Here is a 67561-nt window from a genome sequence, read left to right as displayed (position 1 = left end):
TGTCGACGGAACCCGATCAATGAAAATCTCTTCAATTTATGCACGACATTTTTCTTCGCAGAGAGGACGTTATATTGGCCACATGCTGATTTTTCATGCTTACTAATTTGAGTTAGGCACTGAAACGTGTTTCTCCTTGAGCATTCGGTGCCTGATAAATGAATCGTAACATTCATCAGTTACCTGCCCCTTTTTCACCTGGACCCAGGTTATGAATGACATTGGTGAATAGGAAGAGGAATGTTATCGCCTAGTGGAAACACAGGGCAACAGTTTCAGGATATTATCTATGGGAATGGCGCATCATAAGCACTTCTTCAAAAATGATCAAGATTCAGGATCAGGATTCCGTCAGTCTCAGCAAAAGAATCTGATGTGATGTTTAACATCGTGGCGGTGTTCTGGTGGTGATCCTCAAAGGAAAAGGATCTAGGATAAGTGGCGAATGTTTTTTTGGGGAAGGCCGCCTTTGATGCATATTGAATACCAGATTATATACATATATTTTATATATAATTTAATATCTAATATGACATGATATATATATATATGTATATATATCTATGTATGTATGTATGTATGTATGCATGTATGCCTGCCTGCCTGCCTGCGTGCGTGCGTGCGTGCGTGCGTGCGTGCGTGCGTGCGTGCGTGCGTGCGTGCGTGCGTGCGTGCGTGCGTGTGCGTGCGTGCGTGCGTGGTGTGTGTGTGTGTGTGTGTGTGTGTGTGTGTGTCTGGAAGGATGATAATATGACGATGTATGCATCTTTCCAAGAGCTTGAGCGAAAAACACGGATGTCTCTACCCATTCTGTCTACATGTTATCATTTCAACCGTGAAGTTTCTGTTTTTTTTTTAATGCCCATTTTGATATCAGATATCGACATCCCAGGCTTTTTTTCAGATCCGCACACCCTACCAGAAACGGATTTTGGAACACTGTTTTCTACTTTTGGGTCCCTTTACATGCGAGCTTTTTTGTCTAAACGTTTCTATTTATCCCCACGTTTTGCCTCAGCACAGTGATTTGCACAACCTCCAGATGGCACCTGGGCTGCACGGCAAGGTCAGTGTTGTCTGTGTTTGCGAACTATAGCACGTATACTAAAGCTCGTACACAAATTATTAGTAAGTTACGAGTTTGTATGTCTCAAGCTCGTCAGAATAAGCTACGTAGGGTATCAGGTTCGCAATGCCAAAAGTTTCTTGCCCGACCCTCCCTTCCGTCGGCGGCGACTCACCCCGCGCCCCTCCACGGCCACAGGAGCGGAGGAAGTTGTCAAGCATTGGGAGATTAGACATTGGAGGCATTTCTCATCAGCACCGCCGCAAGCCTAGTGACAAATTATCTAAGATGTTGCGAGGTGAGCTTGAGCCCCCGAAGCATCCAATGACGCAATGACACCACCGTTAACGTTCGGTCATATCATCCCCGTCCCGGCGTTCTGGCTGTTGTACTGGCGGCTGGCGGCCGTGGGACGTTAGGTCCGTGCCTACGTGTGGTTCGGGAATGGTGGCTGAACTCCCCAGACGGATTGGTGCGTAAGCAGGACGGTCCAGTCCACGGGCCGCCAGACCCGACCCGCCCGGACCCAGGGCCAACAGGGCTGTAGGCCCGGTCCCCAACTCGCTTGGGAGAGCTCCTGGTAGTGTTCACTCCACACCCGGGCGACCGCCATCCCCAAAATCAAGCCAGCCAATCTGAGTAAAATCAGTCTTTGTGTCGGTTTGTTAGCCCTTTGATTCATATTGCGGATAGGCTACTACTGATAGAAATTCCTGGACCCTTTTGTATTTCTGGGCGCTTTCGTAACACTTAAATCAAAGAGATTTGGCGGACCCAAAGCCAACATTGGGAGGGAGGTGGGACAGGGTCCTCACAAAATTATACAAATCGACACCGGTGTATAATGATATGTTTAACCACCAAAATAATAAAGCGGTCGGCATACGTCTCCTTATTATACATGCGCGCACACGTGCCATGTTGGCGTCGATTTCTATCCGTTTCTGCATCCATGTTTGTGTCGATGAGTATCCGACCTTCCTACATCTAGCGTGTGGGAAGGTCGGTTACAGGATAAGGAGCGACCTCGCGGAAGTTCCAGTCTCATCGTGTATAAATTCGGGCCCGACAGCGATGAGCCAATCAAAACAGCTCTGTCATTGTAACATACATGCACAATGGTCACGTTTGTAACAGATTGGGCCATATCATAGCTAATCTACAGGGAGGTACGTTACTGGGTTTGATTCTAGGCCGGGGCTGCCGCCTGTCGCTCATACTGCTTGGAGAATGGAAAGGTCGCAGTTTCAGTCGCGAAAGCGAAAGTGGTCGGCTCATGCTATATCATTTTCACGGTGTCACTACATTAGGGCTACGGCAACAGCTCCCACCGCCAGGAGTGCTACACCACTTACACGCCGCATTCCTCCTACCGCAGAAACCTAAGCTAACCTTATCTAACATAACCTACCCTAACCTAACAAATTTTACTTATACGCGACATTACTTCTACTGCAGACTTGTACACGACATGAGAGCTACGCGACAAAATTCATTCTTCGAACAACGTTTTCACGTCATTGCATCTGCTGAAGAAACGCATAGTATTTAGACATTACTTCGACTGCAAAAACTCATACACGACATGAATGGTGCACCATAAAACTTAAACTCGCCGTTACTTATGCAAAAAGTACTTATGCAACCTTCACCTATACGAGACATTACTTATGCTGCAAAAACTCATGCACGCCATGAGCACGACACCCCAAATTCACACGACAAAAACTCGCATACGCCATTAGTGCTGCATGGCAGAGCGTCTACTGCAAAAACCTAGATCACTTATTGCTTTAGAGGCATGATATAACCGCAAGTCTTTGCTGAATCACTGATGTCGCGTGTAGGTCTGCGGTAGAAATAATCCCGTAGACTGGCATTGGCTGTACAAGTTTCTCCAGTAGAGGTAGTGATGGGTGTAAGTTTTTACATTAGGGGCAACGACGGACGTAAGTTTTTGATGTTTAAGTTTCGTCGTGCGCACTAGTGTCGCGCAGATTCGTATCGTTGGGTTCGTATCGCTCGTCTCTACTTGCGAAGCACTCCCAAATAAATTTGAACTGGGCTCAACATCTGTTGTCTGAACAACTTAACTTTTCAGCTGCATTCCTTTTACATGTTGTGAACCGGTTTCCCACAAATCACCGCAACACTCGACCAACGCGTGAAAATATCGGTCGGCAGCCTCAAGTCAGTGCCCGTCAAGTGTCGCAGCCTTTCTTTCACCCTTCCGTTGAAGGGAATGCTACACATCTCAGGACATTGAAGCAAGTATCACATGATGAAATCAGCTCACTTATAACCATTGGTGTACGTTTAGGGGAAAATACTGTCCTATACCACACAATTATTGTATTCAGTTAATATGGTCCTCGATACGTCATCGTCTCTCACAACATTGACTGAGAGCCAATCGATGACCGTTTTATCTAGGAATCGTGCTCGCCAACGCCAGATATGGACGACTCGACTACTTCCTTTTCTGGGCCCTGATCGCCGCATAGCCAATGAAATGGCAGGATTTGAATGACCTTATGGCGTCATGGATGCCTGAATGACCTTGAAATAGTCTGTAGATCTTCGCGGGTGTGTAGATCAGAAAATGGAGGAGGGGGGGGGGGGGGGGCGCTAGGCCTTGAGAAGGGTAGGACTGTAAACTGCACCGAATGGTCTTCAAGATGGTTACTCCAGTTCAAAACGCCCTACAAATGTGGAGCACTCACCTAAAAATACTGATTCCGACCTAGTCATTTCAATCACAATCGCTCCACCGTCCTTCCGCCGCCGGCCACCAGCAAACGCAGAAGCACCACGGTGTCAGTTGGCTGTATTGTCAAAACACCGGACTACAAATAGGCAATTGCAACAGCGATCGCGTGACACTCCACCCAACATCACAGAGACCGACTCTCACTCTCCTCCCGCGCGCCCTGTCACCAGGAGAACATAACCCACCCTCGCGTCACCAGCTGAACATAACCTTGCGTCACCAGCTGAACATAACCCGCCCTCACGCTAATCTCACGGTAACGGAATGACGCTACGCGGCGCCACTGTAGCACGCCGCTCTCAGGCTGTAAAAGTCGTCCAAAACGCGGCGGCGGCGACGGCGGCCGTGGCTGTGATATGGGCCCGGACGGAAGATCTTTCTCCCCTCTCAGATCTTGGCTCCGAAAGCACGCCAAGTCAGCACCGGCGGCAAACTCGGCGGTGCGCATCATGGAGGAGACAAGCGGAACAGATAGCTCACGGAGACGACTCGAGAACACGACTCACGGAGACGACTCACAGAGACGAATCACGGAGACGAATCACGGAGTCGCATCACGGAAACGACTAACAGACCTCTAACAGAGACGGCTCACGAGACGACGTACGGAGCCGGCCCACAGAGACGACTCAAAGTTCACATGGCCGAAAGGGACATCTCAGAGGCAGCACTCTCGGCGGTACACGTGATAACGACCCACAAACAGATCATTGTCAACGGGAGGACGATCACCAGACGGACTCACAGAGAAACTCTCACTGAGAAGATACCCGGGAAGCACAGTGGACCACGACGCTCCGGAGCCGCGCAAAAAGACCAACAGGGATCAGTTCATCGAAGGGGTACGCACCAAACATGAGGGTGGGTGCGGTGGGGTGGGGTGGGAGCAAACAAGGCACCGGTTCACAGAAAGCGCTCAGAGGGGGCAATAGGCTAACGAGCAGACGCATAAGGGGACGGGGGGGGGGGGCGGTTCGGAGGAAGCTCTTAAAAAGGGCAAGGCAGAGTACAGAGCAGGCACAGAGGGACACCAATTTTATAAAAACCTCTCAAAAGGGGACAAGACTTGTCACAGAAGACACACGAGGGGTAGCCAATCCACAGGAAGCTCTCAAAAAAGGCAAGACAGTCTATACCGAAGACTGAAAAGGGGAGCTACCGTTCACGAAAAGCTCGCGGCGCACTCACCAGTTCACAGAGAAGACTCACAGACACGCCGACCGCCGGCACCGGGGCTCGCGCCGATCCTTCCTCCCCGGCCCGCGATCATCGCAACGGCCCCTCCAGACGGACACCGCCTCAGCGCACATCGCCCTGCGCATCCCGCTGGCGCAGAACGGCGTCGGCGCCTCAGCGCGCGCGCGCCCGCCGCCCGACCCCGCGCGAGCGTCGCCCAACCGGAGCGTGGACCGCGGCGGCGAGGCTGGCTCGCCGCCGCGGCCGCCCCGGCACCATTTGTACGTTCGATCTGGCTTGTCACCGCGGTGGATGCGCGAGGCGCCTTTTGTCGGGGGAACACTGAACGTCACGCGCGCGACGTCGCGGCGAACGCGCCGCAGCGCCGCCTCTCGGTCCGGCTGCGGCTGACCAGCTCAGCTCATACGACTACGCTAACATTGCGCTGGTGCAAACAAACGTGAATATACAAAAATACTTGACAAAAATATCGAGTTCCACTGCTCTGTGCGGAGTGCGTGATACAACAGTCTTGTTCAGGGCGCCGACCGCGCCGAGGCGGCCCCCCGATGGCCGGCATCTTCCAATAAATACACCGGCGGCCGCGCGCCCGAACACGCCAGTGGCGGCGCCACGCGGCGAGCCGCGCAACTACCGTGGCCTGGGCAGCGGCGCCAGCGGCCGCCAAACCGTCACGGCGGCGGCCCCCGCCCACTCAGGGGGGAGGTTTCTACGGGCCTGAGGCGGGTCGGGTCCTCGCCGTCCCCGGGGTCAGGGCCCCTACAAATTCCAGCTGAGGCCCCCGGCTATCTGCGCCCGCAGCGACACCAGCTGACCGTCAGCCGCCGCACGTCCTGCACCGACCCCAGGGAGCGCGTCCGCGGCGACGCCTGCCGGCTCTACCGCGAACCTCGCCCGGCCCGCCGGAAGCTTCTCGCCGCTTCGCAGGTCTCCCGCCAGACTGCGCCTGCCCGCACGCCTCCGCGTCCTAGCTGACGCCCCAGGCCGGCGGGACGGCGCTGGCAGCGGCGGCGGCAGCGACAGCGGCGGGGGCGGCGGCGGTACTATCTTTGGCTTGGCACAACGCCAACACGGACGCTGGCTCAGACCGCCGACACCTGGTCCTCGTCGTCGTCTGCCGGCACCGCAGGTCGGGTCAGGTCAGGTCAGGTCAGGTCAGGTCAGGCCAGGTCAGGTCGGGTCAGGCTGGCGGCCGCCGGCCTCGACACGGCACGACCGACGCTGGACGTCAACTGGCGACCGCGAGACGCGGCATCGCTGCCAGAGGAGGGGGACTGACCGCGGCTGCCCGCCCGCCCCACGTGTGGACGAGCACGTGCGCTGGGCGGAGCACACACAGAGACCAACCAGCTATAGGAGGGACCATGGCAAGGGCTCATAGCCGGAAACAAGTACGCAACGAGAGGAGACGCCGGAGATAGAGAGAACCAAACGCAACGGCGAACACCTATTTTAGGTTGGCGTCTTTGAGTTAGGAGTGCATGCACGACAATTGTAAGTTTGCACTCCAGAATATGTTCTCCTCATACCCTCGACGAAAACTGGACACACGACACTGACGGAAATGCGGGCGGCCAAGTATGAGCCGTCCCATTCGCGCACTCTGAGGGAGCCACGCACCTGACGTCCACCTTACCTTCCAGGAAAGCTGATGGCTAGGTCCCGGTCTATATCCGTTGAGCAACGCTTGACGCAGAGCACAGCAGCACAGCGCCCACCCCGCCACCTTCTCAGCACCACTCACCGTCCTGGTCGGAGTCCTCCACCCTCGCGGCTGCCGCGGCGGCGGCGGCGGCGGCCAGCGCGCCGGTCGAGTGCGGTGCGCGCGGCGGGCGGCCCGGGCCGCGGCGGCGGGACTCGCGCGCCGGCGGCGGCGCGGCCGGTACCGCCGGCGGCCGCGGCCGCGCCACCGCCGCCGCCGCGGCGAACGGCGCGCCGCCCGGCGGCGGCGGCGGCGGTCGGAGGGGTCCGGCTGCGGCAGAGGGGGACGTCAGGCCGACGGCTTGGGTGCAGGAACAACATCGGCGGTATATCAGCCGACACACGCGGCGTTGAAGCGCATTGTGAACCCTCTGTTGGTGTTTAGGGCACTTTGAGACGTCGCGGTCCCAGGCTTTTTGCTGGACACGTGATAATGCAGTCTTACCCCTCCCGCACTCGCTTCCGAGTATCACGTTCAAGCAGCCAGCCAAACACAGCCCCAGCTCGGTCCGCACGTCCTACATAATACACACACACACACACACACACACACATATATATATAATATATATATATATATATATATATAATATATATACATATATATATATAACACTAGACTGTGACCGACCTGCGTTAGGCTTGGGCAGGTACATGTAGTGCCGCATCGGCGAGTTGGTGAACAGCTCCAAGCCGCTGGGGCCGGCCGCGTCGTACCGTGGCGCCTCGTAATGGTGGGCGCCGTAACTCGCGTTGCCCGGGCCGTCGCCAGATGCCACTGAACTCGCTGCAAGCCAGCGGCCGTTAGCGACGTCCGTGTACCCGACAGCGGCGGCGGGCTGATGCACCCCGACGACGGCAGAGGCACGGGCATCGAACCAATGGAAACGACAACGGATGTTCCTTCGCAAAATCGCGCCAAAGACGCCTGGGGGAAGGGGACAGGGGAAGGCACGATGAACCTCTAGGGTGAGTTGGGCCCACTGTGGCCCACTGATGCTCGGCAAACGTCCCCGCACTCCCGACCTCGGCAGAGAAACAACCAACGCCAGGTCCTCAACACCACGCACACCGCCTTCCCTCACACCGCCACGGCCGCCCTCCGAAACAGGCCGACACGGCACGCCGAGCCCGGGGGCGGCGGCCGCCATCGGCGCGCTTTCGGGCGCTTCGAGGCTGGCTGTGCGCGGCGCAGGCGGCGGCGGCGGAGCGCCGGCGCTGTACATACCGCTGGTGTGCGTCTTGCGGAGCGGCATGCTGGTGACGCTGCTGCTCTCCGAGCTGAGGTCCACCGGCAGCGTGTCCGACTGTGAGCGCTCGTGGCTGCGGCCTGCCGCGCCGCGCGCCGCTCGGTCAGACACGTGCCGACACGTGGCGTACGCGTGACGCGCACGCCCGCGCAGTGTGCAGGTTTGCGACGGTCGACGCGGCGACGCACGGGTCAACGGTCCACAGTTACACAGTGTTTGTTGTGTATGTTGTGTTATGTACGTGGCCTGAAGGCTGCACACAGGTGAAGGGAGGAGCGCTGCACACAGCTGGAACTCGCCTACTGCGAAATAGGCAGGCCCGGCCGCGGAGCGCCACAGGTGAAGCGCTGCACACAGCTGGAACTCGCCTACTGCGAAATAGGCAGGCCCGGCCGCGGGCCATCCCACACCGCCGAGCGCGGCGACCTCCCCGTGCCAACCAGCGACACCCACCCCCCCGTCACCACCACGCGCCAACGCAACCCCTCGCCAGCGGCCCACCGACCACCTCCCGCCACGCTCGCGGCGACACGACAACGAAGACAGCCATCAAACGACAGCGGTCTCCCCGCACACCAAGATGGCGGGACCGCTGGCGCGCGCACACACCTGCGGCGGCGCGCCGGCGCGCCTGCCCCGGCGACGGCGATGAGGCCGGCGATCCGGCCGCCATCAGCAGGTGGGGCGCGCGCGGCGCCGGCTGGTGCGGCCGCGTCTTCGTCTCGGCCAGCGACATCAGCTTGCGCACGGCGCTCGGGGACGCGGCGCCTGCCGACGGAAGAGGCGGGACGGAGGTGGTGAGGCGCGGCACGGCGCGGAGCCGCGGCGGGGCTGGGCGAGAGGGGAGGAGGCGAGGGGACGGGGACGGGGACGGGACGGAGACGGGGACGGGGACGGGGACGGGGGACAGGGGACAGGGGACAGGGGATAGGGGACGGGGGACAGGGGACGGGGGCCGGGGACAGGAGAAGGGACGCGAACGAAGGCAGCGAAACACGGCAAGAGCACATCACAGAATGCACACACGCGGCGGGTGAGGACGGCAACAAAACGAGACAATCAGAACAAATGGGTCAACGGCAGCAGTGAGCATACGATGACAATGACTGGAGTATCAGGAATTAACACAGGACGCAGTGACCGCCGAAAAGGTGCGACGTACCAGGGGCGGAGCGACAGCACGACCTGGACATCAACACCGCCCCAAGCACAAGGCCGCAGCGCAAAACGTGACCAGCCGCAGTGACAAAACACGCAGCACACCACAACGCTGCCCAACGGTCGCTGTGGACAACCTCGAACCGCCGCATCCGCCGTAGCCTGGCCGCCCCGAGCGCCGACGGCAGCGGCGCTGACCGCCCACGCCGCCACGCAGCGCAGCCGCCGCGGTCTCGCCATCGGCCGACAGACGACACGGCGACGCAGACACCGAAACATCGCGAGACGTTGATTTGAGCTGGCTTGCCCGAGAGCGCTCAGACTCGGGCTGAGCGCCGGGCGGTCCCGCTGGGGGCATCCGAGTACCGCGGACGATAATTTCGATCTGGTCTTCGTAGTCAGGCAGGGCTACCCCACCGGGTGTTTTGGGGTGTTGTTTCGCGCACCGCCCGGCCAGCCAGTGCCAGGCCAACCCTCTCAGGCCAACCACCAGCTGACCTGCTTCAGTAACGCCCGGGCGAAACAGGGTGCCTGCGCCGCAACTCGCACCCAGCCCGCGCTATGGCCCATCAACCCGCCCCGGTCCCGGTACGGTACGGTACGGTACGGTACGGTTCGGTTCGGTTCAGTTCAGTTCAGTTCAGTTCAGTTCAGTTCAGTTCAGTTCAGTTCAGTTCAGTTCATTCATTCCAGTCCGGGCCAGTCCGGTCCGGTCCGGTCCGGTCCCGTCCCGTCCCGGTCTCCGTCCCGTCCCGGTCCCGGTCCCGGTCCCGGGACCAATCCGGTTCCCACTCCCGGTCCCGGCTCCGGTCCTAGTCCAAGGCGCCGCTCGTGCGCCGGCGGCGGGGGCACTCACCGAACTTGGCCCGGTCTCGGCGGCCGTCGCTGGCGGCGCTGGCTGCTGGCGCTGCTGGTGGTCGACAACGTGGGCGACGGGTGCCGCCGCCTGCGCCGCACACACACACACACCGTCAGGGTCGGGGTCAGGGTCGGGGTCAGGGTCACAAGGTGAGGGTCACAGGGTAAGGGTCAGCAGTGTCCGGACCGTCGGACGGCACGCCCCGACCGGTGATCCGGGCATCGTCAGCCTGGCGACCGAGCTCCGCCGCACGGAACACAACACGGAACACAGCAACACGGTACACAAACAGCAGACGGCTACCGCAGCCCCCGAGCGACGCCGCCGCTGGGACAGCTCACCAGCCAAGAAAAACGAGGCGGACACATCGCACTTGGCATGTCGTATCACACGCACTTGGAGCCCGGCGACGGCTCAGTAAACGACCACGACAGTGAGGGCTATCATGCAACTTATGGACTGCATCGTGACAGCATGGTATATAACAAAACACCTATTCAATGGGCGTGTGTAGCATGCAGCCCTATTGCAGCCAAATTACACCCATTGCTAGGGTTCCACGTAGTAAACCTGACGTGGCGCGACGCGACCTATGGTTCCTCTGAATGGTCGCCGCTCGTGTCTCCGCGCCTCCCGTCGGCCCCCACACCGGCGAGCGCGCGAACACCGCACGCGCGCGCCGGCCTCCTCGCGCGGCGCCGCTCACCTCGTGGTGGTGGTGGAGGAGCCGGCCGGCGGCGGCTCGCACTCGAGCGACATCTGCAGCAGGCGCTCCTCGTCCTGCACCACCGCCAGGTGCGCCAGGTACGCCTTCACGCGCCGCACCATCTGGGCCTGCAGACACACACACACACACACCCAAGCGGTGACACCGGCGCGACACGGACTGAACCCGACACGGACAGGCGGCGGACGCCATCGTCGCGGGACAACGCGGAGCGATGTGGCGGGATGTACCGGGGTGGTTCACTGACCGGCCAAGGCGAGCCTGTGCCGCACACTCGTGACGGCAACGCCCCCCCTCCCCCTGAAAGAGAACACCCCTTAACGCCATAACACACCCCTACAACTTAACGACACGCCGACACCGCGCATTCACCCCCCCCCCCCCCATCACACGTCCTCTCGTCGCTACCCACAAAAACGAAGCACCGACACAACCCGCAGGCGGCCAGCCGCGTCCGCCGCGCTCACTACGTCCGTCTCGCGTCTGTCTCGCGCCCTCACCTCCTCGAACATCTTCTTGGGGTTCGACTGGGCCTGCGACTTGCGCCGCCTCTTAACGGTGGCGCTGCGCTGCGCCGTCAGCGTCAGCTGGCCGAGGCCCGACTGGCCCACCAGCTCCAGCATCGAGCCGGCGTCGTACTGCACCGAGCACATGTCCGACAGCGAGCGCACCTGGGGCGGCACGGATGCGGTGCGGTCACGGCATACAGCACGCGGGTGTCGTACGTACTGCACCGAGCACGTGGCCGGCAGCGACCGCACCCGGCGATCTTACAGAACGCCGAACAGGGAGCACTCTGACAACCAATGGTTCGACTACACCATGCTAAATGAAAATAAAAAATCCACCTGACTAAACTCCTACTGAACCAAATAATACATAACTTAGTTATAATAACGCACTGTTATAGCCAAGCTATATCATGTTATGTGTTATTATGGCCCGTTATGCTGTCACAACATAACTTGGCCATAATAACTTGTTACACATAACATGACATACCATGCTCCAGCCCATTTGACTAAATCAGGTGCAAAATGCACCTGACCTCATCACCCCGGGGCATTCCAGGAAGGGGGGGGGGGGCAGCTAGTGCCACTAACCCACCTCCTTTGCGATCATGCGAAGCTTCTCGAAGTTCACCAAGCCGTCCACCCAGGTGTCGTTGCCCAGGTGGATGAACGTGAGGTCCTTCTTGACAATGGGGTAGAACGGGATCTGCGCCCAGGGGCACGGACGGTCAGTCGGAGACGGCTGCGGCGGACATTCCTCCACACGAGCGGCCATCGGCGACACGAGAGGACCAGGCGATGAACACCGCGGGACGTGCTCACGACGGCCGACGTGCTTTCCCAACCGCCCACCAAATCCACGTCCAGAACACGCTGAGGTGCTCAATAGCTGTAGCGATGCAGCTCAATACTTAGAAACTATTACGCGACACTTAACTTACAATTCCTTAACTTATAACCCATACCTGTGCTTCATATCCAACTAATAATTCATGTTACAATTAAGTCTACAGCGTGTAATACCTTACGACTCCGTTATAAGTCAACATGGCAGGATGCAACGCCAAACGCTATCTGCCTGACGAGCGGGAGCCGACCGAGCCAGACGCCCTGACGGAGCCGACGGAGCCGGCCGCCCTGACGGAGCCGACGGAGCCGGCCGCCCTGGCGGAGCCGACGGAGCCGGCCGCCCTGACGGAGCCGACGGAGCCAGACGCCCTGACGGAGCCGACGGAGCCGGCCGCCCTGACGGAGCGACGGAGCCGGCCGCCCTGGCGGAGCCGACGGAGCCGGCCCGCCCTGACGGAGCCGACGGAGCCAGACGCCCTGACGGAGCCGACGGAGCCAGACGCCCTGACGGAGCCGACGGATCCAGATGTCCAGCACGTCACAGCGCTCGGCGCCGCCGCCCGTCGCCGTCACTCACCAACGGCGGCTGCACGTGCTCCGACGTGATGAGGTTGCGGTACTTGGACATATTGCGACTGGGGTCCATCAGCGCCTGGCGGGTGACGGCAAACGGTCAGGTCGGGTCAGGTCAGATCAGGACGGCCAAATCAGGTCGGGTCAGCAGCGCCCCCTCCCACACACGTCCCTACCTCCTCGCGGCTGCACGCGGCTCAGTGGGCCGCGTCCCGCCCTCCCCCCCCCCCCCCCCCCCCCACCTCCGCCAAGACTTCACCACCACTCAGAAACGTCAATTTTCCCCTGGACTGGGCCTCCCATCCCTCTTCCTCCCGCGGTACAGCCTCCCCATGCGCACCAGCATGTCGTTGTACATCTTCTGGTACTTGGTCGGCAGCTTTTCCCAAGTCTGCTTCAGCCGCCCCACGGCGCCGTGGCTCAGGCCCGACACGATGTTGAAGAGCGAGTTGAAGTTCTTGCACTCCTTGCAGTGGCCTGGGGACGGCGACAACGACACCCAGTCACCACCGTAACCGACCCCGCCGTGACCAGTCCCAGCATCACCACACAGCATGACCAGTCCCAGCATCACCACACAGCGTAACCAGTCCCAGCATCACCACACAGCGTAACCAGTCCCAGCATCACCACACAGCGTGACCAGTCCCAACATCACCACACAGCGTGACCAGTCCCAGCATCACCACACAGCGTAACCAGTCCCAGCATCACCACACAGCATAACCAGTCCCAGCATCACCACACAGCATAACCAGTCCCAGCATCACCATACAGCGTGACCAGTCCCAGCATCACCACACAGCGTAACCATTCCCAGCATCACCCCACAGCGCCACCAGTCCCAGCATCACCACACGGCGTGACCAGTCCCAGCATCACCACACAGCGTGACCAGTCCCAGCATCACCACACAGCGTAACCAGTCCCAGCATCACCACACAGCGCCACCAGCCGCTGCAGGCCAACTCTGACCTCAGTTTCACAACAAAAGCGACCACCAAACGAACCACGCATCAATGCGAGTGTTCAGCGCGTCGCCAAGAGGGCGGGCGCGGGCTCTCCAGCCGGCGCGCGGCGTCGATTACTCACGTGCCACCTTGATGAACTGTTTGACGATCTTCATGCGCTTGACTAGGTTGTGCTCGCCGCAGACGGCAGTTATCACCCAGAACATCTCACGGTTGACCAGCTGTTGACCACGGGCGGGGCGGGGGCAGAGGTCAAGGCCAGGCGGCGGCGCACACAGAGCACGTTGATGGACACTCGATGGCACGAATAAGGGCATTCGGCACTCGGTCTTTCATGCGTAACAAATAAAAAACGCAGGGCGACACCCCCAGGGTGTTCCAAGATCTCTTTTCCCGACTATCTGACGCCTCCCAGACAACACGCAGCCGGGGAAGGGGGGACTGAGGCCGGGGAAGGGGAGGGTCACACAGGGGGGGGGGGGGAGCCGCGCGCTCCTCTGCCCTCGGCGAAATGCTTCAGGCCGGGTGTGCCGTAGCGGCTCTTCAGCACGAACAGGTCGTCCACGTACTCGGTGGCCTCGATCTGACGGAACAAGCTGAAGTCGTCCAGCGTCAGCTGAAACAGGCCCGGGGGCGGGGCGTCAGGCCCCGGCTCGGGTCAATACACAGCCACGCGCACGTCGCAACACTGCTCTGGGGAGGCACGTCGAACAACGCGTTGGATGCACCATATCGTTAAATGTCTTCATGTCAGGAATCTCACAAAACATACCAGCATTTCGATTTTGATAGATGTCTGAATCTAGAGAATTTCATGTTAACGTGCATCATAGTATACGTGCATTTCGATTTTGTGTTTTTCACGAACGACTCGCAATGCCATTCCTGGTGTGCACTGTTCGGCCCGTCCTGTCTTCACAAACGTGTCCTTATTCTTCGCATCCAACGTAGCATACCAATACTTCGATTGCAAACTTCCACTGAACAGAGCACCACCTAACCTGCATTTACTTCGCGTCCTGCACCAACACGTTGACCGCACCCTCCACTGGTGACAACACACTCACATCGCACGTCGGACCACACCGTCGCTCCCCGTGCGCGCCCTCGGCACCGCGAACCGTCGTCCCACCGCCGGCCGGCCTCATCATCGGCCGGCGTCTGTCTGGCGGCCAGGCGCGCCCTCTGCGGAAGCAGCGCCCCTCACTGCCAGGCGCTCCCCCCGCGGAGCAGCGACCCCTCACTGCCAGGCGCTCCCTCCGCGGAGCAGCACCCCCTCTTGGTCAGGCGCGCCCTCTGAGGAGTAGCGCCTCCTTACGGCCAGGCGCGCCCTCTGAGGAGTAGCGCCTCCTCGCGGCCAGGCGCGCCCTCCGCGGAGCAGCGCCTCCTCGCGGCCAGGCGCGCCCTCCGCCTCACCTGCACGGCCACCTCCAGGGCGTTGAGCTGCAGGAAGTGGACGGAGCCCTCGCGCGGCAGTTCGGCCGCCAGCTCGTCCGGCACCAGCGGCTCCGTCACCTGGTTGTTCTTCAAGTAGTACCTGCCGGCCGAGGCGACGCGCGCGCTCTGGACTGCTGACGCCACACGAGCATGCACGCACATGGGCACGGGCGCTGGACGCCGCGCGGCCGCGGAGAACACGCGCACCAAACCAAGAATCATCCAGAATCATTGTTGAGGCTTTCGACTGCTTCAACTGCGGTATCACCTAGTGCCCACCGCACGAGTCGTCGATAAAACGGAGCGTGAAGAACCGGTCGACCTGTGGCACGTATGTTTCAATTAAGGGCGATATGTCACGCTGTCTCAAATGAGGGCGGTGTGTCACACATGTCCCAAGGGAGCGCGGTGTATTACGCGTCTCGACCGAGGGCAGCGTGTCGCACACACGCCGTAACTAAGGGGGTGTGTCAGGCCTGTCTTAACGGTGCGCGGTATGTCACGTACGTCTACACCCCCGTGGTTCAGCACCACCTCGCCGGCGATGTCGACGCCTTCAGCTGCCACCCAGGGCGACTCGCTCACCCCACCACCCAACACCACACCGCCGCCGGGCGCGCGGGACAACGCTTTCCCCCCTCCATACCCCCCCCCCTACACACACACTCCTAGGTAACGAGCCAGCTCGCGCCCATGCCATCGTCCTTAACCCTCCACCGTCAGGGCCGACGCCCTCATCCGTTCCGTCCCGACAGCACTACGCGCCGCCACCGGCCAGGGCCTCCCGCCGCCACCGGCCTGGGGCTTCCCGCCGCCACCGGCCCGGGGCTTCCCGCCGCCACCGGCCCGGGGCTTCCCGCCGCCACCGGCCCGGGGCTTCCCCGCCGCCGTCGCCGCGGATGCCCACCTGCTGCCGAGGGCGATACGTTCGGCCAGGTTCTGCATCTGGTCGGGCAGGCGGCGCTGCTTGACCACGCCGCCGGCGCCGGCCGTCAGCTCGCACAGGCTGTAGTTGCTGCTCGGGTCGGTGATGCCGAACTCGCGCAGCGACAGCATGCACACCTCGCGCGCCGTGGTCTCCTGTCGGGGGAGGGAGAGGGGGGGGGGAAGCCGGTGTCAGGCCGTCCCTCAGAGCACGCTGACAACGGCCGGACGGCAGCGGTGGCTCGCGCCGGACGCGGGCTGCGGCCGCGGCAGGCCAGAGAACTTCGCGGAACATTTGGGGATGCCGATGACATTTCTGCGTCACTTTTGGCGTGCGGCGCCTTAGATCCAACGCTAGAATATGAGATCTGGCACTGCAACGTCGTGTTAAAACGTGGAATTCTCAATAATCGATGGATGAACGCCATCTTCAATCAACCGCCAAATTCGTCATGGAGAGAGCACAGGTTTAATGATAGCACCATTACTGAATTCGAACAGCCGGACACCAGGGCGGACAGCAGTCGAGCATGCGCACGGCACTGCCGCTAACAACAACTTGCGGCAAAACAGCCCCATCATTTGTCTTTCAATCTAAAAATGCAAACGTCTTTACCTCAAATTAACTTCAACTTCCCCGACGTATAACATGTCTGTACTTCAGCGCGTGTTACCACTAATCAAGTAACAGTTACCAGATCCATTCATAAAACCACACAGCCAAATCACGTCACTTCACGGGCCCCAAAAGCAGCAGCGCACTCGCTCCCGCTCACGCCGCGCCACTAACCTTGTGCACGAGCAGGTACTTGCAGCTCTGGTCGGCCTTGTACACCTTGAGCACGTGCTCCGGGTAGTCAAACTTCCACTCGTCGTAGCTGAGCTGGCTGAGGTCCGGGTTGCTGTGCGAGTGGTACATGGCGCCCGAGCCCGGCTCGGCCGCGCCGCCCGGCACCAGCGCGTCATCGGAGTGGTGCGCTTGGCTGAAACGGCACCAGTGGTGAGCTGACGTGAGACGGTACCAGCGGTGCAGATGTGAAATGGCACCGGCGGCGCACTGAGGTGAAATGGCACCAGTGGCGCACTGAGGTGAAATGGCACCGGCGGCGCACTGAGGTGAAATGGCACCGGCGGCGCACTGAGGTGAAATGGCACCGGCGGCGCACTGAGGTGAAATGGCACCGGCGGCGCACTGAGGTGAAATGGCACCAGAAGTGCGGCAGTGAAATAGCACCAACAGTGCCATGTGAAACGTCACCAGTGGTGCGCTGAGGCGAAGCGACACTGGTGGCGAACTGAGGTGAAATGGCACCAGTGGTGCCGCTGGATGAAATAGCACTACCCAATAATGACTGTGGCACGCGCGACCGAGATGGCCACCGTTGCCATCGGTGAAGTGCTGAACAAAAACAGCACCAGTGGTGAGCCAATGTACAACGGCACAAGAAAGCAGTGGTCAACGTGGCAGCACTGGCACCACTCTGTGCATCAGTGGCGCGCCCGTGAAGTCCGTGACTAGCTCGGCCCGCGCTGGCGGCGGAGCGCGGTGCGTCGCGGTCCCGTCCCGCTGGCGACCACCGCGCCGCCCCCCCAGCCAGCGGCTGCACGGCAGCACAACAAACACCTCCACAGCAGACACACGCCAGTCGCGCCTCGCACCGCCACACCTCCAGTCGTCCCGGGACGACCGTGTCCACGCCTTCAGCGGCGATCCCGCGGGCCGGCCAGACCACCGAGGAGGCCACAGACCGGCGGTCAGGCCCCGGACCTGGGCCACAGACCTCCAACGGTGCAGGGTCTGTCGGCGCCCCCGGCCGCCGGCCTGCCCCTCACCGCCCCGCCCCCGCCCGCTTCTCCGGCCCACTCACAGAGGTGTCTTGTGCGTGATAGCCTTGATGAGCGCCTTCCGGAACTTGATGGTGCGCAGACCGAGCGTGGCGAACGTGCGGTGGATCACCTCCTTCTTGTCCTTCTGGGCCGTGTCTGCCGCGCAGCGGGGTCAGGTCAGACGGCCAGGCGACGGGTCGAGGGTCGAGGGTCGAGCGTCGAGGGTCGAGGGTCGAGCGTCGAGCGTCGAGGGTCGAGGGTCGAGCGTCGAGGGCGGATGAGGGCTACATGGTCAGGGACACTGGGGAGCGTCCACAGGCCTGGAGTGTTGGTGGTCTGATCAGGGTCTGATAGTTGGTCAGGATCCGGCCAGGGTCTGCTCGGTGCGGTCATGGTCTACTGGGTGTGATCAGGGTCTGATGGCCATGGTCAGGGTCTGCTGGGTCAGGTCAGAATCCAGCTAGGGTTTGGTGGGTGTGGTCACGGTCTGATGGGCCTGTTCAGAGCCTGGTGGCTATAGCCAGGGTCTGCCGGGTCAGGTCAGGATCTGGCCAGGATCTGGTGGGTGTGGTCGGGGTCTGCTGAGCACGTTGAAACCCTGGCAGCTATGACCAGGGTCTGCCAGGTCAAGTCAGGATCCAGCCAGGGTCTGCTGGATGTGGTCAGTGAGCACATGCTCCTACTCACTGCCAGATGTGGTGTGGTCGTGGTCAAGGTCTGCTACGTCTGGTCCAGACAGGGGGTGGATCACATGGCCAAGGTGTCCGACGGTCATCGACGGAGAACGCTGGGGACGCGACGCGCTTGGCACAGACAAAAGAGACCCATGTAATGTACAGCAGCATCCCAAGATTCAAAACAAGACAACACAATGTGGTAAAGGCAATGCCGGATGTATAGCTGCAGGACACAATTCTTCAGACACGTGTTACAATACGTCTGCTTGCCCTATCGAATACTGTTAAGCTTCTCCCATTCTAACAAGCCACGGTCAATAACTGCGTCTATCTGGGGCGCATGGGCACCATACAATTCAGACTGCAATGTTAATATATAATAGTCAAGATACTAGAATGTAATGTACTACCAGGCTTATGCAATTTATCAGAAATATTACATATCCTCCTACCAATCTTGTATAATCAGCCGCTAATCTAATAAAATCTACTGCTGCTCTCTTGTACAATCTACTGCTGATACATAAAATACTTGTTATCTAATCACGCACGCTAATCTAGTCTGATAACTGTCTATTAATCTTACCTGAGAACTGTCTACCAATCTAACCTGACCTAACCCCACGTAATTTACAATCTACAATCAGAAGGCCTTAGAGCCCAGCCGGCGACCAACAGGCGGCGCTGCCCACTGGCGCCGTACCGTGTTCGGCGGGCGGCGGCGGTGCGCCGGCCGCGTGCGGCCCGGCCAGCCGCGGCCCGCGGGTAGTGGTTGAGGCCGGCGATCTCGGAGCCCTTGCGCTGGCGCGGCCGCACGGCGTCCTCGGGCGTCTGCAGCATCTCCTTGAACGCTGCGGCAGCGGCGGCGCACCGGGGGCGGCGCTCGGTCAGCGCGGCGACGACACACGGCGGGCAGGCGCGGCAACACCGGCCTGGTCCGCGCGGTCAAGCTCGAGGGCTTGGCTTGAAAGCCGAAGCCCGCCGCGTGGTCCCTACACCGTCAGATAACTGGAACTCCGCGAAATCCCCTGAATCCCCCACTCAAAGGCGAACTCGTCTCTTCCCCGCACAAAAGCACTGGGAGATGAGATGAGGCCTACCTTCTATGTTTTAGCGCACGGGTGTGCAGCCAATGCCATGCAACAGCCACGGGCGCCTTGCACGCGTGTTAAACAATCCTCAAACCGGGGGTCGCCTTTTCAGCGCCCGTCCTAGCGCACCATCCGTTCGCGAGCGCGGTTCGGCGGCGCACCACCGCGGCCGGCCCCCGACCCGAGCCACGCCGGGCCGGCGACCGAAGCCGGTGCCGTCCGGCGGACGCCGCCGCCGTCGCCGCTGGCGTCACTCACCCAGTAGGTTGCTCTTGACGGTGATGCTGAGGTGGGTGGTGCCGCGCAGCACCTCCAGCGCGCGCGGGTGCGAGATGTGCTCGAAGCTCTGGCCGTTCACCTGGGGACGGCCGGGCGGCGGCGGCGCCATAAGCGGACGGCGAGGACGGCCGGGGCAGGCGCGCGCCGACGCGGCGCCGGCCGTCGGTCAGGCCGGCGGCGGGTGGTGCGGGGAGGAGCGGATGCGCTTGGAGAAGACGGGAGAGGCTGACGACGACTGGGCTGGGGAGAGCCACTCGGCTGGAGGATCGGAAGCTGCTGGTAGCACGGAGACGAAGGACGCTGGAGACACGGTCAACTCAAGAGGCTGAAGCCGTCGTCGTCATTGCGACTTAACGACGCATTCAGCTGCTGAGCCTATCTAGCGTCGCCTGCCTCTCACACTGCCAGGAAGGGCGGACACCGCGGGGAATCGAACCCCGTACCTCTGGTGTGCCAGACGAGTAGTGTAGAGTAGTTATGCAGACGCATCAAGCATCACACTATCTACACCCCTTATGAGGCTCAGATCGTAAGAGGAAACAGAACCACAGGTCGTCGCACAGCTAGCCAGAACCAACCACAGGTAAGACTCAAGTCGATTCGAAGCCAACCCAACACGTCCGGCACACACTAGCCGGTCCCATTGAAGAGAGCCGCTCCCGGCCATCAGCTAGGCCTTACGTAGCTCTGAGGACGGATACGTCCTCGCCCACAGCACCACCCCGCGTACCGTGGAAGACATCCCGCACCTCCGTCCATCTCCCCCCCCCCCCCTCCCCACACACACTCAGCGTTCCCCACGGCCTGCACCCCCGCCCCCGCGCCCGCGGTCCGACCGCACACCGCTTACCTCGAGGATCTGATCGCCCCGCTTCAGGCCGATGTCCTCGGCCTTGCTGCCCTTTTCCACCTTGGTGACAAAGATGCCGAAATTGCGCTCGTAGCCGCCCAGCAGGCAGAACGGCAGCGGCTCGTCGCGGTTGGGCCGCGCCAGCGTCACCACGCGCACGCGCGACTTGGCGGCGCACTCGAAGTTCAGCAGGCCCAGCTGCGCAGCGTGGGCGCGAGTTATGGTGGCGTGGGCCGGCTGGTGGCGGCTGCCCAGCTATGGGCAACTATTGGCAGCGACGGCGTGGGAAGACGAGCATGCGCCGCGCCTCAGAATGAGACGACAGATCATAGATAAGCCAATCTATGGTAGCGCCATGCCGACGACATCAGACGCCGATACAGATTGCTGATAGGGTTGCATGGCACCTACGTCGACGTGCAAAAGCGTCACTCCTCGAGACAATTTTGGGAAATCGGCGTGAGTCTGGGAATGTCACGAGCTTGCGTTGTGTGGTGCTTAGTAGTAAACACCCGTGACGGAAGCTGCCCATGCCAGCGGACGTGATGCGTACGGAACGATGTGGCACACGCTCACTGCAACGGACTTGCCGGCCCTGATAAAAGCTTGGCTATCCATATCACCAGTTCAGGGTGCGTCACCAAGCCAGAAGTCACAGCGTTTCCGACAACAAACCTTCACGCCCACTCAAGACGATACCATCACAGCAAAGGAATATCTTATCCCATCGTTACATCACGTTGTTATACAGCTGCCCACGAAAGCGTCTGGCAGTCCCACCCACCCTCGTTCCCAACCGGCGCCCTCCGCCCCCACCCTCCCCCCCCCCCCACACCCCGCCGGCGGTTGTGCTCCCCACCTGGCCATGCATCTTGTTCGACTCGAGGCAGAGCTCGAAGCGCTCCAGGAAGTCCATCATGGCCGGGTCCGTCTCGAAGTCGATGAAGTGGCTGTTGACCCACTGTAGCACGACACGGGTCACCCGGTCCCGGTACTCGGGGTCACGAAACCTGGGGGTCGGGGTCACACGGGGTCACTGAACCTGAAGCCTCCGGGCGTCAATGTCACATGGGGTTAAGGTCACACGGGGTCACTGACTCTGAAGCCGCCGGGCGCCACGGCCAGACGGGGTCAAGTGATCCCAGCACTACGGGTCAGTGAACCTGGCATCATCGGGAGTCAAGGTCACACGGAGTCAAGCAGTCCCGGCACTCGGAATCAATGAAGCTAGCATCGCCCGGGGGTCAAGGTCACGCGGGTCCAAGGCAGATTAACACTCCGAGTCACAAACCCTGGCTCCTTCAGGATTCAACGCCATGTGAGGTCACAGACTTGGGGGTTAATGTCGTTGGAGGGGGAGGGCGAGGTCATTCCCTAGACCACGCCCTCACGCCAGGCGACAGCTATTGCCGGAACATTCCACTCGTAGCGGGGCGGCGCCCCACACACCACAGACAGACACATCAAACACACGGTCAGCCCCGCCCCCGCCTTCACACACATCAACGCGCCGTCGCTGCGGTCAGCTCCGCCATCAACAGTCAGTCAGCTAACGTCCGCACACACCACTGCATCAGCTGGCCGGAGAGGGCGCTGGCCTGCGGCAGGAAGATCCGCCGGATCAGCAGGAAGTCCTCCACGTAGTACGGGTCGATCAGCGAGTTCTCCTCCATCAGCTGCGTCATCAGCCGCTCCGGCGTGCCCTGCCGCGTGGTACGGTGATGGTCATGATGATGGTGGTGATGATGATGCAAGTGATGGTGATGATGATGGCAGTGATGATGGTGGGGATGATAATATTGATGATGGTGACGAAGACAGTGCTCATGATGGCGACGACGGTGTACCGTAATACTGTAATCGTGATGGAGGCAATGAAGATGGCAATCACAGGTGATGCCGATGGCGAACACGTCAAAGGCCACGACACACATAACAACCACCCATTAAGCGACGGCGTCACCGCAGCACTTCGCTGGCGGCCAGGGCTCACACCACCTACACTAACATAGTGTTCCTCCCGCCCCTTCCATCACCGCGCCATGACAGCGCCACGTTCCATCCATGTCGATACACCCCGGTGACGTCACCTCCACGAATGACGTCATCACAGTTTGATAACGCCTGACAATGTAACCCCTGACGAGAGCGTGAGCGTTGCTGACGCGCAACAGAACCACGCGGGTGCAGTGAGGCCCCGTGCTCGGTGCCTCAGAGCGAGCTCACACCAGCAGCAGTGTGGCGGCCAGCGCCAGTCGGCGTAAGGCAACTATTGCTTCACTACTTTATAACTTTAGAGGCTTTCCATCATCTGCAAGGACTGCGAACATCTAACTCGAAGAAGGCGAGCCAGAATAGCCACAGAAAACACGGCACTAAGATGACGTGCTGCAAGATTCTTACCGACACTTATCGCCAAGTTGGCGCAGAAAGTCGCCAGTTTCACCGCCGCACCGTAGCGCCGTCGGCAGCGTCAGGAGAGGCCTCTGCCGCCGTCCGGACCGTACCTTGATGACGCAGTGCCCCTTGGCCGAGCCGGCGTCCAGTATGCGGTGACCGTACCTTGATGACGCAGTGCCCCTTGGCCGAGCCGGCGTCCAGTATGCGGTGACCGTACCTTGATGACGCAGTGCCCCTTGGCCGAGCCGGCGTCCAGTATGCGGTGCTCCGTCACGAGCACCACCTCGCCGTTCTCCTCGTGGCGTCGCGTGTTCTCCTCCCCCTGCCGGCGGCGGCGGCCGTGGTTAGCGCGGCGGCGCGCAGAAACGCGGCCGCGTACCAGGGTTGCCAGGTTTCAAACCATCAACATCGCCAATTTCCGACAGAAAATCGCCAGCATTGTCGCTGGTTGATTAGTGACCACAGATCTCCTGTCCTTCGCCCCAACTTCCCTCAAAATCATCAGCCGTGAGTAAACATACACTGCTGACGTTTCGAGCCTCCCGGCGGCCAGAAACTAGACACGGCACGAAACCCGGCTCGCAGCATATACCAACGGGGCCACCAGCAGCAACCACCCGACAGGCACGGATACATCAGTCGTCCTGCACCGATGCGCAGGAGCAGGAGCAGGAGCAGGCCAGAGACATCTGTCGGGGGTGCGCATAGATACGAGTCCCTCCGCCAGAGCTGAACATCGAGGCGATTAAAGGCCTGCATCTTCGGCCTGGCAAGCTCCCTCTGAACGAAACGCCCCGGGTTGTCGAAGCAGCGGGGCGTGACGGAAGCTTTGGAATTTCCGAAGGGGCAAGCGCCCTTACAAAACGTGTCTACATTTTGACACAAACCTTCGGGGCATTGCACGCGGAGGGGCCTAAAATGGCATGAAGCACAACTTTAAAGCCATAAGTAACTGTTCCGACTCAAGATCTCAAGACGAAACTGCTAGCACAAATAGAGGCACAGTATCGTAATTTATATGAAAAACACGCTGATTTACCGAGCCGGATAAATACACGAAACAACACCCATGTCACAGAACACATCATCGTCATTTGGTAAAACTGCTCCCCACAACACTACCACGTCGCCCAACAGCGGAGCGGCCAGCCGCGGCGCCGTGACGTCACCCGTCTGACCTGGTGTAGTATGCGGTAGTAGTCGGTCTGGGTGATGCAGACGAACTGACAGTCGTCGCACTTGGTACGCATCACGCCGCGATGGTACAGCTTCTCCATGGTGGGCGTGATGCCGAAGCTGCCGGGCAGAGCGGCGGGGTCACGCAAGCTGGGACAGGGACAGAGGGCCGGGTCACACCCGCTGGACAGGGACAGAGGGCGGAGTCACACACGCTGGTTAGGGACAGAGGGCCGGGTCACACCCGCTGGACAGGGACAGAGGGCCGGGTCACACCCGCTGGACAGGGACAGAGGGCCGGATCACACCCGCTGGACAGGGACAGAGGGCCGGGTCACACCCGCTGGACAGGGACAGAGGGCCGGGTCACACCCGCTGGACAGGGACAGAGGGCCGAGTCACACCCGCTGGACAGGGACAGAGGGCTGGGTCACACACACAAGCTAGACAGGTCACACCCGCTGGACAGGGACAGAGGGCCGGGTCACACACGCTGGATAGGGACCGAAACCGGGTCACACACGCTGGACAGGGACAGAGGGCCGGGTCACACACGCTGGACAGGGACAGAGGGCCGGGTCACACACGCTGGACAGGGACAGAGGGCCGGGTCACACACGCTGGAAAGTGACAGAGGGCCGGGTCACACACGCTGGACAGGGACCGAGTGCCGGGTCACACACGCTGGAAAGTGACAGAGGGCCGGGTCACACACGCTGGACAGGGACCGAGGGCCGGGTCACACACGCTGGACAGGGACAGAAGGCGGGGTGCCATCGTCAGCGTCGTCACGCCCAGCAGCACCAGTGACGCCACATCGGCTTATCGCAATTACCATAACAATTATCATCGTGGCATCAGGGAAAGCGTAACATTTCTTAGCAACTCAATAAAATGCCTACCATCAATACCATAATTTTCCTCGGCTGTGTTTTGCATCAATGTTACATTTACAACCACTCACTAACATAATCCAACGAACAGCAAGCAATGAATACCCACGGGAGTGCCATCTTACACCACTGCGCCAGAGCCTGGCGAAACGAACAATGCCGCCAGCATCACACCACCAGCACTCACCTGTCCCCAGGGCCGAGCCCGGTGCTGGGCACACCGGGGCCGCTGGCCACCATCACCCTCAGCGCTCACCTGTCCCCAGGGCCGAGCCCGGTGCTGGGCAGACCGGGGCCGCTGGCCACCATCACCCTCAGCGCTCACCTGTCCCCAGGGCCGAGCCCGGTGCTGGGCAGACCGGGGCCGCTGGCCACCATCTCCCTCAGCGCTCACCTGTCCCCGAGGCCGAGCTCGGTGCTGGGCAGACCGGGGCCGCTGATCTCCACCTGGCCGTTGACGATCACCGACCACGAGTCGAGCTCCTCGCCGTCCTGCATGACCGTCGTACCGGCCTTCTGCACCACCGCGAACACCTGGCGGTCGCGCCGGCGGGCAGAGTGAGAGCGACGACTCGGCCGAGGAGGCGTCACACGCAGCACGGGGGCGGAGGGCACACGGCAGGTGCAGGCGGCGGCGGCGGCGGTGGTGGTGACGACGTGTCCCCGGGCGCACCGACACACGTACAGGTCACGGAGTTGAACGTTGGAACGGATTTTGCGCGGTTTAAGCTGTCGTAATATGATGATGATTGGAGTTTTACGACACGCCCACGCCGGCCTGTCATGATGGCAGCGGCGCACCAAACGGATGCCAGAAAAGCCGTCGACGAACGTAAAAATGCCACGTGCACACTGCGGCAGGTCAGTTTGCACACACCACCCACACACCTTCCCATTCCACCCCCCAATTTATCCCACCATGAATCGTCCCGTGCCATTTGCATATTGGTGCTTTGGTGACGCAACAGCACCAACACTACGTGGTGCTCATCTGCGCCCAGCACCACCTATCCGTCGGTCAAGCCAGCGAAGAAAAGGTGGCGGAGGGAGGCCGTCACGGTGGAGAGGGGAGGCCGCTACGGCGGCGGCAGAGGGAGGCCGTCACGGCGGCGGAGGGAGGCCGCCACGGTGGAGAGGGGAGACCGCCACGGCGGCGGCGGAGGGAGGCCGTCACGGCGGCAGAGGGAGGCCGTCACGGTGGCGGACGGCGGCGGAGGGAGGCCGTCACGACAGCGGAGGCAGGCCGTCACGGCGGCGGAGGGAGGCCGTCACGGTGGAGAGGGGAGACCGCCACGGCGGCGGCGGAGAGAGGCCGTCACGGCGGCGGAGGGAGGCCGTCACGGCGGCGGCGGAGGGAGGCCGTCACGGCGGCGGAGGGAGGCCGTCACGGCGGCGGAGGGAGGCCGTCACGGCGGCGGCGGAGGGAGGCCGTCACGGCGGCGGAGGGAGGTCTGTAGGTAGAAGGAAGGTCTGGAGTCGGTCACGACGGCGACGAAAGTCTCGGCAGGCGGCCGTACCATGACACTGCAGAGCGCGCGCCGCACACTCAGCGTCATGTTACTGAAGGCGCGCAGGTGCTGCGTGAACTCCAGCAGGATCTCCACGTCCTCGTCCGTGCGGTTGGCCGGGTCCGTCTCCAGACAGTCGCGCACGGCGTCCCTGCGCGGCGGCGCGGACAACGCGTTACAATGCGTCACGACGCCGGGCGCGCCAGGCTAATACTGCCGTCACAGCGGTGATAAGCGGCGCGCACGGCGTCCGAGGGTGGCACCCACGATAGCGGTACGCACCACGTGAGTCGTAGATGTGGTGATGTTGGTTGTTGGTTTGAACGTCTGCTTCAGAGGTGGGCACATTTCTGCAGCGCGTGCGACACCAGAGGTATGACTACCGTGCTATCACCACACTTGAAACACGATTATCACCTTGATCATCACACCAAAAAAAAAAAACACGCAATATCATCATTTTGCGGTTAATTATCGTCCTCATCATAATGCGTACCACAAAGCAAGTCATATCGTCGTTAATCAACAAAACAACTGGCTATTCATGGCCAACAAAAGTTGCCATCATCTTGATCAGGATATGGAGAACTAAAGTACAACCGTCATATCGTCGTTGATCAACACAAATAATAACCACCCCAGTCACCATTCGCAAAAATACATCATCACCCCGTCATCAACCATCAACCCATCATCACGCTCCTCCTCATCGAGCCGCACCTGGCCGTGATGGAGTCCATGGTGGCCATCATGTCCTCCTCGTCCTCGTCCGAGTCGACGGTGGTCTCGATGAGGCCCGTCAGGTCCACGTCCTCCGTGGGGTCGATACTCGACTGACGACGGCGCGAGCAACACACCTCAGACCGGGTCGGCCCGGCACCGGACCGTGTCGGCACACGGACACACCGCACGGTCTTCGGCGAGGTCCGTCAAGGATAGGTACAACCTTGTCTGTGTTGACTTCGTTTACCATCCTTTGCCCCACAAAATAACATGTACGGGCGTCCTGACATCAAAATTTCCGATCATAGGAATTGCAGTCTGTGTTGCTACGCGTGAATGACATGGAGCCTCACTGAGCTATGGCAGAAACAGAAAGGGCGATGACTGCTTTGCCAAGGGGAAGCCTCAGTTACTACACCACGTCTGAACTAGAGGCGGTGACTCGTCTCGCCTGACGCCACGCTGCAAGCGCGCGTCCCGGTCCCAGTTCTGATCCCAGTCCCAGTCCCACCAGTCCCACCTGTAGCGACTGCATGGTGTCGGAGCCGCTGTAGGCGGAGCTGGTGTCGGACGAGCAGCGAGAGCCGGTGTTCTTGTACAGCGACAGCAGGTGCATGTTGTTCACCAGCACCTGGCGGAGCGGGCGACAGTCAGGACAGCGGCCAGACGGTCCGGGGCGGTCAGAACAGCTCCCCCTCCACCCGATGGGCAGGGAGGGGGCAGGCGGTCAGACCTGCTACAGCGGTGGCTGGGGGACGAACACCGCATGCGTCACGAGAGTGGGACAGCTTCACCAATTAATGCTAATAAGGCTGCTACTTAAAGTAACAAACTCACTTTCATCCACGTGTGACCGACGCCGCACCATCGCATGATCCCGCATCAGTGAAAAACTTCCCGCAGCGGGAACAGAACCCCAACCCTCCGATTTCCGTCCCACCCCACCCGCCACGCGGCCACGCACCTGCGGGTCGTCCAGACTGGCCAGCCGTGAGTGGATGCTGACCTCCTCCTGCTCCAGCGCCAGCAGACGCTCCAGGTTAGCCGCCGTACACGAGCGACGCCGGCCGCCGTACATCAAATTGCTGTCTGGGTAGTCGATCTGAGGGACACGGCACGTACGTCACTACAGTCTCCTGGTGACCGATCTGCGGACACGGCACGTACGTCACAACAGTGTCCCGGTAGTCGATCTGAGGGACACGGCACGTACGTCACTACAGTTTCCTGGTGACCGATCTGCGGACACGGCACGTACGTCACAACAGTGTCCCGGTAGTCGATCTGAGGGACACGGCACGTACGTCACTACAGTCTCCTGGTGACCGATCTGCGGCACACGGTATGCCGATGGGGAACGGGTGGTCAACATGCGGCGCCGACGCGCAAAACTGATTCCCATGAACGTAGGTTCACTGACGGCATCGTTGGCCAGCGCAGCCGTGTGCCTAACGCGCGTCCTCCAAAATCTAGCGCAAGTTTAAAAATAATCTTATTTGCATCAACTTGTCACAGGGTCATGAAATGAGTGGTTAGTTCGTCTGAAACTACGTACGTTGTCACGTGCATTTGCGAGGAACATTATTCGCATAGATAAGACGGTAGCAAAAGCCTTATTCCTCGCAGAAAACCAAGAGAATGGAGACAAAGACGCGTTGAAATTTCGGCAACACGCCTTTGTCGAAACAAATAGCAGAAGTCTATTGTTTCGATAGAGGCATGTTGCTGAAACATCAACGCATCTATAAATCCATTCTCCTGGCCTTTCTCAGATGGATAAGGCTATAACTACTGTCCTATCTATGTTAGTTCGTTTAGAGCTTCTGACTCCTCTGAGCACCTTCTTGGCCTCAAGCCGCCCAAATCGTTCACGACTCAGAACATCGCTTCCGTCAACAAATACCCCTTGTTTCATGCATTACGATACCCGACAGCATGGCACGAACCACGTCTGGCTACCGCCCAGTAACCACACGCCCGCTTCACTGCCATGAACCACCGCATGCTGTACTGGAGAGAGGAGACAGCTGCAGTCGACCCACGAACGCAAGTGTGCGAGCCAATGGGCGAGGCCGGGAGAACAACCACAGCGCAGAGTACACGTCTCCACACCGTTCAGTGCAGCACAAGCTCTAGTGACGTCACACAGACCCGCCAATGGGCGAGGTCGGGAGGATAACCACAACACACTGCAGACATCTCCACACCGTTCAGTGCAGCACAGGCTCTAGTGACGTCACACAGACCTGTCAAGGAGCTATCACCCGATAGAATCAAACGCTACGCCTCCCGTACCAGAAGTGCATCACCACCAGATCACCACCACCGCCACCACCAGATCAATCACCACCAACAAATCAATCACCAGAGAAACAGTGCACCACCTCAACGACAACGCCAACAGGACCGTTGTACATCAAGGCACAGGACACGCAACGAGCCAGTTGTCGATTAGCCCATACCTAAGAGGTAAGAGCTAGTGCAGTCTCAGGTCGGTGTGATACGGCCACACAGAAAGTTTATGGTGTGTTGCTGTTGTTAATTGGGGTTTGCGAGCGCGCCGACTACAGTGGTCATTTGGTGCCCAAAATTTACGTTGCTACGAGGTCAAGGAAGCAGCCGCATTGAGTTCCCCCTCTCCAAATTATTTCTGAAGGAGCCGAAACCACGTCGTTAGTAGCTTATCGCTCGACGATAAATTGGGGGTTTTCAGGCGCACATACTGCAAGAGGTCATACAGCACCCATAGTACTTCTAACTCGAGGCCAGCACAGGCACACAACGGAGATGGTCCTTCCACGCACACACCCTCCTGCTATGCTGTCCGATGGCGACATGCTCCTTCACGAACCCTATACTTGATAGACCTTACAGAAACCGACATGCAATCTTGACTGTCATCCATCCCACAAAGCAAGGCACGGGAAATCCCTTTGCCGGCCACCCCCAGCCACAAGTCCTTTCGAACACCAACCCACTCGCCACAAACACCCTGGCGGTCCGCACCGCCAGGGCGACGAGGCCCGCAGGACCGGCGCCAGCGGCGCTCCACTCACCACAATCATCTCAGCCGGCTCCAGGATGACGCAGTCGTTGACACGCTGCCCGATCCGCTTACCGAAACTGAAACACGAGACCACGGCGATGACATCACGAACACACGCACACACGCACATACGTAAAGCGTCGATCAGACATGGCACGGGAACACGCCACCAGAACATGTGTGTCATTTCGGTGACTGGCACTGGCGCCACTGTGCGGCTTTCCACTCACTTATCTCGCATTTGCAAACGACGTCCTTTGCCAGGCCTATAGAAACCCGTTCTGTTGAAAACTTCCCGTGGCCGGAATCGAACTCCACGCATTCCGATTAGAACAGCGCAGATCCTAGCCACTCAGCAACCACAACGCACAGGACATCACCGTTCAACAGCGTGCGCGAGCTGTCGCGAAAAACACGCCGTCCAGGGCCCAACACAGCGCGCGTCGTATGCCTTCCTCGACGCGGCACCTAGCCACGTTCCATCGCTCCCTCCCCCCCCTCCCCCCTCCAGCGAGACCCCGCGGCGACATCGATACACCGATCGACACAACTCAGTCGGCGGACCCACGAGAGCCGCGAACAAAGGCGAGGGGGGGGGGGGGACAGGACAAAGAGGGGAAGCAATGCTAAGACCGTTCCCTGTGTATGTCGTGGCATTGAATGATCCAGAGTCCTGCCAAGGTCCTCGCTTTGGGAAGAATAATGGTGTGGGCGGGAGGGGAGGGGAGGGGGATGAACTTTGCCATGCTCCACGTGTGGGTCCATGGGTCATCTCATCATCATCATAGCCATTCACAGACAACCACCGTTACCATCCATACCAGCTCTCATCACATTCCACAGACTCAACCATCAAACATCATCCCCATCATCACCACGATCACTGGGTGTCCCTAACTCACAACCACCGTCGACGTTCCGTGCACAGCCACCCACCAACAACCTCACGGTTTTTATGAACGGGCTCGTGTATCGGAAGGCAGGCGCTCTAACCAACTGAGTGATAGCGAAGAACAATTCTCCCCACCGCTCATCAACCCCCTCTTTTCCCCCAGCCAGCAGCTTTTCCCTCACAACGATGCCATCACAAGACCTCGCGCCTTCCGGCGCCGCTCACCTGGAGCCGGGGCAGAACATGGAGCCCTCAATGAAGACGTAGCCGGAGATGAGAATGTACCAGCATGACGCCCGCTCGCCGCGGCTGAAACACAACGCGTTGCGCTGGGTCATTTGGGTTCAGGGCCGGACTCGTCCACGTTAAGCTTTGTCCCGCTCAAGAATTCAACACAATGGAAATGCATCGAGCCAAATTTGTCTAGCGTCACATTGTGAGAGGTCCCATTTTACACCATATGCAATATCACGGAAGTAGGGTGAGGTTGATATCATAACCCCCCCCCCCCCCCATGAGGGCTTACACATGCAGGTTATCACTTCAGTCTGGACCAGGAGCAATACTTAATTCCCCACCACCCTCTCCCTCCCATCAACCCCAGTCTTTAGCCTATGGCTGGCAGTAATACAGGACATCGTCGCATATCCGACCATGACCATGATAATAACACCGTGACACCATGTGACCCAGCCTCTCAGCCATTGACTGAGTCGAGTAGAGGGCAGTCCCCATGCAGACCTTGCCAGCTGCGTCCCATCGCAGCGTCCGGTCCCGATACAGACGGGGCTTCGTAAGCACGAGATGTCGTCGCCAGTAAACCCATGTCACCACGGTGTCTGTCACCCTCCCCCAATAGGGACTCGCAAATGGGAGGTCGCCTCCCCAGCCATGGTGTCAAGTGTCAGTGACAGACAACAAACGTTCGTGACTCGATGACAGTCAGTGACTCAGTGTCAGTCAGTAGCTAAGTGAGTCAGTACCTCAGTGAGTCAGTTGCTCATTGATTGTCAGTGTTCAAGTGTCAGTCAGTGACTTAATGAAAATCAGTGACTCAGTGTGATACAGTGACTCAGTGTCAGTTAATGACAATCAGTGCCTCAAAGACAGTCAGCAACTCAGTGACTTAGTGCGACCCAGTGACTCAGTGACAGTCAGTGGCTGAGTGACAGTCATTGACTCAACGACGGTCATTGACTCGGTGACAATGGTATTTAAGTGAGCCATGGTCTCAGTGAAACTAGTGTCTCAGTGACTCAATGACAGTCAGTGACATTCATTGCCTCAGCAACAGTGGCAATGTCTGGCCCCCTCCCATGAACAGCAGCTCACAAGTATAGGATGTCGTCCTTGTCCCGCCGCTCGTATCGGATAGCCTTGCAGAGCGATCGTAGAGCGGCCTCGCGCAGGTTGGAGAGCGCTTCGAACTCCTGCAGCGTCTCGAACAGTGTGTGCAGGTCCTGTATGGGGGAAGGGGGGGGGGGGGCGTCACGATCGGCACGTGAGCACGGCGTCACGCGGCCGTTCAACACTGGACTCTGCAGCCGGCTGCAGGGGGTGGCACTGGACTCTGGACTCCGCGATGGACCCCGCGGCAGTGTTCTGGACTCCACGCTCTTGGTGCGTGAGCATATAGTGCGGTCCATGGCCAGGCTAAGGCTCTCCTTACTCAGGCCTCTAAGACACATTCACGATACTGGTGTTTAAAAAACACGCCGACTGCACTGGCCACAGCCTTCCCGTACAGATAAATGACAAGTTTGACGTCTGGTCAAAAAAAATTCTGCCCGAGTCCGGACATGTTCAAGGGACTAGTAAAAATATTGCAGTCTTGTGGCCGACACCTCTTTTTTATCAACCATTCATAGACAATTAATTCTGCAACACCAAACACAAGCACATTGTGCGCAGGACCCCGGAAATGAAAAATTAAAGGCCCACCGTGGCATCTCATTTCCACTCATCAAAATTACATTTACATTCTACTTCACTATATTATCGGAGGGTCTCCCACCGAGATGAATTCTGAAAGAACATTATTAAGAATATTTTGCATGGATGCTTGAGATGCAGGGCGCCTGCTAAGCGGAGCTTGCGGCCAGTATACTAAGACCATAGCCAAGTTGTAGCAGTCTCAGTCCTGACGCAACCTGCGATCTTGGGTTGTCATGCTTTGCATCCCTGGCATGGCATATGGCGTACGGCATAAAGATCTTGCAAAATGCTTGAGAAACGAAAATGTTGGGCTGCTTCAGAATACCTTACGACGGACACGGAGATCGCATTACTGCTATAGAAGATACGTGCACAGTGCTGTCCCTACAACAGCTTTCCCAGAGCACAGACATTGGACATTTCTTCCATGTCACTATGAACAGAAATTAAATAACTTAGTCTTACATAATGTCATGGCATAATGTAATGGTAAGGCATGGAAATTGTGAAGCATGTCATAAGGGTGAACCATGTCATGTTAATGACTTAATAACTGAGTGACACATCTAAAAAAATGATGTGCTGGCTTTTTCCATGCAGGAGCACAAATTACAGCATCTAAAAATTTCATTATTTCAAAAATCATCACATGTGTGTTTACTGGATTACTTCAGGGCCAATGAGAGGCAGGAAACCATCCAACCTGACAGTGAAACTGAACTAAATTTTTGCCTGCACCCTCCCACAGGGCCTGAGTGCAGACAGCTTGACATGGCGCAGCATCGTGCCTGTACGCCTGGGTCGCACCTTGCTGCTGGCCACTGCTGGTTGCTTGCTGGCCAGTTTCCAGTTGACCCTTTCCACATGTCATGCAAAAATGACCTTTTCCACAGGTCATGCAAAAGATGGCCCTTTTCGCACATTGTGCAAAAAACATAAAACACACAAAAATAAGACACATGTGTCTTCTCAGGGACTTGTGCTCAGTACTGCTCGATTGTGAGTTCAGCATCTCTCCCCTAGACTGTGGAGTGACTTTGACAAGAACAGGAATGTCCCAGGCCTTGCATCTGCATGCTTGCATTGCATCCCATTCACTCCACTTATGTAACATTTCATTCATTGTATTGCACTTCATTCATTGCATTGCACTCCATTCATTTCCACCTATTATCACTTCATGAATTGTTAGTTTTTTGTGGTATCTTTCAAGGCCACCATCAATTTGAGCAAAATATTACAAAGATTCCTGAGATATCCTGCATGCAACTTAAGCTGCATTGTATTGTAGCTGGGGATGGTGTATGCTTGGTTAAGATGTAATTACTGCATGCTCCTGCCTTCAACTGTTTGCTTGGTTCCTTCCACCCTCTGATCTCATCTGACCTTGAGCTGCTGCTGCCACTGGTCACCCCAGTGAGAGGAAAAATGGCATGCGTGTATAGCAACTACCACCCTGTCATCGATGGGCTGGGACACAGGTGCTTCAAATGGATGGGCTACAGGGTCAGACACATCACATCTTTTTCCAAGTCCTTGCACAAATGAAGAAGAAATTGCAATAGCATTAACCACAGCTAAAAAGACACACTTCATAAGGTGTGACTGGCATGTAACATATCTAAGTCACCCAGCAAAATTAACACCATGTCACTTATACCAACAACAAAGATACCTTCAGCAGAATGAATGCAGTCCTAGCAATCCAAAGAGCACCCTGAATAGCCTCAAAATTTTCTACACACACCAAAGAGCACATTTCTACAGATGCCTGTGAAGTCTGACCACCTTTGCACAAACAGCTCAATTCCACCCATCACTCACTGGTCAGCACAGCCCACGGCTCACATACCTCTATGGTCCTCTGCTCCGGTTCTTTCTTCAAGCTAACCAGAAATCTTGGATCTAGTTTTATATCACTCATCTCTGACTGTGCGACTCACGCATCTTCCCGCCGGCCAAGGTCAGCAGAGGGTCATTGTTGAAATACAGAGCAGGGCCATTCTCTGAAAGATGGTGTTGTGGTGAGCACATGGTTCAAATGAGAATCAACTGGAAGCCACATAGATTATTAAGATGACTACAAAGTGATGAGAAAAGCTGAATTTGTTAGTCTGATATGTACCAAAACATCTGGTTATCATTACCAGTAAGCATTTAAAGGATGTTTCTTGCCTCCTGCTTATCAAGTTTTCATAGATTTAATTGAAACTGTTCTGTTGGGCAACACATAACAGCATTTAAGCTACATGCATGTAGCTATTATACACCAGCATGCAAACTGTGATAGACCAGCCAACAAGATGAGAGGGACAAGTCTGATAGTGGTCCCTATGCTGCAACAAACTTCTCTGCTTGGGGTGGGGGGGGGGGGGGGGAGGGCAATTATATCTCTCAAGACAGGGTGCAGGGAGGGCAGCCCACAAGCTTTCCCTACTGTCTATCTGCATCTGCACCTACAGACTTCTAACAACCCCTACTGCTGTTTCTGAGAAGTCAATGTTTGTAATGTTTGTAATGTTTGTAATGTTTCAAAGAAGTCAAAGTTTGCTATCTAACATCTTGTGCTACATCTTTACTCTACAAAATGCATTTATGGCCTTCATACACACACACATTTCCCAACCCAAATGATAAAAGTTCATGGTTTCTGAGCCACCATGCTGAGTGGGCTATCTGGTGTGCTGCTGCTCAATGGCTAATTCACTGTTGGCCAATGGCTGGTGCATCATTTAGTGGATGTAGAGCAAGCTGCCATGAGCAAAAAACTTTATACATGCAAAATAATTTCTGTCAGACTTTCTGTCAGATTTTCTTCAATCCAACTGGTGGATATTTGGTCCCAAAAGTTGTGGGAGCAGCTGCATGTACAATTTGACCTGATGACATGGTGGCAATTCAGACAAATTTTACACAGTTAAGACAATTGTGGCACATTTCATTTTTGGTCTAAGGATTGTCACTGCTCAATTGTTTACGCACTTTACCACATTTTGCAGTTATGACCAATCTCTATCACAGTTCAATACCCCCCCCCCCCCCCCAATGCCCAAGGTACCATAGGCTGCCCAAAAATACCATGAGTTGTCCCACTTGAAAAATTATTGCCTCAAAATTTTCCAACCTGCCTCAAATCTCAATTGTTCCCCTGACCCCTGCCTAAACAAGATCTCACTGAAACTTGCCATGCAGACTGAATGACATGCCTGCCTTCTCTTTGCTGGTACTTAGGAAGTTGGTATTTGGGAGGCCATATTTATTTGGATCATGTTAAGATTTATTTTATCACAAAGATCATTTAGATCACATAAACCAGTGTCTTTGCAGCCAACAATTGCCAGGCCACACAAGGCCATGCTGCACATGGCTGGGTTGAATTGATACAGACAATTAAGAGCTAACATCGACTTGTGTATACAAGTCATAGTTCCAGCTGGATCACCATGCAGTGAGACACACCATGTATGAGTATCTGTGAGTCTTGGCACCATTTTCTCTTGAGCTGTTTAAAGGGTTTATCACAAAATCACTACCAAAACAATCTTGATAAATCCATGCATCTTCCTACCTAAGGTAGACTGGACACTTGGCAAAAATTGTTACTTGTTTTTCAACACCTCAGTGCATTAAGTTACACATTATAGAAGGCTTTAGGCAGGTAACCACGAGTTGTGATCTCTATACACAACACACACATTGGTGTCTATAATTTAATGCCCCCACAGGCTCTAGGCAGAGCTATGGTTATGTGATTCGAGCAGAGCTTGATCCTCTACAACTGGGCAAGCCCATGTAATTTAGTCAATTATCAAAATTCTCCAACCATTGTCTGTACCAGGAAGGTGCATGGGTGACTACACCTTGATAACTTGTCTTGACTGTTCTCGGAGTACTAGGGTACTTCTGCTGATTTTTGATGACTAGAGGATACTTGCAGGATAATTATCAGAAGATGCTAGATAATGTTCTTCTATGGATCTTACGCTTGCACAATTATCCCCCAATTCAGCCCATTCAAGGACACTTACAGGTAAAATATCACAGCTTTTGCTTTAGGATGTTCTGCACCTCCAAAAGTGGCAGAAATGTCTATGTTGCTGGTGGTCCCAGGGAAGACATATTTTTATGCCTGTAGCATTCCTTTTTCACACTTTGATACATAAGTTACTTCACCAGATACCACACAATAAATACATGTTCTCATACTACCAAATTATCATAGGGCTACACAGGGCTAAGCTATGATAATATAGAATAATTGGCAACATTGGGATAAGCAATTAAGAACTTTGTACCAGTAAGGTACTTTGATTGATCTTGTACATTGTACTTAAATTTAGATTTTGAACAGCCATACAAATTATGTTGCTACAACACAAGCATGAGTAGATGAAACCATCTTGTTTTAAATGGCTGCTCAATTGGAACCTCACCATAAATTTTTTAGGATAAGGAGATATGTGCTGACATCAAACATTGCCATGAATTATCCTTGTCATAATAAATGTTCACACTCATTATATCCCAACAGCAAGCCTTGCCATGGTCCCAATGTACCTTAAAACTCATCATAAAAGCATGCTTCTTAACCAAGCTCAACCTTACACTGCTCTTGGACATACCACACACCAGGTGATTGATAGGTAATGCAAGCAACAAGCTGAGATGCTGAACCAGACACCAAGAGATAATCTACCAAAATTGGCTGCAATTTTAGTAAATACATGCAAGCCTAATGTACATAAAAGAGCCTGTACACCTGACAGCCAAATAAGTCATGCAATATTAAAGGAAAGTGTCTGTGACATTTTTCCATTGTGGTCATGTAAATATTTACAAAACAGGCAAAACAAAAAAGTGATGAACATGCCGGTATTTAATGGGCTTTTTTTTTACTTGGGTACCTGTATTGCCGACGGTGGGGAGAGAGCTACGCTGGCTGCAGGGTTCCTGTACTGCCATGATGGAGAAATGCTGTTAGGTATCAGCCGACGTAGTGACGTCACTGAAAATGGGTTTGCATCGATCTGGGTTCTTTTGGGCCGACTGAAGGCTACAAGGCTTTTGCTAGCGATATGATGTCACTGGTATTCGACTGGATATGTGACGTCACTGGTTGTGAGGCTTTAGGGCTCTTTTGGGTGCAATGAATGCCGTAAAGCATCACCTGACGATATGTCGTCGCTGGTATTCAATGAAACATCAGGCGCAACGGGCCTTATTCCATCTTTACCTTTCGTACCTGTCTGCTGCAAGCATTTGCGTGCCGAATAAAAGCTTGACCGAATCACCTGAATGTGTGACGTCACCAATCACCACTTGATACGAGTGCACTTAGGCCCCACGGCCGCGGTGTATCATGTTCCGTGAAATATCACTGGGTATCGTGACGTCAGTGATATTCGACTAAATATTGGTCGCAACAGGTCAAGGTTCATTTTTAGCTTCGTACCTGTCTACTGCAAGCACTGGCGTGATGAATAAAAGCTACCAAATCACGTGAGTGTGTGACGTCACTGGTCATGCATTTTTATGGATCTTTGGGGGCCAACTGAGGGCCGTAAAGCATAGCCTAATGATGTGACGTCACTGGCATTCGACTGCGTGTGATGTCACTTGTGATCAGATTTTACGGCCTCTTTTGGGCCGACGAAAGGTCATACTACATTAACTGAAGATGCGCCGTCACTGGTATCCGAATACAATTCAGGCGGCCATGGCCATGCTCCATCTTTACCTTTGGTACCTGTCCATTGCAAGTATTTGAATGCTGAAGGAAGGGTCTGCCGAATTACCTGAGTGTGTAACGTCACTAACCATTAATTTGTATAGACTGTTTTGAACCCACTGTAAGCCATACCACATCAGCTGACCATATGACGTCACCGGTTTTCGTCTAGGTGTCATGCGCAACAGGCCATGCTCTATCTTTGCCTTTCGTACCTGTTTACTGCAAGCATTCGCGTGCTATATCAAGGTGATGCTGAACCATCTGAGTGCGTGACGTCACTGGTCATGAGTTTATACAGGTTCACTTGGGCAGCCCAATGCAACAAAGCATCATATCCTGTAAAGCATCGCGGGATGATATGACGTCACTGGTATTCGACACAACATCAGGCGCAACAGGCCATGTTCCATCTTTACCTTTCGTACCTGTCTACTGCAAGCATTCGCGTGTTATATCACGTCATTGGTTAAGAGTTCTTACGGGCTCTTTTCAACCCCCTATGCGGTATAATGCTTCAGTTGACGATATGATGTCACTGGTGTTCGACTTAGCATCAGGCACAACATGTCATGTTCCATCTTTGCCTTTCGCACCTGTTAAAGTATTGGCGAGCCTAATGATGGCTCTGCCGAATCATCTGAGTCCGTCATCATGGGTTTTTACAGGCTATTGTTGGCCGGGAAAGCCATTGGGCATCATCTAACGATATGTCGTCACTGGTAATCCACTAAGTGTGTGACGCCATTGGTCATGAGTTTTCCCGCGCCTTTTTGGGCCGACTTAAGGCCATTAGGCATCAGGTAACGATATGACGTCACTGGTATTCAATTAAGCATCAGATACAATATGTCATGTTTCATCTTTACCTTCCGCACCTATCTACTGCAAGTATTCGCGCGCCACATAAAGGCTCTGCCCAATCACCTGAGCGTGTGGTGTGACTGGTTATGAGTTTACGCGGGTTTACTCGGGCTGACTGAAGGACATCAAGCATCATCTGGCGATGTGACGTCACTGGTATTCAACTTAACACCAGGCGCGACAGGCCATGTTCGTCTTTACCTTTCGTACCTGTCTATTGTAAGCATTGACATGCTTAAGGAAAGCTCTGTGAATCTCCTGAGTGTGTAATGTCACTGGTCATGAGTTCTTTACGGGCTGCTTTTTTGTACCTATAGGGTACAAGACATCAGTTGACGATATGACATCACTGGTATTTGACTTAATCTCAGGCGCAACAGGTCATGTTCCATCTTTGCCTTTCGCACCTCTATACTGCAAGTATTCGCGCGCTACATAAAGGCTCTGCCGAATCACCTGAGCATGTGGTGTAACTGGTCATGAGTTTACGCGGGCTTACTCGGGCTGACTGAAGGACATCAAGCATCACCTGACCATATGACGTCACTGATATTCGGGCTGTGGCCCAGACTTATGGCCGCTAGGCGGCGCCCTTGATTATTATTTAGCCATCAGGGCATTCCGGACCGTAGCTGCTCAGGGGCGCATCCTGTGATGTCGGGCGGAATAGCTTTGCATATACGTCGGTTTGTGGGCTGGGATCACCTTTGTTTTGTGTTTACGTTTGTTCAAAATTTTAGTCATTGAAACAGCCCGTTGCGTTTGAAGTTGTTACTTAATGGTGCGCACATTAAAATTAGTGTGCTTAACTATGGTGCATCTCCCACCTCTGCTGCGGAACTCCGTAGCCGTAGGTGGCCAAGTGACCTCCTACCAACTGATGATCAGTGACGTCACATACTCAGGTGATTCGGCGGAGCCTTCATATAGCACGCGAATATTTGCAGCAGCCAGGTACGAAAGGCAAATATGGAGCATGACCTGTTGCGCCTGATGTTAAGTCGAGCACCAGTAACGTCATGTCGTCAGCTGATGCATTATAACCTAAAATGGGTTCAAAGGAGCCCGTAAAAAACTCGTGACCAGTGACGTCACACACTCAGGAGATTCGACGGAGCCTTCACTCAGCACGTCAATACCTTTAATAAACAAGTACAAAAGGTAAAGAAAGTACGTGGCATGTTGGACCTGATGTTAAGTCGAATAACAGTGACGACATATCATCCTGTGATGCTTCACGGGAGGTGTTGCTTTGTGGCCTTGGGCGGCCCAAGTGAATCCGTATGAACTCATGACCAGCGACGTCACCCACTCAGATGATTCGTCTGGAGTTTAGTCGATTACCAGTGACGTCATATCGTCAGCTGATGCTTGATGTCCGTCAGTCACCCCGAGTAAACCTGCACAAACTCACGGCCAGTTACACCACACGCTCAGGCGAATCGACAGAGCCTTTTTGTAGCGCACGAATACTTGCAGTAGGCAGGTGCGAAAGGTAAAGATGAAACATGGCTTATTGCAACTGATGTTAATTCGAATACAAGTGACGCCATAACGTTATCTGATGCCTAATGACCTGAACTCGGCCAAAAAAGGCCCATAAAAGCTCATGACCAGTGACGTCACACACTCAGTGGATTACCAGTGACGTCATTTCGTTAGCTGATGCCTTATGGCTTTCGCTCAGCCAAAAATAGTTGGTAAAAATTCATGACCAGTGACGTCGCACACTCAGGTGACTCGGCAGAGCCATCATTTAACGCACCAATACTTTACAGGTACGAAAGGCAAAGATGGAACATGACCTGTTACGCCTCATGTTAAGTCGAACACCATTGACATCATGTCGTCAACTGATGCATTTTTCCCTATAGAGGGTTCCAAGGAGCCAGAAAAAACTCATGACCAGTAACGTTACACACCCAGGAGACTCGACAGAGCCTTCATTCAGCACGTCAATACTTGTAATAGACGGGTACGAAAGGTAAAGATAGAACATGGCCTGTCGCGCCTGATGTTAAGTCGGACACCAGTGATGTCATATCATCAGCTGATGCATTATACCGTTTGGGGGTGCAAAAGGTCCCGTAAAAAGCTCTTGACCAGTGACGTTACTTACTCAGGAGACTCGACAGAGCCTTCATTCAGCACGCCCATACTTCCAAGAGACAGGTACGAAAGGTAAAGATGGAACATGGCCTGTCGCGCCTGAAGTTTAGTCGAATACCAGTGACGTCATATCGTCAGCTGATGCTTGATGTCCTTCAGTCAGCCAGAGTAAACCCGCGTTAACTCATAACTAGTTACACCACACGCTCAGGTAATTCGGCAGAGCCCCTGTGTCGCGCGAATACTTGCAGTAGATAGGTGCGAAAGGTACAGACGAAACATGGCTTAGATGGAGCATGGCCTGTTGCGCATGATGTCTAGTCGAAACCCAGTGACATCATATCGTCAGCTGATGCCTTGTGGCCTATAGTAGGCGCAAAAGAGTGTGCAAATTAATGGTCAGTGACGTACACACTCAGGTAATTTGGCAGAGCCTTCCACGGCAATGCTTGCAATGGACAGGTACCAAAGATAAAGGTGGAACATGGTCTGTCGCGCCCGAAGTTCATTCGAATACCAGTGACGTCACATCTTCAGTCATTGCCGTATGACCTTTCGTCGCCCCAAAAGAGGCCGTAAAACCTCATGACCAGCGACACGCACAGTCGAGTGCCAGCGACGTCACATCGTTAGCTGATGCTTTATGGTCTTCAGTTGGCCGCACAAAAAAATCCGCCAATACTTGCAGCAGACATGTACGAAAGGTATAAATGGAGCATGACCTGTTGCCTGATGTTCAGCCAAATACCAGTGACGTCATATCGCCAGCTGATGCCTAACGGCATTTCGTCGGTCCTATAGGGCCCGTGGAAACCCACGGCCATTGACGTCTTACAGTCGTATAGCAGTGACGTCGTTAGCTGACACCTTGTGGTCTTCAGTTGGCCGAAAAGCACCGTTGGAACTCATGGCCAGTGATGTCACACACTCAGGTGGTTCGGCAGCTTTCATCCAGCACGCCAATGCTTGCAGTAGACAAGTACAAAGGTAAAAATGAAGCACGGCCTCTTGCGCCCAGTTTTTATTCGAATACCAGTGACGTCACGCTATCCGGTGATACTTCGCGGACCACGACACACCGTGGTCGTGAGGCCTAAGTGCACTCGTATGAAGTGATGATTAGGGACGTCACACATTGGGGTAATTCGGTCAAACCTTTATGCGGCACGCAAATGCTTGCAGCAGACAGGTACGAAAAGTAAAGATGGAACGAGGCCGGCCGCGCCTGATGTTCAATCGAATACCAGTGACGGCACATGGCCAGCTAATGCATTACGGCATTCAGTGGACCCAAAAGAGCCTTACACACTCACGACCAGTGACGTCACATACCCAGCCGAATACCAGTGACATCATATCACAAGCAAAAGCCTTATGGCCTTCAGTCGGCCCGAAAGAACCCCGATCCCAATCGATGCAAAACCATTTTCAGTGACGTCACAATGTTAGCTGATGCCTCACAGCTTTTGCCCCGCACGACAATACTCGAAACCCTGCAGCTAGCGTAGCTCTTCCCTCCGTCGGCCATACAGGTACCCAAGTAAAAAATTACCATTTAATGCACGTTATCTGATTGACTGAAATTTAAAAATGCCAGCATGCTTAGAATTTGTGAACCAGCATGTGTAACAGATTGTGGAATGTTTACGCCTTCATTATGCCCTGACCTACCTAGAGAGATAGGCCAAGGGTTCCACGAGACGATTGCAGCGCAACACAACTGTTGCTGTACAGACACGCCTACATGCGCTAAGAAAAAACAATTTCATTGGGACAAAGATAAATTGTTGCAGGCCACTAACGTGTCATTTACGTACGGACAGACAAGGAATCAAAACATCGTGAGTCTGACTTACCCCTAGGCAAGTTTACAAACTTTCGCAACGCTAGTAGCGGGTGGGACATTGAATCTTTGTACTCTATCCCACGGGCTTTCTAAAAACGTTGGTAGAATCTTGGACTTTCTGGTCAGGTTCTCCCAAGACCACGATCAGTGCATTGATGTGAAGATACCTTTTGTTTGAGGTGACTCAGGGTCATTGACTGCATAGCTAGTTTTTTACTACAAAAATTAACATTATTGAAGTACTTTTACGCGACAGACTCTCGCCCGACTCTAGCGCTAAGCTTAACAGTTTTGACGTGAGATGGCGCGGTAAGCGTCAAACAACTACGATTTCTTTTCCCTTATTTTATCTGTCGTTTCAAGATCTGCTATTGAGTTTCGCGCAGCAAGCAAATCAATCCAGCTGTGTGTTTCAAACAGCATGGCATGACAAAAAAAGAAAACCACCCTGATGCCGCCGCTCTAAGGAGCTTGCTATCAATGGTTCCCATGGACACAGTGTCGATGCACAGAATTCTCAAAGTGGGGCGTGGCAGCTGGAAAGGAATCGACTGCTTCGACCACGATCATGGCAGTGGCAGAAGAGCAGTGGCGGATGCAACCGTACAGTTTGGGAGTGGGGTGGGGGTGGAGGTACAAAAAACTGAACGGACTCCCAAGCATCCAAGGCATATTGTAACGCGCGCCCGGGTGGCCCGTTGCATGTGACGCCGCTCGAGTGGGGTGCGGTCAATTTGACCCTGCTGAGATGTCAAAACTAAGAAGCTAGAGACACCAGAGTCACAGGATGAATAGGTGTGCATGTAAAATCACTTTTGTTGAAGTCTAAAGTCCATCTAGTCAAATTTGGTCAAACATGGTCACATTTATTTGGCAAACTCTCAACAAAGTCATTCGCAGATCACCAAAATTTAAATGAATGAATCCCCACGATTGAGCTAAGGTAATCAATCGGGCTCAGAAGACCCTTCCTGCATCAAGAAGCCGAATGTATGCATCATCTGGCCACCTTTTTTCATAACGTATCCCATGCCATAGATTAGTAGACACAATTCTATCTGAAGAAGACCCCTTTGCTATCTCGAGATTTCCCGTTTTGAACTACGATATCGCTGCTTTTGTTAGAACGCAACCTCTGAACTCAGGAGGGCGCATTCTGGGGCAGGAGGCTCCTTGCATGCATCAAATGGCTGTGGTTCCGGTTCAGAATGCTACTTCGGGGGATAGACGAGGCCTCGTGCCTTAATTTCGAGGCCCCTCCGTAAATAGGAGGCATTCTGTCATGATTAGGGAGGCCTCCCTGTGCAGTAGAAGGTCCTATTTTAGGATAACCAGATTCTTGCTGGATAATCAGCCGTTCACCATTTTGGATATTACCTGAATATGTTGTTTGTGTCAATTTGGCAAAATGGCACATACAATCGGTACCTCTCCGCATTGAATACGACACTACCCAAAAGGCCCCCTGTGCCTGGAGATTCCATTTTGTCCAAGAGGCGATCCCTCAGAAAAATCTTGCCCCCCGCCCGACTCAGAATCCGTGACGCCACCCCTGCATTGTGCAAGCGCCTTAAACTTGAATACCTCTTCTCAGCAAACTGTTTCTGGTGTATATTTCAGGTCACTCTCACTGACCTTATTTCACCATTAAAAGGTCATGGTGACCAATACCCGCCCGATTGTTCCAACTTTTGAAGTTTAAGAAGCGGTAAGATTTGGCGGCATCTTCTTAAAAAAAAAAACAGAAATAAGATTGACGACGTGTATTTGGCTGGGCGGTATGTTCCTATACCCAAAATGTTGGTCGGTGTCATTCTAGGTCAGTGACACCTCTTTGCAGCTTCAAAAAGTTATAATCACACATTTATTTATCTCCATGCGGCCAAAAATTGAAATGAGCGTCGAAAACTTCTCCATAAAGCAAGGTATGTGGAACAAAAAGGGATTTGACCTGGATCTGATCTTCACACCAGCCTCAAGGTCAGTGGAATAAGCTGTAATCCTAAACCCAATGCATGATGCTTGTAGAACCAAATATGTGCTCCTGCCTTGGCACTTTCTTTTGGTATTCCCGCATATTTATCGCTGATCCTATATTATTTACTTCCGTTCTCATGTTCGGTTATGGCGCTCTTCGTAACTTGTTGGATTCCCAGCCTTATTTCTGTAACCAGTCGTGCCACTGCCCAACTTCCTGTATTATGTAGCACAAAACGTGTGCCGCATTCGAAACTTGCGCTGAATGCATTTCATTGGTTAATAGCCAACTGCAGTCCGTTGATGCCAAAAATTCTGCCGACGCACGCCAGACACGAACAACTCGATGACCACATTTTGTATTGGCCCTGAACACTACGCGGCCAATGATGTGGCCGTATTCGCGGTCGACAAGGAGCGGTACGTCTGCACGCTGGAATGCTTTTCTTTCTGGATGCAGCTGGAGCAAGACCACGGGAAGGGCGAATGTCAGATTACTGGCTCCAGCACGACAGGGCAGCTTCCCGAACGTTCTGGATGATGATGACGATGATGATAGCGGTACTTCTACTACTATCATTGCTACTGCTACTTATACCACTACTTCCACTACTACTACTACTACTTCTACTACTACTACTACTACTACTACTACTACTACTACTACTACTACTACTACTACTACTACTACTACTTCTACTACTTCTACTGCTACTACTAATACTACTTATATTTCTACTACTACAACCACTATTACTACTACTACTACTACTGCTATTACTACTCCTTGTGCTACTAAGGAAGCTGATAATGCTGATGTTGATAATGATCATGATAACGATGCTAGTGATGTTTGTGGTGGTGATTGTCAGCATGATGATGACGATTATCTATGATGCTGTATAGGTTGATGATGATTGTTAGGATGTCGATGATGATGATTGTAGAATAGTGATATTGATCCTGGTTGCATGGCCACCCCAGGAGGCGTATCACCATCAGAAGAAACACGAACAACCCATGACGGGCTCACTCTCCAAATTTGGCTCTCTATTCGGGTGCTTGAAAAGTCCGAAGGAAGAGCCGCCAGAACCTCGGTTACATAAGTGGGACCGTTGGACACACATTGGCGAGGCAAGGGGCATAAGTTTTCAGACGGAGTGGGATTTTATGATGATGCTGTTCAAGAGGGTAGCAAATTGTTGCACTTCTCATTTGCCACTCATGTAGTTTACTGTGTTCATGAGAATTATTCTGAAGTTGACTATCGCTGGGTTTAAAGCCTTGTCTATCAATTAAGTGCTCCTATCAACTGCGTTTTGTTTGGCTTCTATAAGTCACTTACTCCCTGGTAGAAGCGACGCACGAGCCGTGGGAGTATCATTTGCTACATGCTGGTGGCTGGCTGATGGGATGATAAATGCGTTAAAGTTGAGAAATGTAAAATTGAGTCATGCGCTTTCATCTCTGTACTTATGGCTGGCTACCGTGTAGTTGCGTGCGATTGTAAGTTCGCGGGCGCTTCTTAATGACGCCTGCGACTAGAAGTACCTCATTACCTTTCCTGAAAACGCTCAACATGACCTAGAACCTCTTCTCCGAATCTGACAGCTGGGACCTTCGTTGCGGGGTCCAGCTCCGAAGCTGCTCACCCGTTCTGCCGGGGGGGGGGGGGGGAGGGGGGGGGGGGGGTGAGGGGGGAGAGGGCTCACAGCGAACGCTATGTCTTGCGCCAGATGTTCCGTTTGCACAGCCCAATGTGGTCCGCCAATGTCCTTAATCCGTCCACACGATGCGGTTTGTCATTGCAGCCAGGCGCCAATGACAGGAAAACTCGTGACGTCACGGATAGGATGGAGCACGCCTTCGGCAAGGTCTGGGGATGTGATTGTGCGGTACAAGAACTGGGCATACTCGCTACCTCGTCCGGTTTAGTTGCAGTGAAATTTTATTTTTGTTTGTGCCAGCACGCATCAATCTAGACTGCTGTTTGACTTTGGTACACAGCAAAAGCGAAAGGTAGGTCTAGACTTCAGACACCCGCGAGGGAAATTCTGTGCACGTGAAACCTAACTGTTTAAAGGGAGTGTTCCACGTTTATATGCGGTTTAGGACTGAAATATCCATCTTGAAGATCATTTGGTGAAGTTTACAGCCGTTCTTACCCAATCACTCTAGTTTCTGAGCTACACACCCGCGAAGATGTACGGACTATTTCGGGGAAACTATTTCGGGGTCACCCAGGCAACTATGGCTCCATAATAACGTCATTCAAGCCGTGCCATTCCATTAGCTATGCGGTGATCCAGGCCAAGAAAAAGTTGTGCACTCGTTCATGTCGCCCATATCGTGAAGCCCGATTTCCAAATAAAGCGGCCGTCAATTAGCTCTAAATCGATGTCGTGCTAGCTATGCAAGGTTTTGACACGAAATACGTTTTGTGTTACATAATACAAGAACGTATGCATTCTTCCTAGTTTTCAAGGAAATGGGACCTGGAATCGAGCAACCTAAGAATAGCGCAATAATCCAGGATACGAAAGCCAGTGAGCACCTTAGATTCACGGATATATATCCAACAACACCACGTCGAATGATCAACACATGAGCACCTAAGTTCTTTTTGCTTGACAAATGGACGATGTCTTTCGTGCAACAGACAGATCTTGAACCAACTAACCCCATTTAGGAAGGCGTCCGTTATAGCGACCCATTCGCCTCGCATATGCATCGTCTGGTTCGTTTTGGCCTGGTAAGTGCCCCGTATAATCATTTCGAAACGTTCCTCTGAAAGGAAATTTGTGTCAAAGCGGGCGCCGGCACCGGTGACAGACCCAGATACTCTCGGGCCGCACCAGGATCTCGGCATTTTAGTAGCAAAAGCATTGCATGCCACGATGTCCAGAGCCTGGCGTTTTATTCTCACCTCACCTGCACGCGGCAGTCTTTCCGCAGAGTTGCACAGGCTATAAGCCTATATGTTAGGTGTTTTAAGCCTTGTCTCGTCATGGGTGCTGTCTGACCGCCAGACAAAAAAATTTCCGACCTAAAATGACGGCTGAGATGCAAAGGCTGTGAGGAAACCCGTCATCTTAGTTAAATTTTTGTTTTATATTTGCCCATGCGGTCAAGATCTTGTTCCAGGCATTAAATAATTGCTTGAATCGTATTGTGCGACGTCCAGCAGTGCATTGAAAGATATGAAGATTACTGGAGAAGTAAAATTGGTCGTTTTGTAACAACTTCCAGTTAGCTGGACTTGGTGTCAATCACCTTTCTCTCCACATGATTTTGATTGCATTATCGCGCGATTCCACGTCGGGGCACCATTTGTCCGTCAAGAAACACCGTTGTCGAAAAGGGGCGTTTAATTCTATCCTTTTACTCACCCATGTGAAATGTATGGACTCCAGCTCTTCAGATTTTCCGAGGCAGCAAAAAATTGGCTGTCTTCGACAGCAGCAGCGATTTCAGCAGCAATACACGTCTTATGGTGCCAGGATTAGTGTGAAGCCAGTGCATCATTGCATTGTTTCCTAATTTTTTCTCATCATAATTAAGCCCACTCGTTCCCGTTGCATGGCTAGGTAACATTAACTTGCAGGAGACCAAACGGCTCGTTTATCCTTGTCCTTTCGGATTTAAGTTGTTGCAGAAGGTCGACTGTTTGGGTGTTGCGCCTCCAAGCCAAGAGCCAACTGCATGATTTTAGGTAAGCTTGAGAGCTTTGCCTTTGCAAAACTCTTCGAATGCATTTACGACGTTCCCAAGAAAACCATCTCCACGTCCAAAATGACGGTCAAATTGTCAGCATAAATAGCAAGTTTGTCTTCAGACTGACACAATGTTGTCACACACGCTGTTACAAAATCTTATCACAACAGCGAGCGGCTTGTTGAAAAGCAGCCAAATCAAACCGTTGAAGGAACGCCCTGTCCAATGTACCTCCAAAATTATATCATTATGACAAACATTTGTTAACTTTTAATCGCATGATCCTCGCATATGCGATACAAAACACGCCAATGTACCGCTGAAAGTTTGACGAAAAACTTAGCCGGTATCTGGCACCAAAAGTGAACTTCCAGTCATCACGGCCGTAAGCTGTGAAGAAATCGCGCTAAACGTATTGTCCTCCAATCACCTAACGGTCTGCATATTCTATTAGTTCTAAGACTATTCTGATGTTTTCCTATATGCACATATTTTTTTCTAAAAAGGACGGAGTGGTCTGCAGGTATAAGGTCGTGTATTACTCCTGCGCACGTAAGTAAATTGTGCTCACAATTATGACACAGAGCAATGATAAGGGACTGGTGTGTCTTCCGTTTCGACATGCCTCCGGTCAGTCGAATTTTTCAAATTAGCTTCGCAAAGTTTTTTTGCGAACAGGTGAAATAGGTGACCGTTAGCCAGAATCTCTGTAGCAACGCCTGGAAAACGAGGTCAGCAAATTTCCCAAAACGTACAGGAATTCTCCGCAGCTCAGCCAAATGGACTTGGTGATGCGTCTAGCTTCATTGAAGTCAGTTCAGTTAACAGGCATCGCATTCATTCGCGTTCACAATCATTCATGTATGAAATCATTCGTAGCACGTGCCATTGTACACGTGCAACTTCGTGTCACATTTCGTACCGCGTTTCTCTGCAAACGCATTTCTTGCGCGCCGCCTTTTTCGCGTAAGCAATTCTTCGTATCACATTTTTGATACATTCCGTTCTTCCCATCGCAATTATTTCAATTTCCAAGTCTTTAGCTGGTGAGGTCTAAGTGTGCTTAATAAGATAGTGGGTAAGTAAGCGCATGCGTCTGGTTTGATTATCAAAATCGTAAGTATAATTATGATTGTGTAAGACCACATGGATTCGCACCTCCCTTCAATTGGAAACTTGCCCTGAATGATTCTACTCGCTGCAAACGGGCCTTTAGATTGCACGCTTTGTGGGCTCCGTATTCAAGTCTTTGTGACACATTGGCTCGAGTGTCCGGACATTTCATCAACAGAACTGCAGGCATCAGAGGAGTCAATAATCAGAATCAGAGGAACACCAGGATATACACCAGTCGAGCAGAGTCACGTGTGTTGACAGAACACCATAATACACACGCTGGGTTGATCGCATTACACCTCCAGGCGGGTTTGCGAGTTGTGATTAAATGGCGTGAGGAAAAAAAACGGATAACAAAAACGAGCAACGGGACAATGGGAGGCAAACAAATGACACGGTGAGTACTTGCATTTGCACGTGCTCCAACAATCAGAATTGCAATGCATTCGATAACGTCATCATGCAGCCTGGTATGCACTCTTAGAAGATTGTGGAGTACTGCACATTAGTGAAAAAAACATGGCTCACTCCATGCCACACCACAGCACGCGCGTGCTTAACCTTTCTCCCCGTCCCCTAATCCTGCAGCGAGGGACCTCCTCGTCAATGACAGACAAAATCAGGCGAATACGCTACTTCAGCTGCTGTCTGACGCATCCTCACCGCCGACTTTGTGCTCTTCTGTCTTTCACACTGTGCCCACACTGCACCGAAGCAGGCCCGGGCCTGCACGATTTTGTGCGGTGCGTTGATACATGCTGCATCAGCACACTCCGCACCACAACAACCCACCCAGGAGCCGACTGTAGATGCGCGGTACGTTGATACATGCTGCATCAGCACACTCCGCACTGTAACAACCCCCCAGGAGCCAGCTGTAGATGTGCGATGCGCTGATACATACTGCATCAGCGCACTCCGCATTGTAACAACCCCCCCAGGAGCCGACTGTAGATGTGCGGTACGTTGATACATGCTGCATCAGCGCACTCCGCATTGTAACAACCCACCCAGGAGCCGACTGTAGATGCGCGGTACGTTGATACATGCTGCATCAGCGCACTCCGCATTGTAACAACCCACCCAGGAGCCGACTGTAGATGAGCGGAGTGGAACAGGCGGTACCAGGGTCGAAAGCTGTGGGGTGAGGGCAGGCAGGTACGGAGCGGACAGGTACCGAGCGGGCAGGTACGAAGCAGGCAGGTACGGAGCGGACAGGTACCGAGCGGGCAGGTACGAAGCAGGCAGATACGGAGCAGGCAGGTACCGAGCGGACAGGTACGGAGCGGACAGGTACGGAGCAGATAGGCACGGGGTAGGCAGCTACTGCGCAGACAAATGCGGAGACAGCGGTGCATGGCGATCGTCGTCGAAGACGCTGAAATTCTTACTATAAATTTGGTCCAAGCTTTTTTAATGGATCAATTTCTATGATCAGAGCTAACGCTAAGCAATGCACGCTCAAGCAAACTCAGGCTGACTCAAGCGGACTCAAGCGGACTCAGGTGAACTCAAGTGGACTCAAGCGGACTCAAGTGGACTCAAGTGGACTCAAGTGAACTCAAGTAAACTCAAGTGGACTCAAGTGGACTCAAGTGGACTGGAAGGGACGGCTGTACGCCCAGCTGTGTCCCCAGAGCTTTCAATGGCTGATGATATTATGCGCCTCATCAGAGGACGGTGAGGTCAGGGGCAGCTTCACCACCACCATTCCAGTACCCGCAGCACAGTGAGGTCAGGGGCAGCTTTACCACCACTTGTCCGGTACCCGCAGCACAGTGAGGTCAGGGTCAGCTTTACCATCACCGGTCCGGTACCTACTGCAAGGTGAGGTCAGGAGCAGCTTTACCATCACTGGTCCGGTACCCGCGGCACGGGGAGGTCAGGGTCAGCTTTACCATCACCGGTCCGGTACCTACAGCAAGGTAAGGTCAGGAGCAGCTTTACCATCACTGGTCTGGTACCCGCAGCACGGGGAGGTCAGGGGCAGCTTTGCCATCACTGGTCCGGTACCCGCAGCACGGGGAGGTCAGGGGCAGCTTTACCATCACCGGTCCGGTACCTGCAGCACGGGGAGGTCAGGAGCAGCTTTACCATCACCGGTCCGGTACCTGCAGCACGGGGAGGTCAGGGGCAGCTTTACCATCACCGGTCCGGTACCCGCGGCACGGGGAGGTCAGGGGCAGCTTTACCATCACCGGTCCGGTACCTGCAGCACGGGGAGGTCAGGAGCAGCTTTACCATCACCGGTCCGGTACCTGCAGCACGGGGAGGTCAGGGGCAGCTTTACCATCACCGGTCCGGTACCCGCGGCACGGGGAGGTCAGGGGCAGCTTTACCATCACCGGTCCGGTACCTGCAGCAAGGTGGGGTCAGGGGCAGCTTTACCATCACTGGTCCGGTACCCGCGGCACGGGGAGGTCAGGGGCAGCTTTACCATCACTGGTCCGGTACCCGCGGCACGGGGAGGTCAGGGTCAGCTTTACCATCACTGGTCCGGTACCCGCAGCACGGGGAGGTCAGGGGCAGCTTTACCATCCCTGGTCCTGTACCCGCAGCGCCGTTATCTGCCTGAACGGCTTGCTCGATTGACGCTGGACTCGAGAGTTCGCTCATGAGCATGGAGCGACGTTCGGGATGATGACGATGATGATGACGATGATAATGGTGACGATGATGGCGGACCGCTGCCGCGCTAGCTGCGGCCCGCAGTGCGGGATAAGACGGCCCCTGCGTTCGTGGGGGACAGGGGGCGCGTGGGGATGAAAGGTCCCCTCTCTTCTTCTGACTCAATGGTAATTCGAGGGCGATGCGGGGGGGGGGGGGGGGGGGGAGGGGGAGAAGTGATTTGGCAGTGAATTTGCATAGTGACTGTTGGGATATTCTTACATTCGTGGCTTCCCCACCATGTCATCGGAGCACCAGTGTATCGTGACAAACGGCGCAGTAATATGACAACCTCCACCATGTCAGTCAGGTGACATCGAAGCATCTGTATCGTGGCATACGGCGCACTGGTATGGCAGCCTCCACCATGTCAGGCAGGTGGTATCTGTGTCGTGACACACAGCGCACTGATATAGCAGTGCCCACCATGTCAGTCAATTAGCATCTGTGTCGTGACACACAGCGCACTGATATAGCAGTGCCCACCATGTCAGTCAATTAGCATCTGTGTCGCGACACACGGCGCACTGATATAGCAGTGCCCACCATGTCAGTCAATTAGCATCTGTGTCGTGACACACAGCGCACTGATATAGCAGTGCCCACCATGTCAGTCAATTAGCATCTGTGTCGTGACACACAGCGCACTGATATAGCAGTGCCCACCATGTCAGTCAAATAACATCGGAGCATATACATCGTGGCATACGGCTCAGTGATATGACAGTCTCCATCATGTCAGTCGAATGACATCCGAGCATATGTGTCGTGACATACGGCGCAGTGATATGGCGGCGTCTATTGCTTCGGTTTTTCGTTCTTGTCGGAGAAACAAAATCACCTTCGATGGGGCGCCATGACGACTGCCACTTGGATGCCTGTGAGACAGCCCTTCATCCATTTCATCGCTTGGCGTCGAGACCGACCCGACAGCTCTTCTCATAACGGTGGATTTCGGTGGAAGCGAAACACTTGTAGGGAAAAGTTTTTTGGTTATTTTGGTGTTTTCAACCGAATAATCTTCACTTGGTTACACTCGGAGTGGATTGGCGCCTTAAATCAGTTGATTTGCGATTAGTACTTATTTTGGTACCTACCGGTACCTACCGGTACGTACCGGTTTGGTACCTACCGGTACCGGATTGGTATCTACCGGAAATGACCATTCCAAAATGGCCGACATACTGTCGTGCGCAGGCTTTCTCGGGTGACCAAGTGGTCGATTCATATCACTGACGGCGATGAGACGTACTGGCACCACCCACCTTCACCAACGGTTAAAAAAACACATGAGACTGGCTACACCACCCCTCCCCTGCGTGCCTCCTGGCAAATGCATGCAGCGTACATGGGTGGAGACAGCGATGAAGCACGGGCGGATGGAATCATACCAGTTTTCCTGCACACAGCTTAAGCTGATAAACGCCTTGCCGTTGGGTCAAACTAAAAAACGTTGCCTCACCGACTTTGTTCTTCCTTCTCCACTTGTGCATGCAGCTGGGCTAGGCGCTTAGCATGTATTCCAGAACAGACGAGAGAAGCAAACAAAGTCCAGCATCGAGTCACGACGTTCCCAGGAAGCCGCAAGAATGTTTGTCAAATTGACGGATCCCGTTGCAGCCACGTAGCATGCTGCACAAGGACTGAAAACCATCCGGCGTAGGGCTTACGCGTCCCGGATTTATGAGACGGGCCCGTGCCGCTATAAGAGGCCGACAACGGCTTTGCCTGGCCAGCTTTGCTTGGACTTGCAGACACCAAAGCCGCAGTTCATCATGCGGCTCGCGTTGCTCCTGGCGGTACTGTGCTGTGCCAGTGCCTTTCCGTTGAATGGCGTGGCCACTATATTCCGGACCAACAACACACCAGCAGGTGAGATCATTATCATAATTGGCGGCGTTTCACGCAGCGGCGGCCCCTGGTGGCACGTGCTTCTGTTCTTAAATTTATGACATGCATCAGCATGCGTGCGAACAACTTTTGACAGCAGAAAATTAAGCGCAGACAAAATAATTCTGTAATAAATAAGAAAAATAAGAAGTAAAAAATAGAAGCTTAATAAAATAAGAAGCTTGTAAACACGTGATGTTGGTTTACGACAAATTTTAATTTTTTCGCTTTTACGACAAACCAAATTCCACTCTCCCGTCGCCCGGCGAACAGCGTTTTCAGTAAACAGAGTTTTAATTGTCCCCCCACCCGATCGCAAAATCCTGGATCATAATCATCCTAGTCGATCACTCTATTCTGCTCAGAAGTAAGTAATTGCACCGGTTGCAAGAATAGCATTCGTGCACAATTCGGTGAATTACATGCGCATTTCTCCACCCTGTGCTGGATTCAACAGAGATCACATTTCGGCTGCTGATTAGTAACATCTAAGACAGTACCCGATAAATCTCAATATTTATTTTACATGTGTCGTCAAGCAAAAAGGTTGTTGGAAATTTCATCCCACTTAGATATTGTGAGTGTGATGATGTTAGGATGAAAGTCGTCAGTGCCTTCCGAGTTGAAATCGCATATGGTACGTAGCATGGCAAGGTTGCGATGTGGGCATGACGTCCCTTTAAACTCCGCATGAGTTCTAGATTAAACGTAAGCACGAAAAAGAGAACTCGGCGCAGGTGCCAGAACAAAGAAAATGACTTATGGAAGCATTTCACCAACAGAAAAGCGTAAACTGCACATTGCGGGGCGGAAAAAGAACATTTTACATCATATCCGGAATGCTCTCTTTCTTTGAATTTCTAACTTTTGAGCGCAGTTAAGTGCATGCCGTTTTTTTGCAGCTGCAACACGAACTGATTCGTCCGGCATGCAGCAGAAATCGGATCGCACAAACGACTTGAATCACGAGGGTTTGCGGTCGTGATAAATCATCCACGACTCGAACTAATGAGGATCCACTGGGGCGCTGGCATGCTGCATTAAACTACGCTGCAAAACGAAAAGAGCACAAGATCATGAGTTTAAGAAAAGATAGACCCAAATGACTGACATTGACGATAAATGGTCTCGATTTAGTCTTAAAATTATCTCGGCAAACTCAAAGGTGGGAGCAGTGGCGATTGCGAAGCCGCAGCGACGTGCACGGATTGCATAAAAAGGACATCGACGTAGCTACATGAACATCTTAGAGCTGGCACCGTCATCATGTACCCCTACGCCGTGTCATGTACGTGATGATACGCAACCAAAGCCATGTCACAAACGAGGTCTTGGCCACTGAGCCGGCGGCGCTGGCGACGTCCCTAAGCCGCCACCGAGGGGAACCTGATTTACGCATAAGAGAAGAGCACCGGCCGTGCCAGGAGGGTTACGTTCACTTTCCTAAGCACCGATTCATCACAGCCCTGTGCAGGGCGAATGCTGATAGATCGAGTCTCGTTGTCGACGCACCTGGGTGGGCTCCCACCCCTCTGCGTCCACCACATTCTCGTCACGTTCGAAGGATCAGCCCCGGACGTTGTGATGACCTTCCCCCGTCGCGTGATGGTACCGTGGTGGCCGGAGAGGCGACTGCGGATCAGAGGATGTTTTGCAGGCCGCGGGCGCCCACAAGGACGCAAATCCCCCGCATGATTCATTGACTGTCTCGAAATCGCAGGGCACCTCCCATTCCGTCGAAGCCGAGCTGTCGCCATGGCAACTGCCGCGAGACAGTTGACGCCGCCTGACGTGTCGGGCAGCCCGTTGAGCACTTTTACAGTTGTTGATAACTGCAGCACACCCGCCGCTGGATCGAGCCGTTGGGCCCTTTCTGCACAATGATCGCTCAAGCTGCCAAGGCTGCTTTCTGAGTGGAAAACAGCATTGCCTCACAAGTTTGCGCAATTTGTCGTATGCGCGTTTTCGGCAGGCCTGGTCTTAACGCACCGTCAACCCAGGCATGTTGGACAGGCTTATTTTTCAAACAGCACGTGGCATTAGGAGCAAGCTTTACTTGCGAAATTTGAAACGCGCCATTGTACATCTGAGACAGTGTATCGTGAGCTCAACGAACGCGGGCATTGCTCACCCTCGGCTTATCTCTGGTCATGTAACTTTGCGTTGGTGATCAGCGCAGCAACAGCTTTCAGTAGTTTTTATACGTTACCTGTTCGTAAGATTATGCGCAGCATTAAAACAACGTCGCATGTGTCAGCGTTTATACTCGCAGGATTGTTTCCGCTCGTGCTGTTTGCACTGAAGGTGCCATGAGGTAGCGATGTATTCAGACAAGCCCCAGTCGGTGTCAAAAGATGGAATTCTATTCGCAACATTTGTGCAAGTGCATACATTGATAAGTGGCTCAAACATGACTGCGCTTCAGGCACTGGTGAGCACGAACACAATAATGTTATTAGTGAGCACCGTGAGGCGTTGCACATAAAGAATGTGTCTGCAATATTATCCTCGCCTCAGTCATTCGCCTGCAGCACTGACCTCTCCGCGGCGTCACATAGCATTACATCGCCATCGCCATCGACGTTGTGGCGATGCGCTGCTTTTCACGCATGCCCCAAGACACTGTCACCGTGGATCAAGCGTTGGGTGGGATCAAGACCCTCAAGACGATACTTTACGTGCAACACCACCGGCGTGACAATAATTCCGCGTAAATCATAATTCGGGTACTCAAATTGGAAGGGTGGGAAAAGTGGAGAAGTGAATGGGTCATGATGCACTTACTTTACTTTCCAATGCAAAATAGATAAGAAGCTCAAGGGCTAGGCAGAATTCTTTTAAACTTTTTTCAGAACCTTAAAGACCTCTACGATGACGCATAGTCGAAGCTGACCGGAAGGGCGGTGTGGCCAACCTCCTTTTCCAAGCACGTTTACGTTCCCCCTTGCCTTACCCCCTATTCCTGTTTTGAAAATTATCGCACCGCCCTTCTCTGTCCTAGATCATAGAAGAAATAAAAACGTGGCTGCCATTAGCTTGCTCGATATATAGTCCGCCAGCACACAGCCTAAGTACCACGGTTTTGGAAGAGCTTTCGACTGACACAAATGTTATGTTTTGGCATAGTAGATAATGGAAGACTGCTGCGTCTTTGCTATGTCTTTTTTGGTTCTGTCAGAAGTTTTTTCTATACGCTGATCAAATTTTGCAAAGAATCGGCCATAGCATGTCCCCTAAGGATGACGAGTGCACGACATTGCTCCATAACCCATAGCATTACGGTCGGAGGCAACACTCCAACGTGGCAGTATTTAGTTTATTCAGAATGTGCTGAAGTTAGAATACGGGTGTTTATAACCACGCCTCGCTCGACGCAAAGTGAAGCGAAAAACTGATTGGGAAGGCCGCACTATTTTTAGCAGTGTTTTTAGAATGCATGCCACGATTTTTTGGAGGCCATTTAAGCTCTCCGGATGCACTATCGGTTTTCTTTCCGGGCTTCCGGGTAGGCTCTCTTTTCGGCTTTCTTTCCGTAGTCTGTTATCAGTTGCCATCCGACATGCGTATTAATTTGTCTTTTCCCCTCTCTACCAGCGATCCATTGATCGGTTGATTGTATGGTCATACTGTGTCTGCATTAGTTGATCACTTGGCCAATTGCCTTTACGTAGGCAACAACAAACTCTAAAAGAAAATTTTGGTTTTGAGCTTTGCCTACGAAACCTTCGAAACAAATATTACCATAGAACTAATAAACTATCCAGTCAGGTCAAAAAGACGCGACAGAAAATAACTCAATGTCCTGCCTCAATTCACCCTCGCTATCATTCTTGCGGAGCCCATTTCCTATTTGAATGACCTCGTCATCCTCCTATTCATGACTGTCTTTTGAAGGTGTTGCGAGCACAAAACTCTCATCATGTATCGTCATCACCCACCTTGGCTGGTACCGGTATGCACACGTTCCAGGAATCATTTGCACGCCGAATGGATAGACAAAAATAATTTGAAAGCACACTTGAATTTTTGACCTCGTGAACAAGGTCCGGGACCAAAAACTTATCAAAAATACAACTTAACGAATATCACGTATATCATCACTATAAGTAGGTCATATGAATTACGTTTTTATACTTGCCATGTCTTACACTGCACATGCACTGTACGATTTTGAGAAAAAACAGGCAACAACTTGTCTATTACGCTGCACACACCAAACAGATGTCATTTTCAGCGATGTAAAAAGCGCTCAGTCAATACCTCACCTGGCTACCGTTGACTATGTGTGTCCGTGTGACAGCCAAGCGTTCTGTTCATTTTCAGGTGACTGTACTGCCACAGGACCGTCAGGTAGTGACCCATGCAAGTTCTGCAAATGCTTCCCCACTGGAGAATGCATCGTAAGTAGCCCGTACTGCCGGCTTGTACGACGCCATGACCATTTTAAAGTTCGTGAGTTGGATGACTTAGAGGAATGGACAGTAACAAAGCATATATACACGGACAGACATAACCAAGGGGACGTCGGGGGGTCGCCTCTCTGAGACCCGCATTTTTAAAACTTTCTATCACGGATGGCTCCTGACGGAATGTTCAAAATCGACATCATCCGTGCTCGCTGAGCTCGCGCGTATCTTAAAAAAATCCTGGCTGCACCATTTTGTACCTATCCATGGATTTATTCCACCCTTAATGGCGTGGCTCATCTGATCTTGAAATAAATCTCATTCATATAAGAGCAGCCTGAAAAACAAAACTAATGTACCGATAAAGCAAAGAGGTGACAGGAGGAAAGGAAACAGAAAAATCAGCCCATAAACGAAGATGGGGAAGTGTTCTTGAAATAACAAACATATCGAACAGTGTGGCTCATCTGGTTTTGAAATAATCACATCTATTATAAACATGGTCTGAAAACAAAAATAAAGTTTCGATAGAACAACAAGGTGACAACAAGGAAAAGAGACAGAAAAATCAGCTTATAAATGAAGCCAGGTGCATATGCCGCAGGGGTACACATGAGTGCACGTGGGTGATGATACCCAAGGGATATCATCACCCATGCATGATAATTTGCCTGGATTAGGATTACAAACGTAATAGGACTAAAAAACGCTCTTTCAACCGCTTAAGATCAAGAAACATGCACTGCCAGTATCCGCAACCAAGTAACACTTCGTAGAAGGCAGCGGGTCGGTGCCGACGTTCCAAAAAAAATGTGTACGGATGCGGCTGATTGCATCCCGCGTGAAGGCCACTTACTGTAGACATCCGGGCCTCGGCTCTTGTGGCCGGGAGACATGCGGTCGATTCCTTGTACCCTTGAGACGGATGTGGGTAGCGGAGACGTGAGCATCCCTTGCTTAAGGAGAGGGCGCGGGAGCCGGAGAAGCACGGTGCAGGTTTCTCAAAACGTCTGCTGTATGCGAGATGGCCGTTGTCTTGCGACCGGGAGGCAATTGGAATGCTGTTGGCACGTGGGCATCGCGACACGTTCCCTTGTTTTTAGTCATTCATCAAGTTTGCAGCATTTACTTATTTTACCATTATCTGATACTGTGATCATATAATTATAATACCTTATTGTTGAGCCTTCTATTATTTGCTATGAGACATGCTGCTGACTGCTCAGAATCAGAAGGGGTTGAGGAAGTGCACAGGAGAAAACCCATAATTCTGCAGTTCTGAGTTATCCTAGCTCACAATATCAATGCCGGGTCGTTTGTCCTCCCGGCTTCGACTACTACACAAAACGGTTAGATTTTTTGCCGGGCTGAATTACCCCACCGTCTGCTTATCCTCCTTCGCAGGCACTCGCCATCTCAGTTGGTATTAATGACTCAGCGCGCGATGCGCTTGGGCGTTACTTTATGTTTAAAGGTACACCCAAATAGAGCTTATATGGCGCCCGTGAGAACATGCGTTCCAAGCATCAAAAGCACCGTTGATACCACCGAAACAACTTTTTGAATGTTTTATATGAATGTGAAAGGCGTATGGAAGGCCTCGAATGTGAAGCGCAAACAGGAGCTTGACATATCGATAGATTTATTTGCGGGGACATAAACAGCCGGTATTTCGAACTGAATAAAACAATTGTATCCTCAGCCCCTCAACCAGGAATTGCATCGGATGGACTTGCATGAAGGGAAAGCATCCAGTTCTTATTAGAAAGTATTCGATTGAAACCAACAAGGGCACATTCTTGCGTTGCGGGAGGACATTAAGCTTGTGGCACACGTGACAATGACGCCAGGGAAAACGTGCACACTTCCTCCGGGACTGCAAGGAGTAGCAAGAAGCCAACACCAACCGATTACAAAACAACCACATCTAAGTGCAACAAATAAACAAGCATTTCGCCGTTCATCCATCAAGCATCATCTGTCCGTTATATCATCATCGCGCGTTGCAAAGCATGCACCATGCCGAGTCGCCGAGCCCTGTCGCCTACTTCAACTCTTTAGCTCGCGAGACTACACCGTCATTGGCTCGCCGCGCATAAGACACCTGGACGCAGCGTGTGGCTGAGCTCCTGGCACGAGCCCAGATTATCATCTGTCACCCCCTCTCCTCCCCCTCTCAATCGGCTTAGGACTGGAATCGCTCGCTAGACCACGGGTCCCGTGCATTGACGCTGTGCCGCTGTGCCAAAGACAAAGCTGGCACGGGTCTTACCACATCGTCAGTCGTGACGCTGGGCTTATTGGGTAATGAAGATCTCGTTGCTCGGTTCATTGGGTCATGGAGACCAGGTCAGCTGAATTCCTTTGGTCGCCGTGGTGATGCGGTTCAGCCACAGGGTCTGCTGAGAACCTTTTCTTGTGAGCAAAGTTTAAGTATTTTTCTACCGGTCATATGTGTGCCTGGGCTTTATATGACGTTCCTGTATAACTTTTTTAAGGACGCATTTGGTCTCCGGTTTTCTGTATGAGAAACTCCCTGCACCGCGTTTTTGAGACATGCGATCCTGTCCAGTATCCATAAATCGGTCCCCCCTCCCCAGCCTGTCGTCATGAAAGGAGAGGCAGGCGTTCCCGAGATGACTTAGCACGGCCGGTCGAAACCTTTCGCTTTTTTGGGTTTGAAAAAAGTCACTGGAACAAAATGGCAGCACCGACCATGCTGACGATTTCTAGCTTCAACGGCCTCAAGGCCCCAGCCAGGGGCGTAGCTTTACAAAATGAGTTGAGGGGGGGGGCTGAGCAGTGAAAATTACCGAACGTACCCCAAAATATGCAAAAAACAGGTTTATCCATGGATTTTGCCCACTTCCTTTCCAAAGTGTAGGGGGCTGAAGCCCAAGCTGGTAGGGGATTGAATCCCCCCCCCCCCCTCAACTAAACAAGAAACTACACCTCGCCCCCAGCCTTACGGCACGGCTCGAGCGAGAAATCCGTTTTGTCTAACGTCCTTTTAAGTACCGTGGTGCATGCTCACGTCGGATTGCATGTCTGCACACTTGATCAAACATGGCCGGATTACAGCATGAGCCATGATCCCTTGAGACGGAGCCTGACACGGGGAGAGGGGGGAGGGGGGACAAAGCTCTGACAGCTTAAGGCGGTTGCTGACTTTGCGAAGCGTGATGAAGCTTGGTGTGACATGAGAAGCCACTTTGGGTGATGACGGATGGCCTACCGGAAAGTCTGACCCAAAGCCCGGCTGGATGGAGCACCTGAACGGCATTGACCACATGCTCCACCAGGACCGCCGCCAAGACTTACCTGAAAGGCGGTGGGGCTCGGGTGGGGGGTGGGGGGAGGGGGCAGTTTCCGCCTATGGTGAAAACGTAATACATACCGACCCGAGGGGAGGGCCAGAGGGACGTGCTCACCCTCTGCCCTCTTCCTGCACCCCTTGTTCTGTAATCTGTATTGCATGCTTCGTATCATGCATGATTTACAGACATCACATTCTGAATCCCGAGTTGTTGTTTTTTTTGTTAATGCTCAGGACCCACCGCCAGTAATGTCATGTCGTCTTGCAGAGATTGCATAATACGGGTTTGCAGTTCTTATGCTGACACCGAAAATGTAACCAATGTTTTCTCGGAAGCGCCGTTTAACCAGTACACCCTGGCATTCTGAAGTTCGCTTGCGGTGAGTATAAGAACTCCGATCTCATAATACCAAAAGGCAAGAATCCGACAAGCCTTCGCGCTTACACCAAGCGATAACATTAAGTCCTTCGCTTCGAGCAACCACGTAACAGCTTCGCTTTGAATCACAATGCATTCCTGACGCCAAGCCGGCTAAAAATGGCGACGGGGAAGGGTTAGGCGCGTGGCAGCATAACACCTTACATGGCACCTTGCAAATGCTGTCAGACTGACACGAAACTTTGTTAAGCTAAGCGGACGTGTTGACCGGCGTGAGCGTCTCTTGGGTGGGACGATGCCAGAGGTGTCACTTGGCATGGCTTCGGGGGCATGAGCCCCCCTCCCTCCTTCGCCGTCCCTTCCAATGCTGGCTTGAGCTCCCTCAATGCTCCTCTGAGCCTCGCCCAATGCATGTGAACAAACAGGGAATACTGGGCCAAAGAAATGCAGCTAGTGTCTTAACTGCTGGTACACAGATTCTAAAGGCATCACAATGTCTATCGTCCTCATCTGATATCATCATTATCCCTATCCGATATCGGCCTCAAATCACACGCCAATCTGCTTTTGTTTATTTCAATTGTGACATCAGGAACAAAAATCGATGCATGCAAAATACCGGGAGAAATCAGAATTGGAGGGTAGGTTAGGTTAGCTTCATTGGATACCCCCCGTTCAATTTCAGGAGATGACACCCTTGGACATGCGTCCATAGAGCGCATTGCTTCGTTGCTTCCAGATGCCTTTAAACCTGTACTTATTCGGCATTTCCCTTTTTCGCCACTTGATGATGTATTTCCATGTGACCCAATTCACAAACAAACTGACGGATAGGTACATCATGTTAAGTAGGAACGCCATCTGTACTAGGTCTTTGACGAATTAAAAACATCTTCGCGGCACTTTGGTGAGCTTAACGGCACACGATCAGCTTTGCTTCCGTCTTCCAAGTTGCCCTAATGCTTATGCATTTTAGATGTGGTATATAAATGGGTCATGCCCAACAGTGCTAGTGTGAAAACGGCTGCAATCTGACGGATGCATCACCGTCGCACATGCGCTGTCCCGCTGCGCGCTTGCGCTGAAGAGTTCAGGGTTTGAAGTTAGCGAGTCTACGCGCACTCAACGATTCCGCGTCCAAGGCAACCTATCAGCGTTGAGGTTACAATGCCACCAAAGTCGTCTGCCAATCAACGTCGAGTAAAGAATCTCAAGAAGTCTCCAATACGCAGTCAATACCACTTTTTGGAAAGCGGCTACGCTTCCGATGAAATATGGTAGCCTGGCACGAATTGTGTACAGCGGTCATATCCTCCATACTCACAATATGATGCATTTTTATAAATTAATTAAAGATCATCTAATCATAGCCTACATGTATATATCATAGCACTGGCATATCATGTCTACATGTCTTTGGCACCACATCTGCGCTAAATTGGAATTGTGTTAACACCATTTCTCGACAATTTGATACGCTTGGAACTTTCACTAACATTTTCGGCATTCTGCCAACTGCTCATTACCCAACGTAAACGGGGTATTGTGTTGCTCACTGCGACCCACGATCTGCCAGTCACGGAGGTTACGTCCCCTGATGTCATTGAGTAAGCGTTCCCTGATGTCATTGGGTTACATTGACTACCACTGTCGTCATTTTGCTGACGTCCGTTGACGTTACTGGGCTGGCGTCAACTGACGTCATTGATGTGGCATCAACGCATGTCATTTAGCCGACATTCGCTGACGTCATAGAGCTGACGTCCGGCACTGCGACATCATCGTCTCACCGCCCTTCCAGCGAGACGCGTCCGTCGCCGCTCCCCGACAGCAGCGCACCGCGGACGCCTCTAACGCCGGCCCTCCTGCGTTAGGAGAGCCGGCCTTAGATACATGATGGGCCAACTACGGGGCTGCCGTCCCCTGACGTCATTGGGTTGATGTTCACTGTCGACATTGAGCTGACGTCCACTGACGTCATTAAGCTGACGTATACTGACATCACTGAGCTGACATCCACTGACGTCATTGGGTTGACGTCAACTGAAGTCATTGATCTGATATCAACCGACGTCATTTGGTTGACGTCAGGTGACGTCATTGAGGTCATAGTCAGCCCGATGACGTCATTGACGACATAGGGCTGACGTCTGGCACTGCAGCATTATCCTTTCGCCGCCATTCCAGCGAGACGCGTCCGTCGCCGTCCCCGACAGCAGCGTGCCGCGGGGTGTTCTAACGCCAGCTCTCTGCCTCCTGTTACAGGCGGTCCGAGCGCAATGTGACTGGGACCGCAACCAAGAGGAGTACGAGGCCGACGGCTGCACGGCGGTCTTCTCGCCGGGCGTGTGTTGCCCGCAGGTGACCTGCGCAGGCGCCACCCTGCAGCCGGCCGGGCACCGGGTGACCACCACGCCGCGGCCGCTCGCACTCGCCGCGGGCGCTCCGGCCCCGCCCACCACGCAGGCCCCGCCCCCGACGGTAGCCACGACCCCGCCGACGACGCCCACGACGTTGCCGGCCGCGGAGACGCTGCCGCAGGAGATCGACCTGGGGCTGACCTCGGCGGCTCCGGCCGAGGGGCCGAGTGAGTCGACCGCAGTCGAGGAGCCGGAGGTCTTCGCCACCACCGAGCAGCCGGATGCGCCCACATCAGCCGAGGAGCCGGAAGTCTTCGCCACCACCGAGCGGCCGGATGCGCCCACATCAGCCGAGGAGCCGGAGGTCTTCGCCACCATCGAACAGCCGGATGCGCTGGTCTCAGCCGAGGAGCCGGAGGTCTTCGCCACCACCGAGCAGCCGGATGCCTCCATCGCGGTGGAGAAGCCAGACGCCTTCGTCACAACCGAGCAGCTGGATAGCATCATCTCAACAGAGGAGCCGGAGGTCTTCGCCACCACCCCGCAGCCGGACACGTCCATCTCGGTGGAGGAGCCAGATGCCTACGTCACAACCGAACAGCCGGACGCAGCCATCTCGGCGGAGGAGCCAGACGCCTACGTCACAACCGAACAGCCTGATGCAGCCATCTCGGCGGAGGAGCCGGACGTCCTCGTCTCAGCAGAGGCGCCTGCTGCCTCACCGGACGACGCGGTGACGGAAGCGCCGTCCGATCCGCCTTCGCTGACAGTCCCGGAGGCCTCAGCCGAGCTGACTCAGGCTCGGCCGGAGGTCCAGCAGGTCCAGCAGGAGGCGGACGAACTGGAGCAGCAGGAGGAGGCGAAGGCCGCGGAGGAACAGGTGGGGGACTGAGCCCGAACTCCCCCCGGACGCACCTCCAGCCCCGGACACTGCTGACGTTCCGGACCTGCGGCCGGTGGAGGCGCCAGTGCAGGAGATAGTCGAGGTCCCCGGTCAGGACGTCCCTGCAGTTGACGCCCCAGCACTGGAGCTGGTTGAAGCTCCTGAGCAAGAAATAGGCGAGCTTCCTGTGGCCGGCGACGAGCTTACCGCTGAAACAGATGTGGCGGCAGAGCCTGCCACCTCTCAAGCTGAAGCGCCGCAGGCCATCTCTGGAACGGAGGAGCCTCAGGCCGTCTCCGAGACAGAGGAGCTGCAGCTCGCACCGGCGCCAGAAGAGCCGCAGCTCGCACCGGCGCCAGAAGAGTCGCAACTCGCACCGGCGCCAGAAGAGTCGCAGCTCGCACAGTCGCCAGAAGAGCCGCAGCTCGCACCGGCGCCAGAGGAGCCGCAGCTCGTACCGGCGCCAGAGGAGCCGCAGCTCGCACTGGCGCCAGAGGAGCCGCAGCTCGCACCGGCGCCAGAGGAGCCGCAGCTCGCACCGGCCCCAGAGGAGCCGCAGCTTGCACCGGCGCCAGAAGAGATGAGGACGGAAGGTCCACCGGTCATCCCTGCCACGGAAGTGCCTCAGTTCACGACGGAATTAGACGGGCCAGAACTCGCCGCCGTCACGGAAGACCCTCAATTTAGCGCGGAGGCAGTTGAGGTTCCGCTGGTGCCCGCCACGGAGCCTGGACCAACGATTCCGCCAGAGTCAGTCGGAAGTGAAGATCTGCTGCTCGTTGAGGAGGAGGCAGACAGAGGCGATGTCCCTCCGCCCAGTGACGTAACCCTCTTTGGCGACGCACTCGTGTCTAGTGATGTGCCCCCGTCCAGTGATGTGCCCCCGTCCAGCGACTTGCCCCCGTCTGGTGACGCCCAGGAAACCAGTCTGCCCGCTCTGGCGGAGGAGGGGAGCGGCGAGCTGCTAGCGGTGGAAGAAGGCCCATTGCAAGAGGAGTTCCCTGCCAGCGTAGGC

At 54.2% G+C, this 67561-nt stretch overlaps 3 protein-coding genes across 3 annotated transcripts in view; 1 reads left to right on the top strand and 2 right to left on the bottom strand.

The window, feature by feature from the left end:
* Positions 1-1287, bottom strand: part of LOC119104689 (rap guanine nucleotide exchange factor 2-like) — a 24368-nt gene extending 23081 nt beyond the window's left edge. Inside the window, 1 exon segment of the mRNA XM_037228407.1 lies at positions 1242-1287. Within this exon segment, the coding sequence (XP_037084302.1) occupies positions 1242-1287 (46 nt within the window).
* Positions 1288-6976: 5689 nt separating this feature from the next.
* LOC119104688 (rap guanine nucleotide exchange factor 6-like) lies at positions 6977-43893 on the bottom strand (the record flags this gene model as incomplete). Its single annotated transcript, XM_037228406.1, is given in 35 exon segments — positions 6977-7005; positions 7366-7521; positions 7963-8064; positions 8594-8636; positions 8682-8752; positions 10009-10088; positions 10708-10835; positions 11229-11399; positions 11836-11946; positions 12667-12741; positions 13003-13139; positions 13755-13854; positions 14127-14249; positions 15050-15170; positions 15978-16150; positions 16785-16977; positions 17863-17977; positions 19202-19258; positions 19260-19349; positions 19848-19947; positions 20719-20916; positions 21578-21728; positions 22285-22421; positions 23336-23440; positions 24297-24414; positions 25582-25721; positions 26705-26846; positions 27416-27528; positions 27939-28049; positions 28383-28520; positions 30475-30541; positions 31582-31665; positions 32689-32816; positions 35144-35297; positions 43849-43893. Coding segments are annotated over 34 exon segments (3879 nt in total), but the record flags the coding sequence as incomplete, so codon positions are not given.
* An 11165-nt stretch (positions 43894-55058) lies between these two features.
* The window catches only part of LOC119104472 (paternally-expressed gene 3 protein), a 15072-nt gene continuing 2569 nt past the window's right edge, over positions 55059-67561 (top strand). Inside the window, exons 1-3 of the mRNA XM_037228188.1 lie at positions 55059-55184; positions 59526-59602; positions 65569-67561. The exon at positions 65569-67561 is cut by the window's right edge and continues 2569 nt beyond it. Coding sequence (XP_037084083.1) covers positions 55088-55184; positions 59526-59602; positions 65569-66555 — 1161 coding nt within the window. The 5' untranslated portion in view covers positions 55059-55087 and the 3' untranslated portion in view covers positions 66556-67561. The remainder of the gene's footprint in view (positions 55185-59525; positions 59603-65568) is intronic.

The sequence above is a fragment of the Pollicipes pollicipes genome, unplaced genomic scaffold, assembly GCF_011947565.3.
Source record: "Pollicipes pollicipes isolate AB1234 unplaced genomic scaffold, Ppol_2.1 Scaffold_6052;HRSCAF=7182_pilon_pilon_pilon, whole genome shotgun sequence".
NCBI classification, from domain to species: Eukaryota; Metazoa; Arthropoda; class Thecostraca; order Pollicipedomorpha; family Pollicipedidae; genus Pollicipes; species Pollicipes pollicipes.
This window is presented reverse-complemented; position numbering and strand designations above follow the sequence as displayed.